Below are 72,089 nucleotides of genomic sequence, written 5' to 3'. Positions count from 1 at the left end.
ATAGAAAAGGCACAGTGCCGACTTAAGTACAAGAAGACTGACTCTTCTTACTGTCTATGTTTTGAACCATTCCTGTGCCACTAGTTATAGATTTCGATGCTTAACTTCAGGTTTACTGTATCCCTTGGACCTTCGTATTGACGATGAAACACAGAAATTGCATCGGAATTAAATACAAGAGCACAATACCGACTTAAGTACAAGAAGACTGACTCTTCTTACTGTCTATGAGTTGAACCATTCCTGTGACACTAGTTATAGATTCCGATGCTTCACTTCAGGTTTACTGTATCCCTTGGACCTTCTTATTCACGATGAAACACAGAAATAGCATCGGAATTTAATACAAAAGGCATAATGCCGACTTAAGTACAAGAAGACTGACTCTTCCTACTGTCAATGTTTTGAACCATTCCTGTGACACTAGTTATAGATTCCGATGCTTCACTTCAGGTTTACTGTATCCCTCTGATCTTCTTATTGACGATGAAACACGGAAATTGCATCGGAATTGAATACAAAAGGCACAACGCCGACTTAAGTACAAGAAGACTGACTCATCTTACTGTCTATGTTTTAAACCATTCCTGTGACACTAGATATAGATTCTGATGCTTCACATCAGGTTTACTGTATCCCTCTGAACTTCTTATTGACGATGAAACACAGAAATTGCATCGGAATTAAATACAAAAGAACAATGCCGTCTTAAGTACAAGAATACTGACTCTTCTTACTGTCTATGTTTTGAACCATTCCAGTGACACTAGTTATAGATTCCGATGCTTCACTTCAGGTTTACTGTATCCCTCTGACCTTCTTATTGACGATGAAACACAGAAATTGCATCGGAATTAAACACAAAAGGCACAATGCCGACTTAAGTACAAAAAGACTGACTCTTCTTACTGTCTATGTTTTGAACCATTCCTGTGACACTAGTTATTGATTTAGATGCTTCACTTCAGGTTTACTGTATACCTCTGACCTTCTTATTGCCGGTGAAACACAGAAATTGCATCGGAATTAAATACGAAAGGCACAATGCCAACTTAAGTACAAGAAGACTGACTCTTCTTACTGACTATGATTTGAACCATTCCTGTGACACTAGTTATAGATTCCGATGCTTCACTTGAGGTTCACTATATGCCTTGGACCTTCTTATTGACGATGAAACACAGAAATTGCATCGGAATTAAATACAAAAGGCACAATGCCTGCCTAAGTACAAGAAGACTGACTCTTCTTACTGTCTGTGATATGAACCATTCCATTGTCAATAGTTATAGATTCTGATGCTTCACTCCAGGTTTACTGTATCCCTTGGACATTGTTATTGACGATGAATCACAGAAATTGCATCGGAATTAAATAGAAAAGGAACAATGCCGTCATAAGTAATAGAGGACAGACTCTTCTTACTGACTATGATTTGAACCATTCCTGTGACTCTAGTTATAGTTTCCGATGATTCACTTCAGGTTTACTGTATCCCTTGGACCTTCTTATTGACGATGAAACACAGAAATTGCATCGGAATTAAATACAAAAGCCACAATGCCGACGTACGTACAAGAAGACTGACTCTTCTTACTGTCTATGTTTTGAACCATTCCTGTGACACTAGTTATAGATTCCGATGCTTCACTTCAGGTTTACTGTATCCCTAGGACCTTCTTATTGACGATGAAACACAGAAATTGCATCGGAATGAAATACAAAAGGCACAATGCCGACTTAGGTACAAGAAGACTGACTCTTCCTACTGTCAATCTTTTGAACCATTTCTGTGACACTAGTTATAGTTTCCATTGCTTCAGTTCAGGTTTACTGTATCCCTCTGAACTACTTATTGACGATGAAACACAGAAATTGCATCGGAATTAAATAGAAAAGGCACAATGTCGACATAAGTAATAGAAAACAGACTCTTCTTACTGACTATGTTTTGAACCATTCCTGTGACCTTAGTTATAGATTCCGATGATTCACTTCAGGTTTACTGTATCCCTTGGACCTTCTTTTTGACGATGAAACACAGAAATTGCATCGGAATTAAACACAAAAGGCACAATGCCGACTTAATTACAAATAGACTGACTCTTCTTACTGACTATGTTTCGAACCATTCCTGTGACCTTAGTTATAGATTCCGATGATTCACTTCAGGTTTACTGTATCCCTTGGGCCCTCTTATTGCCGATGAAACACAGAAATTGCATCGGAATTAAATACAAAAGGCACAATGCCGACTTAAGTACATGAAGACCGACTCTTCCTACCGACTATGTTTTGAACCCTTCCTGTGACACTAGTTATAGATTCCGATGCTTCACTTGTGATTTACTGTATCCCTTGGACCTTCTTATTGACGATGAAACACAAAAATTGCATCGGAATTAAATACAAAAGGCACAATGCCGGCCTAAGTACATGAAGACTGACTCTTCTTACTGTCTATGATTTGAACCATTCCATTGACACTAGTTATAGATACCGATGATTCACTCCAGGTTTACTGTATCCCTTGGACCTTGTTATTGACGATGAAACACAGAAATTGCATCGGAATTAAATAGAAAAGGCACAATGCCGACATAAGTAATAGAAAACAGACTCTTGTTACTGACTATGTGACCTTAGTTATAGATTCCGATGATTCACTTCAGGTTTACTATATCCCTTGGACCTTCTTATTGACGACGAAACACAGAAATTGCATCGGAATTAAATACAAAAGGCACAATGCCGACTTAAGTACAAGAAGACTGACTCTTCCTACTGTCTATGTTTTGATCCATTCCTGTGACACTAGTTATAGATTCCGATGCTTCACTTGAGGATTACTGTATCCCTTCGACCTTCTTATTGACGATGAAACACAGAAATTGCATCGGAATTAAATACAAAAGGCACAATGCAGAATTAAGTACATGAAGGCCAACTCTTCCTACTGTCTACGTTTTGAACCATTGCTGTGACACTAGTTATAGATTCCGATGCTACACTTCAGGTTTACTGTATCCCTCTGACCTTATTGCCGATGAAACACAGAAATTGCATCGGGATTAGGTACAAAAAGCACAATGCCGACTTAAGTACAAGAAGACTGACTCTTCCTACTGTCTATGTTTTGACCATTCCTGTGACACTAGTTATAGATTCCGATGTTTCACTTCAGGTGTACTGTATCCTTCTGACCTTCTTATTGACGATGAAACACAGAAATTGCCTCGGAATAAAATACAAAAGGCACAATTCCGACTTATGTACAAGAAAACTGACTCTTCTTACTGTCTATGATTTGTACCATTCCTGTGACACTAGTTATAGATTCCGATGCTTCCGTTCAGGTCTACTGTGTCCCTTGTACCTTCTTATTGACGATGAAACGCAGAAATTGCATCGGAATTAAATACAAAAGCCACAATACCGACTTAAGGACAAGAAGACTGACTCTTCTTACTGTCTATGTTTTGAACCAATCCTGTTACACTAGTTATAAATTCCGATGCTTCACTTAAGGTTTACTGTATCCCTTGGACCTTCTTATTGACGATGAAATACAGAAATTGCATCGGAATTAAATAGAAAAGGCACAATGCCGACTTACGGACAAGAAGACTGACTCTACTTACTCTCTATGTTTTGAACCAATCCTGTTACACTAGTTATAGATTCCGATGCTTCACTTAAGGTTTATCTGTTTCCCTTGGACCTTCTTATTGACGATGAAACACAGAAATTGCATCGGAATTAAATACAAAAGGCACAATGCGACGTAAGTACAAGAAAACTGACTCTTCCTACTGTCTATGTTTTGAACCATTATTGTGGCAGTAGTTTTGGATTCCGATGCTTCACTTCTGGTTTACTGCATTCCTCTGACCTTATTATTGACGATGAAACACAGAAATTGCATTGGAATTAAATACAAAAGGCACAATGCCGAGTTAACTACAAGAAGACTGACTCTTCTTACTGACAATGTTTTGAACCATTCTTGTGACACTAGTTATAGATTCCGATGCTTCACTCCTAATTTACTGTATCCCTTGGACCTTCTTATTGACGATGAAACACAGAAATTGCATCGGAATTAAATACAAAAGGCATAATGCCGAATTAAGTACAAGAAGACTGACTCATCCTACTGTCCACGTTTTGAACCATTGCTGTGACACTATTTATAGATTCCGATGCTTCACTTCAGGTTTACTGTATCCCTCTGACCTTATTGCCGATGAAACACAGAAATTGCATCGGAATTAAGTACAAAAGGCACAATGTCGACTTAAGTACAAGAAGACTGACTCTTCCTACTGTCTATGTTTTGACCATTCCTGTGACACTAGTTATAGATTCCGATGTTTCACTTCAGGTTTACTGTACCCATCTGACCTTCTTATTGACGATGAAACACAGAAATTGCATCGGAATTAAATACAAAAGCCACAATGCCGACTCAAGTACAAGAAGACTGACTCTTCTTACTGTCTATGTTTTGAACCAATCCTGTTACACTGGTTATAGATTCCGATGCTTCACTTGAGGTTCACTATATGCCTTGGACCTTCTTATTGACGATGAAACACAGAAATTGCATCGGAATTAAATACAAAAGGCACAATGCCTGCCTAAGTACAAGAAGACTGACTCTTCTTACTGTCTGTGATTTGAACCATTCCATTGTCAATAGTTATAGATTCTGATGCTTCACTCCAGGTTTACTGTATCCCTTGGACATTGTTATTGACGATGAATCACAGAAATTGCATCGGAATTAAATAGAAAAGGAACAATGCCGTCATAAGTAATAGAAGGCAGACTCTTCTTACTGACTATGATTTGAACCATTCCTGTGACTCTAGTTATAGTTTCCGATGATTCACTTCAGGTTTACTGTATCCCTTGGACCTTCTTATTGACGATGAAACACAGAAATTGCATCGGAATTAAATACAAAAGCCACAATGCCGACTTACGTACAAGAGGACTGACTCTTCTTACTGTCTATGTTTTGAACCATTCCTGTGACACTAGTTATAGATTCCGATGCTTCACTTCAGGTTTACTGTATCCCTAGGACCTTCTTATTGACGATGAAACACAGATATTGCATCGGAATGAAATACAAAAGGCACGATGCCGACTTAGGTACAAGAAGACTGACTCTTCCTACTGTCAATGTTTTGAACCATTTCTGTGACACTAGTTATAGTTTCCATTGCTTCACTTCAGGTTTACTGTATCCCTCTGAACTACTTATTGACGATGAAACACAGAAATTGCATCGGAATTAAATACAAATGGCACAATGCCGACTTAAGTACATGAAGACCGACTCTTCCTACCGACTATGTTTTGAACCCTTCCTGTGACACTAGTTATAGATTCCGATGCTTCACTTGAGATTTACTGTATCCCTTGGACCTTCTTATTGACGATGAAACACAAAAATTGCATCGGAATTAAATACAAAAGGCACAATGCCGGCCTAAGTACATGAAGACTGACTCTTCTTACTGTCTATGATTTGAACCATTCCATTGACACTAGTTATAGATACCGATGATTCACTCCAGGTTTACTGTATCCCTTGGACCTTCTTATTGACGATAAAACACAGAAATTGCATCGGAATTAAATAGAAAAGGCACAATGCCGACATAAGTAGTAGAAAACAGACTCTTCTTACTGACTATGTGACCTTAGTTATAGATTCCGATGATTCACTTCAGGTTTACTATATCCCTTGGACCTTCTTGTTGACGACGAAACACAGAAATTGCATCGGAATTAAATACAAAAGGCACAATGCCGACTTAAGTACAAGAAGACTGACTCTTCCTACTGTCTATGTTCTGATCCATTCCTGTGACACTAGTTATAGATTCCGATGCTTCACTTGAGGATTACTGTATCCCTTCGACCTTCTTATTGACGATGAAACACAGAAATTGCATCGGGATTAAGTACAAAAGGCAGAATGCCGACTTAAGTACAAGAAGACTGACTCTTCCTACTGTCTATGTTTTGACCATTCCTGTGACACTAGTTATAGATTCCGATGTTTCACTTCAGGTGTACTGTATCCTTCTGACCTTCTTATTGACGATGAAACACAGAAATTGCCTCGGAATAAAATACAAAAGGCACAATTCCGACTTATGTCCAAGAAAACTGACTCTTCTTACTGTCTATGATTTGTACCATTCCTGTGACACTAGTTATAGATTCCAAAGCTTCCGTTCAGGTCTACTGTATCCCTTGTACCTTCTTATTGACGATGAAACGCAGAAATTGCATCGGAATTAAATACAAAAGCCACAATACCGACTTAAGGACAAGAAGACTGACTCTTCTTACTGTCTATGTTTTGAACCAATCCTGTTACACTAGTTATAGATTCCGATGCTTCACTTAAGGTTTACTGTATCCCTTGGACCTTCTTATTGACGATGAAATACAGAAATTGCATCGGAATTAAATAGAAAAGGCACAATGCCGACTTACGGACAAGAAGACTGACTCTTCTTACTGTCTATGTTTTGAACCAATCCTGTTACACTAGTTATAGATTCGGATGCTTCACTTAAGATTTATCTGTTTCCCTTGGACCTTCTTATTGACGATGAAACACAGAAATTGCATCGGAATTAAATACAAAAGGCACAATGTCGACTTAAGCACAAGAAGACTGACTCTTCTTACTGTCTAAGTTTTGAACCATTCCTGTGACACTAGTTATAGACTCGGATGCTTCACTTCTGGTTTACTGCATTACTCTGACCTTCTTATTGATGTTGAAACACAGAAATTGCATCGGAATTAAATAGAAAAGGCACAATGCCGGCCTAAGTACAAGAAGACTGACTCTTCTTACTGTCTATGATTTGATCCATTCCATTGACACTAGTTATACATACCGATGCTTCACTCTAGGTTTACTGTATCCCTTGGGCCTTGTTATTGACGATGAAACACAGAAATTGCATCGGAATTAAACAGAAAACTCACAATGCCGACATAAGTAATAGAAAACAGACTCTTCTTACTGACTATGTTTTGAACCATTCCTGTGACCTTAGTTATAGATTCCGATGATTCACTTCAGGTTTACTGTATCCCTTGGACCTTCTTATTGACGATGAAACACAGAAATTGCATCGGAATTAAACACAAAAGGCACAATGCCGACTTAATTACAAATAGACTGACTCTTCTTACTGACTATGTTTTGACCCATTCCTGTGACCTTAGTTATAGATTCCGATGATTCACTTCAGGTTTACTGTATTCCTTGGACCTTCTTATTGCCGATGAAACACAGAAATTGCATCGGAATTAAATACAAAAGGCACAATGCCGACTTAAGTACATGAAGACCGACTCTTCCTACCGACTATGTTTTGAACCCTTCCTGTGACACTAGTTATAGATTCCGATGCTTCACTTGAGATTTACTGTATCCCTTGGACCTTCTTATTGACGATGAAACACAAAAATGGAATCGGAATTAAATACAAAAGGCACAATGCCGGCCTAAGTACATGAAGACTGCCTCTTCTTACTGTCTATGATTTGAACCATTCCATTGACACTAGTTATAGATACCGATGATTCACTCCAGGTTTACTGTATCCCTTGGACCTTGTTATTGACGATAAAACACAGAAATTGCATCGGAATTAAATAGAAAAGGCACAATGCCGACATAAGTAATAGAAAACAGACTCTTCTTACTGACTATGTGACCTTAGTTATAGATTCCGATGATTCGCTTCAGGTTTACTGTATCCCTTGGACCTTCTTGTTGACGACGAAACACAGAAATTGCATCGGAATTAAATACAAAAGGCACAATGCCGACTTAAGTACAAGAAGACTGACTCTTCCTACTGTCTATGTTTTGATCCATTCCTGTGACACTAGTTATAGATTCCGATGCTTCACTTGAGGATTACTGTATCCCTTCGACCTTCTTATTGACGATGAAACACAGAAATTGCATCGGAATTAAATACAAAAGGCACAATGCAGACTTAAGTACATGAAGGCCAACTCTTCCTACTGTCTACGTTTTGAACCATTGCTGTGACACTAGTTATAGATTCCGATGCTTCACTTCAGGTTTACTGTATCCCTCTGACCTTATTGCCGATGAAACACAGAAATTGCATCGGGATTAAGTACAAAAGGCACAATGCCGACTTAAGTACAAGAAGACTGACTCTTCCTACTGTCTATGTTTTGACCATTCCTGTGACACTAGTTATAGATTCCGATGTTTCACTTCAGGTGTACTGTATCCTTCTGACCTTCTTATTGACGATGAAACACAGAAATTGCCTCGGAATAAAATACAAAAGGCACAATTCCGACTTATGTACAAGAAAACTGACTCTTCTTACTGTCTATGATTTGTACCATTCCTGTGACACTAGTTATAGATTCCAAAGCTTCCGTTCAGGTCTACTGTATCCCTTGTACCTTCTTATTGACGATGAAACGCAGAAATTGCATCGGAATTAAATACAAAAGCCACAATACCGACTTAAGGACAAGAAGACTGACTCTTCTTACTGTCTATGTTTTGAACCAATCCTGTTACACTAGTTATAGATTCCGATGCTTCACTTAAGGTTTACTGTATCCCTTGGACCTTCTTATTGACGATGAAATACAGAAATTGCATCGGAATTAAACACAAAAGGCACAATGCCGACTTACGGACAAGAAGACTGACTCTTCTTACTGTCTATGTTTTGAACCAATCCTGTTACACTAGTTATAGATTCCGATGCTTCACTTAAGATTTATCTGTTTCCCTTGGACCTTCTTATTGACGATGAAACACAGAAATTGCATCAGAATTAAATACAAAAGGCACAATGCGACGTAAGTACAAGAAAACTGACTCTTCCTACTGTCTATGTTTTGAACCATTATTGTGGCAGTAGTTTTGGATTCCGATGCTTCACTTCAGGTTTACTGCATTCCTCTGACCTTCTTATTGACGATGAAACACAGAAATTGCATTGGAATTAAATACAAAAGGCACAATGCCGAGTTAACTACAAGAAGACTGACTCTTCTTACTGACAATGTTTTGAACCTTTCTTGTGACACTAGTTATAGATTCCGATGCTTCACTCCTGGTTTACTGTATCCCTTGGACCTTCTTATTGACGATGAAACACAGAAATTGCATCGGAATTAAATACAAAAGGCATAATGCCGAATTAAGTACAAGAAGACTGACTCATCCTACTGTCTAAGTTTTGAACCATTGCTGTAACACTAGTTATAGATTCCGATGCTTCACTTCAGGTTTACTGTATCCCTCTGACCTTATTGCCGATGAAACACAGAAATTGCATCGGAATTAAGTACAAAAGGCACAATGTCGACTTAAGTACAAGACGACTGACTCTTCCTACTGTCTATGTTTTGACCATTCCTGTGACACTAGTTATAGATTCCGATGTTTCACTTCAGGTTTACTGTACCCATCTGACCTTCTTATTGACGATGAAACACAGAAATTGCATCGGAATAAAATACAAATGGCACAATTCCGACTTATGTAAAGAAGACTGACTCTTCTTACTGTCTATGTTTTGTACCATTCCTGTGACACTAGTTATAGATTCCGATGCTTCAGTTCAGGTCTACTGTATCCCATGGACCTTCTTATTGACGATGAAACACAGAAATTGCATCGGAATTAAATACAAAAGCCACAATGCCGACTCAAGTACAAGAAGACTGACTCTTCTTACTGTCTATGTTTTGAACCAATCCTGTTACACTGGTTATAGATTCCGATGCATCACTTAAGGTTTACTGTATCCCTTGGACCTTCTTATAGACGATGAAACACAGAAATTGCATCGGAATTAAATACAAAAGGCACAATGCCGACTGAAGTACAAGATGGCTGACTCTTTTTACTGACTATGTTTTGAACCATTCCTGTGACACTAGTTATAGATTCGGATGCTTCACTTCAGGTTTACTGTATCCCTCTGACTTTATTGACGATGAAACACAGAAATTGCATCGGAATTAAATAGTAAAAGCACAATGCCAACTTAAGTACAAGTCGACTGACTTTTCTTACTGTCTATGTTTTGAACCATTCCTGTGACACTAGTTATAGATTCCGATGCTTCACTTCAGGTTTACTGTATCCCTTGGACCTTCTTATTGACGATGAAACACAGAAATTGCATCGGAATTAAATACAAAAGGCACAATGCCGACTTAAGTACAAGGAGACTGACTCTTCCTACTGTCTATGTTTTGAATCGTTCCTGTGACACTAGTTGTAGATTCCGATGCTTCACTTGAGGTTTACTGTATCCCTTGGACATCCTTATTGACGATGAAACACAGAAACTGCATCGGAATTAAATACAAAAGGCACAATGCCGAGTTAAGTACATGAAGACCGACTCTTCCTACTGACTATGTTTTGAACCATTCCTGTGACACTAGTTATAGATTCCGATGCTTCACTTGAGGTTTACTGTATCCCTTGGACCTTCTTATTGACGATGAAACACAGAAATTGCATCGGAATTAAATACAAAAGGCACAATGCCGGCCTAAGTACAAGAAGACTGACTCTTCTTATTGTCTATGATTTCAACCATTCCATTGACACTAGTTATAGATTCCGTTGCTTCACTCCAGGTTTACTGTATCCCTTGGACCTTGTTATTGACGATGAAACACAGAAATTGCATAGGAATTAAAATCAAAAGGCACAAAGCCGACATATGTACCAGAAGATTGACTCTTCTTACTGACTTTGTTTTGAACCATTCCTTTGACACTAGTTATAGATTCCGATGCTTCACTTCAGGTTTACTGTATCCCTCTGATCTTCTTATTGATGATAAAACACAGAAATTGCATCGGAATTAAATACAAAAGGCACAATGCGGACTTAAGTACAAGAAGACTGACTCTTCTTACTGTCTATGTTTTGAACCATTCCTGTGACACTAGTTATAGATTCCGATGCTTCACTTCAGGTTTACTGTATCCCTTGGACCTTCTTATTGACGATGAAACACAGAAATTGCATCGGAATTAAATACAAAAGGCACAATGCCGGCCTAAGTACAAGAAGACTGACTCTTCTTATTGTCTATGATTTCAACCATTCCATTGACACTAGTTATAGATTCCGATGCTTCACTCCTGGTTTACTGTATCCCTTGGACCTTCTTATTGACGATGAAACACAGAAATTGCATCGGAATTAGATACAAAAGCCACAATACCGACTTAAGGACGAGAAGACTGACTCTTCTCACTGTCTATGTTTTGAACCAATCCTGTTACACTAGTTATAGATTCCGATGCTTCACTTAAGGTTTACTGTATCCCTTGGACCTTCTTATTGACGATGAAACACAGAAATTGCATCGGAATTAAATAGAAAAGGCACAATGCCGACTTAAGTACAAGAAGACTGACTTTTCCTACTGTCTATGTTTTGATCCATTCCTGTGACACTAGTTATATATTCCGATGCTTCACTTGAGGATTGCTGTATCCCTTCGACCTTCTTATTAACGATGAAACACAGAAATTGCATCGGAATTAAATACAAAACGCACAATGCAGACTTAAGTACATGATGGCCGACTCTTCCTACTGACTATGTTATGATCCATTCCTGTGACGCTAGTTACAGATTACGATGCTTCTCTTCAGGTTTACTGTATCCCTTGGATCTTCTTATTGACGATGAAACACAGAAATTGCATCGGAATTAAATACAAAACGCAGAATGCCGACTTAAGTACATGAAGACCGACTCTTCCTACTGACTATGTTTTGAACCATTCCTGTGACACTAGTTATAGATTCCGATGCTTCACTTGAGGTTTACTGTAACCCTTGGACATTCTTATTGACGATGAAACACAGATATTGCATCGGAATTAAATACAAAAGGCACAATGCCGACTTAAGTACAAGAAGACTGACTCTTCTTACTGACTATGTTTTGAACCATTCCTGCGACACTAGTTATTGATTCCGATGCTTCACTCCAGGTTTACTGTATCCCTTGGACCTTCTTATTGACGATGAAATACAGAAATTGCATCGGAATTAAATAGAAAAGGCACAATGCCGACTTACGGACAAGAAGACTGACTCTTCTTACTAACTATGTTTTGAACCATTCCTGTGACACTAGCTATAGATTCCGATGCTTCACTGCAGGTTTATCTGTTTCCCTTGGACCCTCTTATTGACGATGAAACAGAAATTGCATCGGAATTAAATACAAAAGGCACAATGCGACGTAAGTACAAGAAAACTGACTCTTCCTACTGTCTATGTTTTGAACCATTCCTGTGGCAGTAGTTTTGGATTCCGATGCTTCACTTCAGGTTTACTGTATTCCTCTGACCTTCTTATAGACGATGAAACACAGAAATTGCATCGGAATTAAATACAAAAGGCACAATGCCGAGTTAACTAAAAGAAGACTGACTCTTCTTACTGACAATGATTTGAACCATTCTTGTGACACTAGTTATAGATTCCGATGCTTCACTCCTGGATTACTGTATCCCTTGGACCTTCTTATTGACGATGAATCACAGAAATTGCATCGGAATTAAATACAAAAGGCATAATGCCGAATTAAGTACAAGAAGACTGACTCATCCTACTGTCTATGTTTTCGCTACTCCTGTGACACTAGTTATAGATTCCGATGTTTCACTTCAGGTTTACTGTATCCCTCTGACCTTATTGCCGATGAAACACAGAAATTGCATCGGAATTAAGTAAAAGAGGCTCAATGCCGACTTAAGTACAAGAAGGCTGACTCTTCCTACTGTCTATGTTTTGACCATTCCTGTGACACTAGTTATAGATTCCGATGTTTCACTTCAGGTTTACTGTATCCCTCTGACATTCTTATTGACGATGAAACACAGAAATTGCATCGGAATAAAATACAAAAGGCACAATTCCGACTTATGTACAAGAAGACTGACTCTTCCTACTGTCTATGTTTTGAACCAATCCTGTTACACTAGTTATAGATTCCGATGCTTCACTTCAGGTTTACTGTATCCCTTGGACCTTCTTATTGACGATGAAACACAGAAATTGCATCGGAATTAAATACAAAAGGCACAATGCCGACATAAGTACAAGGAGACTGACTCTTCCTACTGTCTATGTTTTGAATCATTCCTGTGACACTAGTTGTAGATTCCGATGCTTCACTTGAGGTTTACTTTATCCCTTGGACATCCTTATTGACGATGAAACACAGAAATTGCATCGGAATTAAATACAAAACGCACAATGCCGAGTTAAGTACACGAAGACCGACTCTTCCTACTGACTATGTTTTGAACCATTCCTGTGACACTAGTTATAGATTCCGATGCTTCACTTGAGGTTTACTATATCCCTTGGACCTTCTTATTGACGATGAAACACAGAAATTGCATCGGAATTAAATACAAAATGCACAATGCCGGCCTAAGTACAAGAAGACTGACTCTTCTTATTGTCTATGATTTCAACCATTCCATTGACACTAGTTATAGATTCCGTTGCTTCACTCCAGGTTTACTGTATCCCTTGGACCTTGTTATTGACGATGAAACACAGAAATTGCATCGGAATTAAAATCAAAAGGCACAATGCAGACATATGGACAAGAAGATTGACTCTTCTTACTGACTTTGTTTTGAACCATTCCTTTGACACTAGTTATAAATTCCGATGCTTCACTTCAGGTTTACTGTATCCCTCTTATCTTCTTATTGATGATAAAACACAGAAATTGCATCGGAATTAAATACAAAAGGCACAATGCGGACTTAAGTACAAGAAACTGACTCTTCTTACTGTCTATGTTTTGAACCATTCCTGTGACACTAGTTATAGTTTCCGATGCTTCACTTCAGGTTTACTGTATCCCTCTGACCTTCTTATTGACGATGAAACACAGAAATTGCATCGGAATTAAACACAAAAGGCACAATGCCGACTTATGTACAAAAAGACTGACTCTTCTTACTGACTATGATTTGAACCATTCCATTGACACTAGTTATAGATTCCGATGCTTCACTTCAGGTTTACTGTATCCCTTGGACCTTCTTATTGACGATGAAACACAGAAATTTCATCGGAATTAAATACAAAAGGCACAATGCCGACTTAAGTACAAGAAGACTGACTCTTCCTACAGTCTATGTTTTGAACCATTCCTGTGACACTAGTTATAGATTCCGATGCTTCACTTCAAGTTTACTGTATCTCTTGGATCTTCTTATTGACGATGAAACACTGAAATATCATCGGAATTAAATACAAAAGCCACAATACCGACTTAAGTACAAGAAGACTGACTCTTCTTACTGTCTATGTTTTGAACCATTCCTGCTACACTAGTTATAGATTCCGATGCTTCACTTCAGGTTTACTGTATCCCTCTGATCTTCTTATTGATGATAAAACACAGAAATTGCATCGGAATTAAATACAAAAGGCACAATGCGGACTTAAGTACAAGAAGACTGACTCTTCTTACTGTCTATGTTTTGAACCATTCCTGTGACACTAGTTATAGATTCCGATGCTTCACTTCAGGTTTACTGTATCCCTTGGACCTTCTTATTGACGATGAAACACAGAAATTGCATCGGAATTAAATACAAAAGGCACAATGCCGGCCTAAGTACAAGAAGACTGACTCTTCTTATTGTCTATGATTTACACCATTCCATTGACACTAGTTATAGATTCCGATGCTTTACTCCTGGTTTACTGTATCCCTTGGACCTTCTTATTGACGATGAAACACAGAAATTGCATCGGAATTAAATACAAAAGGCATAATGCCGAATTAAGTACAAGAAGACTGACTCATCCTACTGTCTACGTTTTGAACCATTGCTGTGACACTAGTTATAGATTCCAATGATTCACATCAGGTTTACTGTATCCCTCTGACCTTATTGCTGATGAAACACAGAAATTGCATCGGGATTAAGTACAAAAGGCACAATGCCGACTTAAGTACAAGAAGTCTTACTCTTCCTACTGTCTATGTTTTGACCATTCCTGTGACACTAGTTATAGATTCCGATGTTTCACTTCAGGTGTACTGTATCCCTCTGACCTTCTTATTGACGATGAAACACAGAAATTGCAACGGAATAAAATACAAAAGGCACAATTCCGACTTATGTACAAGAAAACTGACTCTTCTTACTGTCTATGATTTGTACCATTCCTGTGACACTAGTTATAGATTCCGTTGCTTCCGTTCAGGTCTACTGTATCCCTTGGACCTTCTTATTGACGATGAAACACAGCAAATTGCATCGGAATTAAATACAAAAGCCACAATACCGACTTAAGGACAAGAAGACAGACTCTTCTCACTGTCTATGTTTTGAACCAATCCTGTTACACTAGTTATAGATTCCGATGCTTCACTTCAGGTTTACTGTATCCCTCTGACATTCTTATTGACGATGAAGCACAGAAATTTCATCGGAATTAAATAGAAATAGCACAATGCCGACTTAAGTACAAGACGACTGACTTTTCTTACTGTCTATGTTTTGAACCATTCCTGTGACACTAGTTATAGATTCCGATGCTTCACTTCAGGTTTACTGTATCCCTTGGACCTTCTTATTGACGATGAAACACAGAAATTGCATCGGAATTAAATAGAAAAGGCACAATGCCGACTTAAGTACAAGAAGACTGACTCTTCCTACTGTCTATGTTTTCATCCATTCCTGTGACGCTAGTTTTAGATTCCGATGCTTCACTTCAGGTTTACTGTATCCCTTGAACTTTCTTATTGACGATGAAACACAGAAATTGAATCGGAAGCTAATCAAAAGGCACAATGCAGACTTAAGTACAAGAAGACTGACTCTTCCTACTGTCTATGTTTTGAACCATTCCTGTGACACTACTTACAGATTACGATGCTTCTCTTCAGGTTTACTGTATCCCTTGGACCCTCTTATTGACGATGAAATACAGAAATTGCATCGGAATTAAATAGAAAAGGCACAATGCCGACTTACGGACAAGAAGACTGACTCTTCTTACTAACTATGTTTTGAACCATTCCTGTGACACTAGCTATAGATTCCGATGCTTCACTGCAGGTTTATCTGTTTCCCTTGGACCCTCTTATTGACGATGAAACACAGAAATTGCATCGGAATTAAATACAAAAGGCACAATGCGACGTAAGTACAAGAAAACTGACTCTTATTACTGTCTATGCTTTGAACCATTCCTGTGGCAGTAGTTTTGGATTCCGATGCTTCACTTCAGGTTTACTGTATTCCTCTGACCTTCTTATAGACGATGAAACACAGAAATTGCATCGGAATTAAATACAAAAGGCACAATGCCGAGTTAACTAAAAGAAGACTGACTCTTCTTACTGACAATGTTTTGAACCATTCTTGTGACACTAGCTATAGATTCCGATGCTTCACTCCTGGTTTACTGTATCCCTTGGACCTTCTTATTGACGATGAATCACAGAAATTGCATCGGAATTAAATACAAAAGGCATAATGCCGAATTAAGTACAAGAAGACTGACTCATCCTACTGTCTATGTTTTGACCATTCCTGTGACACTAGTTATAGATTCCGATGTTTCACTTCAGGTTTACTGTATCCCTCTGACCTTATTGCCGATGAAACACAGAAATTGCATCGGAATTAAGTAAAAGAGGCTCAATGCTGACTTAAGTACAAGAAGACTGACTCTTCCTACTGTCTATGTTTTGACCATTCCTGTGACACTAGTTATAGATTCCGATGTTTCACTTCAGGTTTACTGTATCCCTCTGACATTCTTATTGACGATGAAACACAGAAATTGCATCGGAATAAAATACAAAAGGCACAATTCCGACTTATGTACAAGAAGACTGACTCTTCCTACTGTCTATGTTTTGAACCAATCCTGTTACACTAGTTATAGATTCTGATGTTTCACTTAAGGTTTACTGTATCCCTTGGACCTTCTTATAGACAATGAAACACAGAAATTGCATCGGAATTAAATACAAAAGGCACAATGCCCACTGAAGTACAAGATGGCTGACTCTTTTTACTGACTATGTTTTGAACAATTCCTGTGACACTAGTTATAGATTCGGATGCTTCACTTCAGGTTTTCTGTATCCCTCTGACCTTATTGACGATGAAACACAGATATTGCATCGGAATTAAATAGAAAAAGCACAATGCCAACTTAAGTACAAGACGACTGACTTTTCTTACTGTCTATGTTTTGAGCCATTCCTGTGACACTAGTTATAGATTCCGATGCTTCACTTCAGGTTTACTGTATCCCTTGGACCTTCTTATTGACGATGAAACACAGAAATTGCATCGGAATTAAATCCAAAAGGCACAATGCCGACTTAAGTACAAGGAGACTGACTCTTCCTACTGTCTATGTTTTGAATCATTCCTGTGACACTAGTTGTAGATTCCGATGCTTCACTTGAGGTTTACTTTATCCCTTGGACATCCTTATTGACGATGAAACACAGAAATTGCATCGGAATTAAATACAAAACGCACAATGCCTAACTAAGTACATGAAGACCTACTCTTCCTACTGACTATGTTTTGAACCATTCCTGTGACACTAGTTATAGATTCCGATGCTTCACTTGAGGTTTACTATATCCCTTGGACCTTCTTATTGACAATGAAACACAGAAATTGCATCGGAATTAAATACAAAAGGCACAATGCCGGCCTAAGTACAAGAAGACTGACTCTTCTTATTGTCTATGATTTCAACCATTCCATTGACACTAGTTATAGATTCCGTTGCTTCACTCCAGGTTTACTGTATCCCTTGGACCTTGTTATTGACGATGAAACGCAGAAATTGCTTCGGAATTAAAATCAAAAGGCACAATGCAGACATATGGACAAGAAGATTGACTCTTCTTACCGACTTTGTTTTGAACCATTCCTTTGACACTAGCTATAAATTCCGATGCTTCACTTCAGGTTTACTGTATCCCTCTTATCTTCTTATTGATGATAAAACACAGAAATTGCATCGGAATTAAATACAAAAGGCACAATGCGGACTTAAGTACAAGAAGACTGACTCTTCTTACTGTCTATGTTTTGAACCATTCCTGTGACACTAGTTATAGTTTCCGATGCTTCACTTCAGGTTTACTGTATCCCTCTGACCTTCTTATTGACGATGAAACACAGAAATTGCATCGGAATTAAACACAAAAGGCACAATGCCGACTTAAGTACAAAAAGACTGACTCTTCTTACTGACTATGATTTGAACCATTCCATTGACACTAGTTATAGATTCCGATGCTTCACTTCAGGTTTACTGTATCCCTTGGACCTTCTTATTGACGATGAAACACAGAAATTGCATCGGAATTATAAACAAAAGGCACAATGCCGACTTAAGTACAAGAAGACTGACTCTTCCTACAGTCTATGCTTTGAACCATTCCTGTGACACTAGTTATAGATCCCGATGCTTCACTTCAAGTTTACTGTATCTCTTGGATCTTCTTATTGACGATGAAACACTGAAATATCATCGGAATTAAATACAAAAGCCACAATACCGTCTTAAGTACAAGAAGACTGACTCTTCTTACTGACTATGTTTTGAACCATTCCTGTTACACTAGTTATAGATTCCGATGCTTCACTTCAGGTTTACTGTATCCCTCTGATCTTCTTATTGATGATAAAACACAGAAATTGCATCGGAATTAAATACAAAAGGCACAATACCGACTTAAGTACATGAAGACCGACTCTCCCTAATGACTATGTTTTGAACCAATCGCGTGACACTAGATATAGATTCCGATGCTTCAACTCAGGTCTACTGTATTCCTTGGACCTTCTTATTGACGATGAAACACAGAAATTGCACCGGAATTAAATACAAAAGGCACAATGCCGACTTAAGTACAAGAAGACTGATTCTTCTTACTGTCTATGTTTAAAACTATTTATGTGACACTAGTTATAGATTCCGATGCTTCACTCCAGGTTTGTCGTATCCCTAGGACCTTCTTATTGACGATGAAACATAGAAATTGCATCGGAATTAAATACAAAAGGCACAATGACGACTTAAGTACAAGAAGACTGACTTTTCTTATTGACTATGTTTTGAACCATTCCTGTGACACTAGTTATAGATTCCGATGCTTCACTTGAAGTTTACTGTATCCCTTGGACCTTGATATTGACGATGAAACACAGAAATTGCATCGGAATTAAATACAAAAGGCACAATGCCGACTTAAGTACATGAAGACCGACTCTTCCTACTGACTATGTTTTGAACCATTCCTGTGACACTAGTTATAGATTCCGATGCTTCACTTGAGGTTTACTGTATCCCTTGGACCTTCTTATTGACGATGAAACACAGAAATTGCATCTGAATTAAATACAAAAGGCACAATGCCGGCCTAAGTACAAGAGGACTGTCTCTTCTTCCTGTTTATGATTTGAACCATTCCATTGACACTAGTTATAGATTCCGATGCTTCAGTCCAGGTTTACTGTATCCCTTGGATCTTGTTATTGTCGATTAAACACAGAAATTGCATCGAAATTAAATAGAAAAGGCACAATGCCGACAAGAAGACTGACTCTTCTTACTGACTATGTTTTGAACCATTCCTGTGACACTAGTTATAGATTCCGATGATTCACTTCAGGTTTACTGTATCCCTTGGACCTTCTTATTGACGATGAAACACAGAAATTGCATCGGAATTAAATACAAAAGGCAAAATGCTGACTTAAGTACACGAATACTGACTCTTCTTACAGTCTATGTTCAGAACCATTCCTGTGACACTAGTTATAGATTCCGATGCTACACTCCAGGTTTACTGTATCCCTTGGACCTTCTTATAGACGATGAAACACAGAAATTGCATCGGAATTAAATACTAAATGCACAATGCCGACATAAGGACAAGAAGACTGACTCTTCTTACTGACTTTGTTTTGAACCATTCCTGTGACACTAGTTATAGATTCCGATACTTCACTTCAGGTTTACTGTATCCCTTGGACCTTCTTATTGACGATGAAACACAGAAATTGCATCGGAATTAAATACAAAAGGCACAATGCCGACTTAAGTACAAGAAGACTGACTCTTCTTACTGTCTATGTTTTGAACCATTCCTGTGACACTAGTTATAGTTTCCGGTGCTTCACTTCAGGTTTCCTGTATCCCTCTGACCTTCTTATTGACGATGAAACACAGAAATTGCATCGGAATTAAACACAAAAGGCACAATGCCGACTTAAGTACAAAAAGACTGACTCTTCTTACTGACTATGATTTGAACCATTCCATTGACACTAGTTATAGATTCCGATGCTTCACTTCAGGTTTACTGTGTCCCTTGGACCTTCTTATTGACGATGAAACACAGAAATTGCATCGGAATTAAATACAAAAGGCACAATGCCGACTTAAGTACAAGAAGACTGACTCTTCCTACAGTCTATGTTTTGAACCATTCGTGTGACACTAGTTATAGATTCCGATGCTTCACTTCAAGTTTACTGTATCTCTTGGATCTTCTTATTGACGATGAAACACTGAAATATCATCGGAATTAAATACAAAAGCCACAATACCGACTTAAGTACAAGAAGACTGACTCTTCTTACTGTCTGTGTTTTGAACCATTCCTGTTACACTAGTTATAGATTCCGATGCTTCACTTCAGGTTTACTGTATCCCTCTGATCTTCTTATTGATGATAAAACACAGAAATTGCATCGGAATTAAATACAAAAGGCACAATACCGACTTAAGTACACGAAGACCGACTCTCCCTAATGACTATGTTTTGAACCATTCGTGTGACACTAGATATAGATTCCGATGCTTCAACTCAGGTCTACTGTATTCCTTGGACCTTCTTATTGACGATGAAAAACAGAAATTGCACCGGAATTAAATACAAAAGGCACAATGCCGACTTAAGTACAAGAAGACTGATTCTTCTTACTGTCTATGTTTAAAACTACTTATGTGACACTAGTTATAGATTCCGATGCTTCACTCCAGGTTTATCGTATGCCTAGGACCTTCTTATTGACGATGAAACATAGAAATTGCATCGGAATTAAATACAAAAGGCACAATGACGACATAAGTACAAGAAGACTGACTCTTCTTACTGACTATGTTTTGAACCATTCCTGTGACACTAGTTATAGATTCCGATGCTTCACTTGAAGTTTACTGTATCCCTTGGACCTTGATATTGACGATGAAACACAGAAATTGCATCGGAATTAAATACAAAAGGCACAGTGCCGACTTAAGTACATGAAGACCGACTCTTCCTACTGACTATGTTTTGAACCATTCCTGTGACACTAGTTATAGATTCCGATGCTTCACTCCAGGTTTACTGTATCCGTTGGATCTTGTTATTGTCGATTAAACACAGAAATAGCATCGACATTAAATAGAAAAGGCACAATGCCGACAAGAAGACTGACTCTTCTTACTGACTATGTTTTGAACCATTCCTGTGACACTAGTTATAGATTCCGATGATTCACTTCAGCTTTACTGTATCCCTTGGACCTTCTTATTGACGATGAAACACAGAAATTGCATCGGAATTAAATACAAAAGGCAAAATGCTGACTTAAGTACACGAATACTGACTCTTCTTACAGTCTATGTTCAGAACCATTCCTGTGACACTAGTTATAGATTCCGATGCTACACTCCAGGTTTACTGTATCCCTTGGACCTTCTTATAGACGATGAAACACAGAAAAGTGCATCGGAATTAAATACTAAATGCACAATGCCGACATAAGGACAAGAAGACTGACTCTTCTTACTGACTTTGTTTTGAACCATTCCTGTGACACTAGTTATAGATTCCGATACTTCACTTCAGGTTTACTGTATCCCTTGGACCTTCTTATTGACGATGAAACACAGAAATTGCATCGGAATTAAATACAAAAGGCACAATGCCGACTTAAGTACAAGAGGACTGACTCTTCCTACAGTCTATGATTTGAACCATTCCTGTGACACTAGTTATAGATTCCGATGCTTCACTTCAAGTTCACTGTATCTCTTGGATCTTCTTATTGACGATGAAACACAGAAATTGCATCGGAATTAAATACAAAAGGCACAATGCCGACTTAAGTACATGACGAACGACTCTAACAACTGACTTTGTTTTGAACCAATATCTGTGACACTAGTTATAGATTCCGATGCTTCACTTGAGGTTTACTGTATCCCTTGGACCTTCTTATTGACGATGAGACACAGTAATTCTATCGGAATTAAATACAAAAGGCACAATGCCGACTTAAGGACAGGAAGACTGACTCTTCTTACTGACTATGTTTTGAAACATTCCTGTGACACTTGTTATAGATTCCCATGCTTCCCTTCAGGTTTACTGTATCCCTTGGACCTTCTTATTGACGATGAAACACAGAAATTCTATCGGAATTAAATACAAAAGGCACAATGCCGACTTAAGTACAAGAAGACTGATTCTTCTTACTGTCTATGTTTAACACTATTCCTGTGACACTAGTTATAGATTCCGATGCTTCACTCCAGGTTTACCGTATCCCTAGGACCTTCTTTTTGACGATGAAACATAGAAATTGCATCGGAATTAAATACAAAATGCACAATGACGACTTAAGTACAAGAAGACTGACTCTTCTTACTGACTATGTTTTCAACCATTACTGTGACACTAGTTATAGATTCCGATGCTTCACTTGAAGTTTACTGTATCCCTTGGACCTCGATATTGACGATGAAACACAGAAATTGCATCGGAATTAAATACAAAAGGCACAATGCCGACTGAAGTACGTGAAGACCGACTCTTCCTACTGACTATGTTTTGAACCATTCCTGTGACACTAGTTATAGATTCCGATGCTTCACTTGAGGTTGACTGTATCATTTGGACCTTCTTAATGACGATGAAACACAGAAATTGCATCGGAATTAAATACAAAAGGCACAATGCCGGCCTAAGTACAAGAGGACTGCCTCTTCTTCCTGTCTATGATTTGAACCATTCCATTGACACTAGTTATAGATTCCGATGCTTCACTCCAGGTTTACTGTATCCCTTGGATCTTGTTATTGTCGATTAAACACAGAAATTGCATCGAAATTAAATAGAAATGGCACAATGCCGATATAAGTACAAGAAGACTGACTCTTCTTACTGACTGTGTTTTGAACCATTCCTGTGACACTAGTTACAGATTCCGATGATTCACTTCAGGTTTACTGTATCCCTTGGACCTTCTTATTGACGATGAAACACAGAAGTTGCATCGGAATTAAATACAAAAGGCAAAATGCTGACTTAAGTACACGAATACTGACCCTTCTTACAGTCTATGTTCTGAACCATTCCTGTGACACTAGTTATAGATTCCGATGCTACACTCCAGGTTTACTGTATCCCTTGGACCTTCTTATTGACGATGAAACACAGAAATTGCATCGGAATTAAATACTAAATGCACAATGCCGACATAAGGACAAGAAGACTGACTCTTCTTACTGACTTTGTTTTGAACCATTCCTGTGACACTAGTTATAGATTCCGATACTTCACTTCAGGTTTACTGTATCCCTTGGACCTTCTTATTGACGATGAAACACAGAAATTGCATCGGAAGTAAATACAAAAGGCACAATGCCGACTTAAGTACATGAAGAACGACTCTCCCAACTGACTATGTTTTGAACCATATGTGTGACACTCGTTATAGATTCCGATGCTTCACTTGAGGTTTACTGTATCCCTTGGACCTTGTTATTGACGATGAGACACAGTAATTCTATCGGAATTAAATACAAAAGGCACAATGCCGACTTAAGGACAAGAAGACTGACTCTTCTTACTGACTATGTTTTGAAACATTCCTGTGACACTTGTTATAGATTCCCATGCTTCACTTCAGTTTTACTGTATCCCTCTGACATTCTTATTGACGATGAAACACAGAAATTGCATCGGAATTAAATACAAAAAGCACAATGCCGACTTAAGTGCAAGAAGACTGACTCTTCTTACTGCCTATGTTTTGAACCATTACTGTGACATTAGTTATAGATTCCGATGCTTCACTCCAGGTTTACTGTATCCCGTGGACCTTCCTATTGACGATGAGACACAGAAATTCTATCGGAATTAAATACAAAAGGCACAATGCCGACTTAAATACAAGAAGACTGACTCTTCTTACTGACTTTGTTTTGAACCATTCCTGTGACACTAGTTATAGATTCCGATGCTTCACTTCAGGTTTATTTTATCCCTCTGACCTTCTTATTGACGATGAAACACAGAAATTGCATCGGAATTAAATAGAAAAGCACAATGTCGACTTAAGTACAAGAAGATTGACTCTTCTTACTGTCTATGTTTTGAACCATTCCTGTGACACTAGTTATTGATTCCGATGCTGCACTCCAGGTTTACTGTATCCCTTGGACCTTGTTATTGACGATGAAACACAGAAATTGCATCGGAATTAAATAGAAAAGGCACAATGCCGACTTAAGTACAAGAAGACTGACTCCTCTTACTGACTATGCTTTGAACCATTCCTGTGACACTAGTTATAGATTCCGATGATTCAATTCAGGTTTACTGTATCCCTCTGACCTTCTTATGGACGATGAAACACAGAAATCGCATCGGAATTAAATACAAAAGACACAATGCCGAGTTAAGTACAAGAAGACTGACTCTTCTTACTGTCTATGTTTTGAACCATTCCTGTGACACTAGTTATAGATTCCGATGTTTCACTTCAGGTTTACTGTATCCCTCTGATCTTCTTATTGACGATGAAGCACAGAAATTGCATCGGAATTAAATACAAAAGGCACAATGCCTACTTAAGTACAAGAAGACTGACTCATCTTACTGTCAATGATTTGAACCATTCCTGTGACACTAGTTATAGATTCCGATGCTTCACTTCAGGTTTACTGTATCCCTTGGACCTTCTTATTAACGATGAAACACAGAAATTGCATCGGAATTAAACACAAAAGGCACAATGCCGACATAAGTACAAAAAGACTGACTCTTCTTACTGACTATGTTTGAACCATTCCTGTGACACTAGTTATTGATTCAGATGCTTCACGTCAGTTTTACTGTATCCCTCTGACCTTCTTATTGATGATGAAACACAGAAATTGCATCGGAATTAAATACAAAAGGCACAATGCCGACTTAAGTACAGGAAGACTGACTCTTCTTACTGTCTATGTCTTGAACCATTCCTGTGACACTAGTTATAGATTCCGATGGTTCACTTCAGGTTCACTGTATCCCTCTGACCGTCTTATTGAGGATAAAACACAGAAATTCCATCGGAATTAAGTAGAAAATGCACAATGCCAACTTAAGTACTAGAAGACTGACTCTTCCTACTGTCTATGTTTTGAACCATTAATGTGACACTAGCTTTAGATTCCGATGCTTCACTCCAGGTTTACTGTATCCCTTGGATCTTGTTATTGTCGATTAAACACAGAAATTGCATCGAAATTAAATAGAAAAGGCACAATGCCGACAAGAAGACTGACTCTTCTTACTGACTATGTTTTGAACCATTCCTGTGACACTAGTTATAGATTCCGATGATTCACTTCAGGTTTACTGTATCCCTTGGACCTTCTTATTGACGATGAAACACAGAAATTGCATCGGAATTAAATACAAAAGGCAAAATGCTGACTTAAGTACACGAATACTGACTCTTCTTACAGTCTATGTTCAGAACCATTCCTGTGACACTAGTTATAGATTCCGATGCTACACTCCAGGTTTACTGTATCCCTTGGGCCTTCTTATAGACGATGAAACACAGAAATTGCATCGGAATTAAATACTAAATGCACAATGCCGACATAAGGACAAGAAGACTGACTCTTCTTACTGACTTTGTTTTGAACCATTCCTGTGACACTAGTTATAGATTCCGATACTTCACTTCAGGTTTACTGTATCTCTTGGACCTTCTTATTGACGATGAAACACAGAAATTGCATCGGATTTAAATACAAAAGGCACAATGCCGACTTAAGTACAAGAAGACTGACTCTTCTTACTGTCTATGTTTTGAACCATTCCTGTGACACTAGTTATAGTTTCCGGTGCTTCACTTCAGGTTTCCTGTATCCCTCTGACCTTCTTATTGACGATGAAACACAGAAATTGCATCGGAATTAAACACAAAAGGCACAATGCCGACTTAAGTACAAAAAGACTGACTCTTCTTACTGACTATGATTTGAACTATCCCATTGACACTAGTTATAGATTCCGATGCCTCACTTCAGGTTTACTGTATCCCTTGGACCTTCTTATTGACGATGAAACACAGAAATTGCATCGGAATTAAATACAAAAGGCACAATGCCGACTTAAGTACAAGAAGACTGACTCTTCCTACAGTCTATGTTTTGAACCATTCCTGTCACACTAGTTATAGATTCCGATGCTTCACTTCAAGTTTACTGTATCTCTTGGATCTTCTTATTGACGATGAAACACTGAAATATCATCGGAATTAAATACAAAAGCCACAATACCGACTTAAGTACAAGAAGACTGACTCTTCTTACTGTCTATGTTTTGAACCATTCCTGTTACACTAGTTATAGATTCCGATGCTTCACTTCAGGTTTACTGTATCCCTCTGATCTTCTTATTGATGATAAAACACAGAAATTGCATCGGAATTAAATACAAAAGGCACAATACCGACTTAAGTACACGAAGACCGACTCTCCCTAATGACTATGTTTTGAACCATTCGTGTGACACTAGATATAGATTCCGATGCTTCAACTCAGGTCTACTGTATTCCTTGGACCTTCTTATTGACGATGAAAAACAGAAATTGCACCGGAATTAAATACAAAAGGCACAATGCCGACTTAAGTACAAGAAGACTGATTCTTCTTACTGTCTATGTTTAAAACTATTTATGTGACACTAGTTATAGATTCCGATGCTTCACTCCAGGTTTTCCGTATGCCTAGGATCTTCTTATTGACGATGAAACATAGAAATTGCATCGGAATTAAATTCAAAAGGCACAATGACGACATAAGTACAAGAAGACTGACTCTTCTTACTGACTATGTTTTGAACCATTCCTGTGACACTAGTTATAGATTCCGATGCTTCACTTGAAGTTTACTGTATCCCTTGGACCTTGATATTGACGATGAAACACAGAAATTGCATCGGAATTAAATACAAAAGGCACAGTGCCGACTTAAGTACATTAAGACCGACTCTTCCTACTGACTATGTTTTGAACCATTCCTGTGACACTAGTTATAGATTCCGATGCTTCACTTGAGGTTTACTGTATCCCTTGGACCTTCTTATTGACGATGAAACACTGAAATTGCATCTGAATTAAATACAAAAGGCACAATGCCGGCCTAAGTACAAGAGGACTGTCTCTTCTTCCTGTCTATGATTTGAACCATTCCATTGACACTAGTTATAGATTCCGATGCTTCACTCCAGGTTTACTGTATCCCTTGGATCTTGTTATTGTCGATTAAACACAGAAATAGCATCGAAATTAAATAGAAAAGGCACAGTGCCGACAAGAAGACTGACTCTTCTTACTGACTATGTTTTGAACCATTCCTGTGACACTAGTTATAAATTCCGATGATTCACTTCAGGTTTACTGTATCCCTTGGACCTTCTTATTGACGATGAAACACAGAAATTGCATCGGAATTAAATACAAAAGGCAAAATGCTGACTTAAGTACACGAATACTGACTCTTCTTACAGTCTATGTTCAGAACCATTCCTGTGACACTAGTTATAGATTCCGATGCTACACTCCAGGTTTACTGTATCCCTTGGGCCTTCTTATAGACGATGAAACACAGAAATTGCATCGGAATTAAATACTAAATGCACAATGCCGACATAAGGACAAGAAGACTGACTCTTCTTACTGACTTTGTTTTGAACCATTCCTGTGACACTAGTTATAGATTCCGATACTTCACTTCAGGTTTACTGTATCTCTTGGACCTTCTTATTGACGATGAAACACAGAAATTGCATCGGATTTAAATACAAAAGGCACAATGCCGACTTAAGTACAAGAAGACTGACTCTTCTTACTGTCTATGTTTTGAACCATTCCTGTGACACTAGTTATAGTTTCCGGTGCTTCACTTCAGGTTTCCTGTATCCCTCTGACCTTCTTATTGACGATGAAACACAGAAATTGCATCGGAATTAAACACAAAAGGCACAATGCCGACTTAAGTACAAAAAGACTGACTCTTCTTACTGACTATGATTTGAACTATCCCATTGACACTAGTTATAGATTCCGATGCCTCACTTCAGGTTTACTGTATCCCTTGGACCTTCTTATTGACGATGAAACACAGAAATTGCATCGGAATTAAATACAAAAGGCACAATGCCGACTTAAGTACAAGAAGACTGACTCTTCCTACAGTCTATGTTTTGAACCATTCCTGTCACACTAGTTATAGATTCCGATGCTTCACTTCAAGTTTACTGTATCTCTTGGATCTTCTTATTGACGATGAAACACTGAAATATCATCGGAATTAAATACAAAAGCCACAATACCGACTTAAGTACAAGAAGACTGACTCTTCTTACTGTCTATGTTTTGAACCATTCCTGTTACACTAGTTATAGATTCCGATGCTTCACTTCAGGTTTACTGTATCCCTCTGATCTTCTTATTGATGATAAAACACAGAAATTGCATCGGAATTAAATACAAAAGGCACAATACCGACTTAAGTACACGAAGACCGACTCTCCCTAATGACTATGTTTTGAACCATTCGTGTGACACTAGATATAGATTCCGATGCTTCAACTCAGGTCTACTGTATTCCTTGGACCTTCTTATTGACGATGAAAAACAGAAATTGCACCGGAATTAAATACAAAAGGCACAATGCCGACTTAAGTACAAGAAGACTGATTCTTCTTACTGTCTATGTTTAAAACTATTTATGTGACACTAGTTATAGATTCCGATGCTTCACTCCAGGTTTTCCGCATGCCTAGGATCTTCTTATTGACGATGAAACATAGAAATTGCATCGGAATTAAATTCAAAAGGCACAATGACGACATAAGTACAAGAAGACTGACTCTTCTTACTGACTATGTTTTGAACCATTCCTGTGACACTAGTTATAGATTCCGATGCTTCACTTGAAGTTTACTGTATCCCTTGGACCTTGATATTGACGATGAAACACAGAAATTGCATCGGAATTAAATACAAAAGGCACAGTGCCGACTTAAGTACATTAAGACCGACTCTTCCTACTGACTATGTTTTGAACCATTCCTGTGACACTAGTTATAGATTCCGATGCTTCACTTGAGGTTTACTGTATCCCTTGGACCTTCTTATTGACGATGAAACACAGAAATTGCATCTGAATTAAATACAAAAGGCACAATGCCGGCCTAAGTACAAGAGGACTGTCTCTTCTTCCTGTCTATGATTTGAACCATTCCATTGACACTAGTTATAGATTCCGATGCTTCACTCCAGGTTTACTGTATCCCTTGGATCTTGTTATTGTCGATTAAACACAGAAATAGCATCGAAATTAAATAGAAAAGGCACAATGCCGACAAGAAGACTGACTCTTCTTACTGACTATGTTTTGAACCATTCCTGTGACACTAGTTATAAATTCCGATGATTCACTTCAGGTTTACTGTATCCCTTGGACCTTCTTATTGACGATGAAACACAGAAATTGCATCGGAATTAAATACAAAAGGCAAAATGCTGACTTAAGTACACGAATACTGACTCTTCTTACAGTCTATGTTCAGAACCATTCCTGTGACACTAGTTATAGATTCCGATGCTACACTCCAGGTTTACTGTATCCCTTGGACCTTCTTATAGACGATGAAACACAGAAAAGTGCATCGGAATTAAATACTAAATGCACAATGCCGACATAAGGACAAGAAGACTGACTCTTCTTACTGACTTTGTTTTGAACCATTCCTGTGACACTAGTTATAGATTCCGATACTTCACTTCAGGTTTACTGTATCCCTTGGACCTTCTTATTGACGATGAAACACAGAAATTGCATCGGAATTAAATACAAAAGGCACAATGCCGACTTAAGTACAAGAGGACTGACTCTTCCTACAGTCTATGATTTGAACCATTCCTGTGACACTAGTTATAGATTCCGATGCTTCACTTCAAGTTCACTGTATCTCTTGGATCTTCTTATTGACGATGAAACACAGAAATTGCATCGGAATTAAATACAAAAGGCACAATGCCACCTTAAGTACATGACGAACGACTCTAACAACTGACTTTGTTTTCAACCAATATCTGTGACACTAGTTATAGATTCCGATGCTTCACTTGAGGTTTACTGTATCCCTTGGACCTTTTTATTGGCGATGAGACACAGTAATTCTATCGGAATTAAATACAAAAGGCACAATGCCGACTTAAGGACAGGAAGACTGACTCTTCTTACTGACTATATTTTGAAACATTCCTGTGACACTTGTTATAGATTCCCATGCTTCCCTTCAGGTTTACTGTATCCCTTGGACCTTCTTTTTGACGATGAAACATAGAAATTGCATCGGAATTAAATACAAAATGCACAATGACGACTTAAGTACAAGAAGACTGACTCTTCTTACTGACTATGTTTTCAACCATTACTGTGACACTAGTTATAGATTCCGATGCTTCACTTGAAGTTTACTGTATCCCTTGGACCTCGATATTGACGATGAAACACAGAAATTGCATCGGAATTAAATACAAAAGGCACAATGCCGACTGATGTACGTGAAGACCGACTCTTCCTACTGACTATGTTTTGAACCATTCCTGTGACACTAGTTATAGATTCCGATGCTTCACTTGAGGTTGACTGTATCATTTGGACCTTCTTATTGACGATGAAACACAGAAATTGCATCGGAATTAAATACAAAAGGCACAATGCCGGCCTAAGTACAAGAGGACTGCCTCTTCTTCCTGTCTATGATTTGAACCATTCCATTGACACTAGTTATAGATTCCGATGCTTCACTCCAGGTTTACTGTATCCCTTGGATCTTGTTATTGTCGATTAAACACAGAAATTGCATCGAAATTAAATAGAAATGGCACAATGCCGACATAAGTACAAGAAGACTGACTCTTCTTACTGACTGTGTTTTGAACCATTCCTGTGACACTAGTTATAGATTCCGATGATTCACTTCAGGTTTACTGTATCCCTTGGACCTTCTTATTGACGATGAAACACAGAAGTTGCATCGGAATTAAATACAAAAGGCAAAATGCTGACTTAAGTACACGAATACTGACCCTTCTTACAGTCTATGTTCTGAACCATTCCTGTGACACTAGTTATAGATTCCGATGCTACACTCCAGGTTTACTGTATCCCTTGGACCTTCTTATTGACGATGAAACACAGAAATTGCATCGGAATTAAATACTAAATGCACAATGCCGACATAAGGACAAGAAGACTGACTCTTCTTACTGACTTTGCTTTGAACCATTCCTGTGACACTAGTTATAGGTTCCGATACTTCACTTCAGGTTTACTGTATCCCTTGGACCTTCTTATTGACGATGAAACACAGAAATTGCATCGGAAGTAAATACAAAAGGCACAATGCCGACTTAAGTACATGAAGAACGACTCTCCCAACTGACTATGTTTTGAACCATATGTGTGACACTCGTTATAGATTCCGATGCTTCACTTGAGGTTTACTGTATCCCTTGGACCTTGTTATTGACGATGAGACACAGTAATTCTATCGGAATTAAATACAAAAGGCACAATGCCGACTTAAGGACAAGAAGACTGACTCTTCTTACTGACTATGTTTTGAAACATTCCTGTGACACTTGTTATAGTTTCCCATGCTTCACTTCAGTTTTACTGTATCCCTCTGACATTCTTATTGACGATGAAACACAGAAATTGCATCGGAATTAAATACTAAAAGCACAATGCCGACTTAAGTGCAAGAAGACTTACTCTTCTTACTGCCTATGTTTTGAACCATTACTGTGACATTAGTTATAGATTCCGATGCTTCACTCCAGGTTTACTGTATCCCGTGGACCTTCCTATTGACGATGAGACACAGAAATTCTATCGGAATTAAATACAAAAGGCACAATGCCGACTTAAGGACAAGAAGACTGACTCTTCTTACTGACTTTGTTTTGAACCATTCCTGTGACACTAGTTATAGATTCCGATGCTTCACTTCAGGTTTATTTTATCCCTCTGACCTTCTTATTGACGATGAAACACAGAAATTGCATCGGAATTAAATAGAAAAGCACAATGTCGACTTAAGTACAAGAAGATTGACTCTTCTTACTGTCTATGTTTTGAACCATTCCTGTGACACTAGTTATTGATTCCGATGCTGCACTCCAGGTTTACTGTATCCCTTGGACCTTGTTATTGACGATGAAACACAGAAATTGCATCGGAATTAAATAGAAAAGGCACAATGCCGACTTAAGTACAAGAAGACCGACTCCTCTTACTGACTATGCTTTGAACCATTCCTGTGACACTAGTTATAGATTCCGATGATTCAATTCAGGTTTACTGTATCCCTCTGACCTTCTTATGGACGATGAAACACAGAAATCGCATCGGAATTAAATACAAAAGACACAATGCCGAGTTAAGTACAAGAAGACTGACTCATCTTACTGTCTATGTTTTGAACCATTCCTGTGACACTAGTTATAGATTCCGATGTTTCACTTCAGGTTTACTGTATCCCTCTGATCTTCTGATTGACGATGAAGCACAGAAATTGCATCGGAATTAAATACAAAAGGCACAATGCCTACTTAAGTACAAGAAGACTGACTCATCTTACTGTCAATGATTTGAACCATTCCTGTGACACTAGTTATAGATTCCGATGCTTCACTTCAGGTTTACTGTATCCCTTGGACCTTCTTATTGACGATGAAACACAGAAATTGCATCGGAATTAAACACAAAAGGCACAATGCCGACATAAGTACAAAAAGACTGACTCTTCTTACTGACTATGTTTGAACCATTCCTGTGACACTAGTTATTGATTCAGATGCTTCACTTCAGTTTTACTGTATCCCTCTGACCTTCTTATTGATGATGAAACACAGAAATTGCATCGGAATTAAATACAAAAGGCACAATGCCGACTTAAGTACAGGAAGACTGACTCTTCTTTCTGTCTATGTCTTGAACCATTCCTGTGACACTAGCTTTGGATTCCGATGCTTCACTTCAGGTTTACTGTATCCCTTGGACCTTTTTATTGACGATGAAACACAGAAAATGCATCGGAATTCAATACAAAAGGCACAATGCCGACATAAGGACAAGAAGACTGACTCTTCTTACTGACTTTGTTTTGAACCATTCCTGTGACACTAGTTATAGATTCCGATACTTCACTTCAGGTTTACTGTATCCCTTGGAACCTTCTTATTGACGATGAAACACAGAAATTGCATCGGAATTAAATACAAAAGGCACAATGCCGACTTAAGTACATGAAGAACGACTCTCCCAACTGACTATGTTTTGAACCATATGTGTGACACTCGTTATAGATTCCGATGCTTCACTTGAGGTCTACTGTATCCCTTGGACCTTGTTATTGACGATGAGACACAGTAATTCTATCGGAATTAAATACAAAAGGCACAATGCCGACTTAAGTACAAGAAGACCGACTCTTCTTACTGTCTATGTTTTGAGCCATTCCAGTGACACTAGATATAGATTCCGATGCTTCACTTCAGGTTTACTGTATCCCTTGGACCTTCTTATTGACGATGAAACACAGAAATTGCATCGGAATTAAATACAAAAAGCACAATGCCGACTTAAGTGCAAGAAGACTGACTCTTCTTACTGCCTATGTTTTGAACCATTACTGTGACATTAGTTATAGATTCCGATGCTTCACTCCAGGTTTACTGTATCCCGTGGACCCTCCTATTGACGATGAGACACAGAAATTCTATCGGAATTAAATACAAAAGGCACAATGCCGACTTAAGGACAAGAAGACTGACTCTTCTTGCTGACTATGTTTTGAAACATTCCTGTGACACTTGTTATAGGTTCCCATGCTTCACTTCAGGTTTACTGTATCCCTCTGACATTCTTAGTGACGATGAAACATAGAAATTGCATCGGAATTAGATACAAAAGGCCCAATGCCGACTTAAATACAAGAAGACTGACTCTTCTTACTGACTTTGTTTTGAACCATTCCTGTGACACTAGTTACAGATTCCGATGCTTCACTTTAGGTTTATTTTATCCCTCTGACCTTCTTATTGACGATGAAACGCAGAAATTGCATCGGAATTAAATAGAAAAGCACAATGTCGACTTAAGTACAAGAAGATTGACTCTTCTTACTGTCTATGTTTTGAACCATTCCTGTGACACTAGTTATTGATTCCGATGCTGCACTCCAGGTTTACTGTATCCCTTGGACCTTCTTACTGACGATGATACACAGAAATTGCATCGGAATTAAATATAAAAGGCACAATGCCGACTTATGTACAAGCAGACTGACTCTTCCTACTGTCAATGTTTTGAACCATTCCTGTGACACTAGTTATAGATTCCGATGTTTCACTTCAGGTTTACTGTATCCCTCTGATCTTCTTATTGACGATGAAACACAGAAATTGCATCGGAATTAAATACAAAAGGCACAATGCCTACTTAAGTACAAGAAAACTGACTCATCTTACTGTCAATGATTTGAACCATTCCTGTGACACTAGTTATAGATTCCGATGCTTCACTTCAGGTTTACTGTATCCCTTGGACCTTCTTATTGACGATGAAACACAGAAATTGCATCGGAATTAAACACAAAAGGCACAATGCCGACATAAGTACAAAAAGACTGACTCTTCTTACTGACTATGTTTGAACCACTCCTGTGACACTAGTTATTGATTCAGAAGCTTCACTTCAGTTTTACTGTATCCCTCTGACCTTCTTATTGATGATGAAACACAGAAATTGCATCGGAATTAAATACAAAAGGCACAATGCCGACCTAAGTACAGGAAGACTGACTCTTCTTACTGTCTATGTCTTGAACCATTCCTGTGACACTAGTTATAGATTCCGATGGTTCACCTCAGGTTCACTGTATCCCTCTGACCGTCTTATTGAGGATAAAACACAGAAATTGCATCGGAATTAAGTAGAAAAGGCACAATGCCAACTTAAGTACTAGAAGACTGACTCTTCCTACTGTCTATGTTTTGAACCATTCCTGTGACACTAGCTTTAGATTCCGATGCTTCACTTCAGGTTTACTGTATCCCTTGGACCTTTTTATTGACGATGAAACACAGAAAATGCATCGGAATTCAATACAAAAGGCACAATGCCGACTTAACTACAAGAAGACTGACTCTTCTTACTGACTATGCTTTGAACCATTCCTGTGACACTAGTTATGGATTCCGATGCTTAACTTAAGGATTACTGTATCCCTCTGACCTTCTTAGTGACGATGAAATACAGAAATTGCATCGGAATTAAATACAAAAGGCACAATTCCGACTTAAGTACAAGAAGACTGACTCTTCTTACTGACTATGTCTTGAACCATTCCTGTGACACTAGTTATGGATTCTGATGCTTCACTTCAGGTTTACTGTAACCCTCTGACCTTCTTATTGACGATGAAACACAGAAATTGCATGGGAATTAAATACAAAAGGCACAATGCCGAATTAAGTACAAGAAGACTGACTCTTCTTACTGTTTATTTTTAACCAGTCCTGTGACACTAGTTATAGACTCCGATGCTTTACTCCAGGTTTACTGTATCCCTTGGACCTTCTTATTGACGATGAAGCACAGAAATTGCATGGGAATTAAATACAAAAGGCACAATGCCGAATTAAGTACAAGAAGACTGACTCTTCTTACTGTCTATTTTTAACCAGTCCTGTGACACTAGTTATGGACTCCGATGCTTTACTCCAGGTTTACTGTATCCCATGGACCTTCTCATTGACGATGAATCACAGAAATTGTATCGCAATTAAATACAAAAGACACAACGCCGACTTAAGTACAAGAAGACTGACTCTTCTTACAGTCTACTTTTTGAACCATTTCTGTGACTCTAGTTATAGATTCCGGTGCTTCACTATAGGTTTACTGTTACCCTTGGACCTTCTTATTGACGATGAAACACAGGCATTGCATCAGAATTAAGTAGAAAAGGCACAATGCCGACTTAAGTACAAGAAGACTGACGCTTCATACTGACTATGTTTTGAACCATTCCTGTGACACTAGTTAAAGATTCCGATGCTTCACTTGAGGTTTACTGTATCCCTTGGACCTTGTTATTGACGATTAAACACAGAAATTGCATCGGAATTAATTACAAAAGGCACAATGCCGACTTAAGTACAAGAAGACTGACTCTTCTTACTGTCTATGTTTTGAACCATTACTGTGACACTAGTTATTGATTCAGATGCTTCACTTCAGTTTTACTGTATCCCTCTGACCTTCTTATTGATGATGAAACACAGAAATTGCATCGGAATTTAATACAAAAGGCACAATGTCGACTTAAGTACAGGAAGACTGACTCTTCTTACTGTCTATGTTTTGAACCATTCCTGTGACACTAGTTATAGATTCCGATGATTCACTTCAGGTTCACTGTATCCCTCTGACCGTCTTATTGAGGATGAAACACAGAAATTGCATCGGAATTAAGTAGAAAAGGCACAATGCCAACTTAAGTACTAGAAGACTGACTCTTCCTACTGTCTATGTTTTGAACCATTCCTGTGACACTAGCTTTAGATTCCGATGCTTCACTTCAGGTTTACTGTATCCCTTGGACCTTTTTATTGACGATGAAACACAGAAAATGCATCGGAATTCAATACAAAAGGCACAATGCCGACTTAACTACAAGAAGACTGACTCTTCTTACTGACTATGCTTTGAACCATTCCTGTGACACTAGTTATGGATTCCGATGCTTAACTTCAGGTTTACTGTATCCCTCTGACCTTCTTAGTGACCATGAAATACAGAAACTGCATTGGAATCAGATACAAAAAGCACAATGCCGACTCAAGTAAAAGAATACTGACTCATCTGACTGTCTATGTCTTGAACCGTCCCTGTGACACAAGTTATAGATTCCGATGCTTCACTCCAGGTTTACTGTATCCCTTGGACCTTCTTCTAAACGATGAAACACAGAAATTGCATCGGAATTAAATACAAAAGGCACAATGCCGACTTAAGTACAAGAAGACTGACGCTTCTTACTGACTATGTTTTGAACCATTCCTGTGATACTAGTTAAAGATTCCGATGCTTCACTTGAGGTTTACTGTATCCCTTGGACCTTGTTATTGACGATGAAAGACAGAAATTGCTTCGGAATTAATTACAAAAGGCACAAAGCCGACTTAAGTACAAGAAGACTGACTCTTCTTACTGTCTATGTTTTGAACCATTCCTGTGACACTAGTTATAGATTCCGATGCTTCACTTGAGGTTTACTATATGCCTTGGACCTTCTTATTGACGATGAAACACAGAAATTGCATCGGAATTAAATACAAAAGGCACAATGCCTGCCTAAGTACAAGAAGGCTGACTCTTCTTACTGTCTATGATATGAACCATTCCATTGGCAATAGTTATAGATTCCGATGCTTCACTCCAGGTTTACTGTATCCCTTGGACCTTGTTATTGACGATTAGACACAGTAATTCTATCGGAATGAAATACAAAAGGCACAATGCCGACTTAAGGACAAGAAGACTGACTCTTCTTACTGACTACGTTTTGAAACATTCCTGTGACACTTGTTATAGATTCCCATGCTTCACTTCAGGTTTACTGTATCCCTCTGACATTCTTATTGACGATGAAACATAGAAATTGCATCGGAATTAGATACAAAAGGCACAATGCCGACTTAAGTTCAAGAAGACTGACACTTCTTACTGCCTATGTTTTGAACCATTACTGTGACACTAGTTATAGATTCCGATGTTTCACTCCAGGTTTACTGTATCCCTGGGACCCTGTTATTGACGATGAAACACAGAAATTGCATTGGAATTAAATAGAAAAGGCACAATGCCGACTTATGTACAAGAAGACCGACTCTTCTTACTGTCTATGTTTTGAACCATTCCAGTGACACTAAATATAGATTCCGATGCTTCACTTCAGGTTTACTGTATCCCTTGGACCATCTTATTGACGATGAAACACACAAATTGCATCGGAATTAAATACAAAAGGCACAATGCCGACTTAAGGACAAGAAGACTGACTGTTCTTACAGACTTTGTTTTGAACCATTCCTGTGACACTAGTTATAGATTCCGATGCTTCACTTCAGGTTTATTTTATCCCTCTGACCTTCTTATTGACGATGAAACACAGAAATTGCATCGGAATTAAGTAGAAAAGGCACAATGTCGACTTAAGTACAAGAAGATTGACTCTTCTTACTGTCTATGTTTTGAACCATTCCTGTGACACTAGTTCAGATTCCGATGCTTCACTTCAGGTTTACTGTATCCCTTGGACCTTTTTTTTGACGATGAAACACAGAAAATGCATCGGAATTCAATACAAAAGGCACAATGCCGACTTAACTACAAGAAGACTGACTCTTCTTACTGACTATGCTTTGAACCATTCCTGTGACTCTAGTTATGGTTTCCGATGCTTAACTTCAGGATTACTGTTTCCCTCTGACCTTCTTCGTGACGATGAAATACAGAAATTGCATTGGAATTAGATACAAAAAGCACATTGCCGACATAAGTAAAAGAATACTGACTCATCTTACTGACTATGTTTTGAACCATTCCTGTGACACTGGTTATGGATTCTGATGCTTCACTTCAGGTTTACTGTGACCCTCTGACCTTCTTATTGACGATGAAACACAGAAATTGCATGGGAATTAAATACAAAAGGCACAATGCCGAATTAAGTACAAGAAGACTGACTCTTCTTACTGTCTATTTTTAACCAGTCCTGTGACACTAGTTATAGACTCCGATGCTTTACTCCAGGTTTACTGTATCCCTTGGACCTTCTTATTGACGATGAAGCACAGAAATTGCATCGGAATTATATACAAAAGGCACAATGCCGACGTAAGTAAAAGAAGTCTGCCTCTTCTTACAGTCTATGTTTTGAACCATTCCTGTGACTCTAGTTATAGATTCCGGTGCTTCACTATAGGTTTACTGTTTCCCTTGGACCTTCTTATTGACGATGAAACACAGAAATTGCATCGGAATTAATTACAAAAGGCACAATGCCGACTTAAGTACAAGATGAATGACTCTTCTTACTGTCTATGTTTTGAACCGTTCCTGTGACACTAGTTATAGATTCCGATGCTTCACTTGAGGTTTACTATATGCCTTGGACCTTCTAATTGACGATGAAACACAGAAATTGCATCGGAAATAAATACAAAAGGCACAATGCCTGCCTAAGTACAAGAGGACTGACTCTTCTTACTGTCTATGATATGAACCATTCCATTGGCAATAGTTATAGATTCCGATGCTTCACTCCAGGTTTACTGTATCCCTTGGACATTGTTATTGACGATGAAACACAGATATTGCATCGGAATTAAATAGAAAAGGCACAATGCCGTCGTAAGTAATAGAAGACAGACTCCTCTTACTGACTATGATTTGAACCATTCCTGTGACTCTAGTTATAGATTCCGATGATTCACTTCAGGTTTACTGTATCCCTTGGACCTTCTTATTGACGATGAAACACAGAAATTAAATCGGAATTAAATACAAAAGCCACAATGCCGACTTACGTACAAGAAGACTGACTCTTCTTACTGTCTATGTTTTGAACCATTCCTGTGACACTAGTTATAGATTCCGATGCTGCACTTCAGGTTTACTGTATCCCTAGGACCTTCTTATTGACGATGAAACACAGAAATTGCATTGGAATGAAATACAAAAGGCACAATGCCGACTTAGGTACAAGTAGACTGACTCTTCCTACTGTCTATGTTTTGAACCATTTCTGTGACACTAGTTATAGATCCCATTGCTTCACTTCAGGTTTACTGTATCCCTCTGAACTACTTATTGACGAAGAAACACAGAAATTGCATCGGAATTAAATACGAAAGGCAAAATGCCGACTTAAGTACAAGAAGACTGACTCTTTTTACTGACTATGTTTTGAACCATTCCTGTGACACTCGTTATAGACTCGGATGCTTCACTTCAGGTTTACTGTATCCCTCTTACCTTCTTATTGATGATGAAACACAGAAATTGCATCGGAATTAAATAGAAAAGGCACAATGCGACGTAAGTACAAGAAAACTGACTCTTCCTACTGTCTATGTTTTGACCATTCCTGTGACACTAGTTATAGATTCCGATGCTTCACTTGAGGATTACTGTATCCCTTCGACCTTCTTATTGACGATGTAACACAGAAATTGCATCGGAATTAAATACAATAGGCACAGTGCAGACTTAAGTACATGAAGGCCGACTCTTCCTACTGACTGTGTTTTGATCCATTCCTGTGACACTAGTTATAGATACCGATGCTTCACTTCAGGTTTACTCTATCCCTTGAACCTTCTTATTGACGATGAAACACAGAAATTGAATCGGAAGCAAATGCAAAAGGCACAATGCCGACTTAAGTACAAGAAGACTGACTCTTCCTACTGTCTATGTTTTCAACCATTCCTGTGACACTAGTTACAGATTCCGATGCTTCTCTTCAGGTTTACTGTATCCCTTGGATCTTCTTATTGACGATGAAACACAGAAATTGCATCGGAATTAAATACAAAACGCAGAATGCCGACTTAAGTACATGAAGACCGACTCTTCCTACTGACTATGTTTTGAACCATTCCTATGACACTAGTTATAGATTCCGATGCTTCACTCCAGGTTTACTGTATCCCTTGGACCTTCTTATTGACGATGAAATACAGAAATTGCATCGGAATTAAATAGAAAAGGCACAATGCCGACTTACGGACAAGAAGACTGACTCTTCTTACTAACTATGTTTTGAACCATTCCTGTGACACTAGCTATAGATTCCGATGCCTCAGTGCAGGTTTATCTGTTTCCCTTGGACCTTCTTATTGACGATGAAACACAGAATTTGCATCGGAATTAAATACAAAAGGCACAATGCGACGTAAGTACAAGAAAACTGACTCTTCCTACTGTCTATGTTTTGACCATTCCTGTGACACTAGTTATAGATTCCGATGTTTCACTTCAGGTTTACTGTATCCCTCTGACCATCTTATTGACGATGAAACACAGAAATTACATCGGAATAAAATACAAAAGGCACAATTCCGACTTATGTACAAGAAGACTGACTCTTCTTACTGTCTATGTTTTGTACCATTCCTGTGACACTAGTTATAGATTCCGATGCTTCAGTTCAGGTCTACTGTATCCCTTGGACCTTCTTATTGACGATGAAACATAGAAATTGCATCGGAATTAAATACAAAAGCCACAATACCGACTTAAGTACAAGAAGACTGACTCTTCTTGCTGTCTATGTTTTGAACCAATCCTGTTACACTAGTTATAGATTCCGATGCTTCACTTAAGGTTTACTGTATCCCTTGGACCTTCTTATAGACGATGAAACACAGAAATTGCATCGGAATTAAATACAAAAGGCACAATGCCGACTTAAGTACAAGATGACTGACTCTTTTTACTGACTATGTTTTGAACCATTCCTGTGACACTAGTTATAGATTCGGATGCTTCACTTCAGGTTTACAGTATCCCTCTGACCTTCTTATTGACGATGGAGAACAGAAATTGCATCGGAATTAAAAAGAAAAAGCACAATGCAGACATAAGTACAAGACGACTGACTTTTCTTACTGTCTATGTTTTGAACCATTCCTGTGACACTAGTTATAGATTCCGATGCTTCACTTCAGGTTTACTGTATCCCTTGGACCTTCTTATTGACGATGAAACACAGAAATTGCATCGGAATTAAATACAAAAGGCACAATGCCGACTTAAGTACAAGGAGACTGACTCTTCCTACTGTCTATGTTTTGAATCATTCCTGTGACACTAGTTGTAGATTCCGATGCTTCACTTGAGGTTTACTGTATCCCTTGGACCTCCTTACTGACGATGAAACACAGAAATTGCATTGGAATTAAATACAAAAAGCACAATGCCGAGTTAAGTACATGAAGACCGACTCTTCCTACTGACTATGTTTTGAACCATTCCTGTGACACTAGTTATAGATTCCGATGCTTCACTTGAGGTTTACTGTATCCCTTGGACCTTCTTATTGACGATGAAACACAGAAATTGCATCGGAATTAAATACAAAAGGCACAATGCCGGCCTAAGTACAAGAAGACTGACTCTTCTTATTGTCTATGATTTCAACCATTCGATTGACACTAGTTATAGATTCCGTTGCTTCACTCCAGGTTTACTGTATTCCTTGGACCATGTTATTGATGAAACACAGAAATTGCATCGGAATTAAAATCAAAAGGCACAATGCCGACTTAAGTACAAAAAGACTGACTCTTCTTACTGACTGTGATTTGAACCATTCCATTGACACTAGTTATAGATTCCGATGATTCACTTCAGGTTTACTGTTTCCCTTGGACCTTCTTATTGACGATGAAACACAGAAATTGCATCGGAATTAAATACAAAAGTCAGAATGCCGACATAAGTACACGAACACTGACTCTTCTTACTGTCTATGCTCTGAACCATTCCTGTGGCACTAGTTATAGATTCCGATGCTACACTCCAGGTTTACTGTATCCCTTGGCCCTCCTTATTGACGATGAAACACAGAAATTGCATCGGAATTAAATACAAAAGGCACAATGCCGACATATGGACAAGAAGACTGACTCTTCTTACTGACTTTGCTTTGAACCATTGCTGTGAAACTAGTTATAGATTCCGATGCTTCACTTTAGGTATACTGTATCCCTCTAATCTTCTTATTGATGATAAAACACAGAAATTGCATCGGAATTAAATACAAAAGGCACAATACCGACTTAAGTACATGAAGACCGACTCTCCCTAATGACTATGTTTTGAACCATTCGTGTGACACTAGATATAGATTCCGATGCTTCAACTCAGGTCTACTGTATTCCTTGAACCTTCTTATTGACGATGAAACACAGAAATTGCATCGGAATTAAATACAAAAGGCACAATGCCGACTTAAGTACAAGAAGACTGACTCTACTTACTGTCTATGTTTAAAACTATTCTTGTGACACTAGTTATAGATTCCGATGCTTCACTCCAGGTTTACCGTATCCCTAGGACCTTCCTATTGACGATGAAAAACAGAAATTGCATCGGAATTAAATACAAAAGGCACAATGACGACTTAAGTACAAGAAGACTGACTCTTCTTACTGACTATGTTTTGAACCATTCCTTTGACACTAGTTATAGATTCCGATGCTTCACTTGAAGTTTACTGTATCCCTTGGACCTTGATATTGACGATGAAACACAGAAATTGCATCGGAATTAAATACAAAAGGCACAATGCTGGCCTAAGTACAAGAGGACTGACTCTTCTTCCTGTCTATGATTTGAACCATTCCATTGACACTAGTTATAGATTCTGATGCTTCACTCCAGGTTTACTGTATCCCTTGGATCTTGATATTGTCGATTAAACACAGAAATTGCATCGGAATTAAATAAAAAAGGCACAATGCCGACATAAGTACAAGAAGACTGACTCTTCTTACTGACTATGTTTTCAACCATTCCTGTGACACTAGTTATAGATTCCGATGATTCACTTCAGGTTTACTGTATCCCTTGGACCTTCTTATTGACGATGAAACACAGAAATTGCATCGGAATTAAATACAAAAGGCAAAATGCTGACTTAAGTACACGAATACTGATTCTTCTTACAGTCTATGTTCTGAACCATTCCTGTGGCACTAGTTATAGATTCCCATGCTACACTCCAGATTTACTGTATCCCTTGGACCTTCTTATTGACGATGAAACACAGAAATTGCATCGGAATTAAATACAAAAGGCACAATGCCGAGTTAACTACAAGAAGACTGACTCTTCTTACTGACAATGTTTTGAACCATTCTTGTGACACTAGTTATAGATTCCGATGCTTCACTCCTGGTTTACTGTATCCCTTGGATCTTCTTATTGACGATGAAACACAGAAATTGCATCGGAATTAAATACAAAAGGCATAATGCCGAATTAAGTACAAGAAGACTGACTCATCCTACTGTCTACGTTTTGAACCATTTCTGTGACACTAGTTATAGATTCCGATGCTTCACTTCAGGTTTACTGTATCCCTCTGACCTTATTGCCGATGAAACACAGAAATTGCATCGGAATTAAATACAAATGGCACAATGCCGACTTAAGTACAAGAAGACTGACTCTTCCTACTGTCTATGTTTTGACCATTCCTGTGACACTAGTTATAGATTCCGATGTTTCACTTCAGGTTTACTGTATCCCTCTGACCTTCTTATTGACGATGAAACACAGACATTACATCGGAATAAAATACAAAAGGCACAATTCCGAGTTATGTACAAGAAGACTGACTCTTCTAACTGTCTATGTTTTGTACCATTCCTGTGACACTAGTTATAGATTCCGATGCTTCAGTTCAGGTCTACTGTATCCCTTGGACCTTCTTATTGACGATGAAACACAGAAATTGCATCGGAATTAAATACAAAAGCCACAATGCCGACTTAAGTACAAGAAGACTGACTCTTCTTACTGTCTATGTTTTGAACCAATCCTGTTACATTAGTTATAGATTCCGATAATTCACTTAAGGTTTACTGTATCCCTTGGACGTTCTTATAGACGATGAAACACAGAAATTGCATCGGAATTAAATACAAATTGCACAATGCCGACTTAAGTACAAGATGACTGAATCTTTTTACTGACTATGTTTTGAACCATTCCTGTGACACTAGTTATAGATTCGGATGCTTCACTTCAGGTTTACTGTATCCCTCTGACCTTCTTATTGACGATGAAACACAGAAATTGCATCGGAATTAAATAGAAGAAGCACAATGCAGACATAAGTACAAGACGACTGACTTTTCTTACTGTCTATGTTTGAACCATTCCTGTGACACTAGTTATAGATTCCGATGCTTCACTTCAGGTTTACTGTATCCCTTGGACCTTCTTATTGACGATGAAACACAGAAATTGCATCGGAATTAAATACAAAAGGCACAATGCCGACGTAAGTACAAGGAGACTGACTCTTCCTACTGTCTATGTTTTGAATCATTCCTGTGACACTAGTTGTAGATTCCGATGCTTCACTTGAGGTTTACTGTATCCCTTGGCCCTCCTTACTGACGATGAAACACAGAAATTGCATTGGAATTAAATACAAAAAGCACAATGCCGAGTTAAGTACATGAAGACCGACTTTTCCTACTGACTATGTTTTGAACCATTCCTGTGACACTAGTTATAGATTCCGATGCTTCACTTGAGGTTTACTGTATCCCTTGGACCTTCTTATTGACGATGAAACACAGAAATTGCATCGGAATTAAATACAAAAGGCACAATGCCGGCCTAAGTACAAGAAGACTGACTCTTCTTATTGTCTATGATTTCAACCATTCCATTGACACTAGTTATAGATTCCGTTGCTTCACTCCAGGTTTACTGTATTCCTTGGACCATGTTATTGATGAAACACAGAAATTGCATCGGAATTAAAATCAAAAGGCACAATGCAGACTTAAGTACATGAAGACCGACTCTCCCTAATGACTATGTTTTTAACCATTCGTGTGACACAAGATATAGATTCCGATGCTTCAACTCAGGTCTACTGTATTCCTTGAACCTTCTTATTGACGATGAAACACAGAAATTGCATCGGAATTAAATACAAAAGGCACAATGCCGACTTAAGTACAAGAAGACTGACTCTACTTACTGTCTATGTTTAAAACTATTCCTGTGACACTAGTTATAGATTCCGATGCTTCACTCCAGGTTTACCGTATCCCTAGGACCTTCTTATTGACGATGAAAATCAGAAATTGCATCGGCATTAAATACAAAAGGCACAATGACGACTTAAGTACAAGAAGACTGACTCTTCTTACTGACTATGTTTTGAACCATTCCTTTGACACTAGTTATAGATTCCGATGCTTCACTTGAAGTTTACTGTATCCCTTGGACCTTGATATTGACGATGAAACACAGAAATTGCATCGGAATTAAATACAAAAGGCAAAATGCTGACTTAAGTACACGAATACTGACTCTTCTTACAGTCTATGTTCTGAACCATTCCTGTGGCACTAGTTATAGATTCCGATGCTACACTCCAGATTTACTGTATCCCTTGGACCTTCTTATTGACGATGAAACACAGAAATTGCATCGGAATTAAATACTAAAGGCACAATGCCGACATAAGGACAAGAAGAGTGACTCTTCTTACTGACTTTGTTTTGAACCATTCCTGTGACACTAGTTATAGTTTCCGATGCTTCACTTCAGGTTTACTGTATCCCTTGGACCTTGTTATTGACGATGAGATACAGTAATTCTATCGGAATTAAATACAAAAGGCACAATGCCGACTTAAGGACAAGAAGACTGACTCTTCTTACTGACTATGTTTTGAAACATTCCTGTGACATTTGTTATAGATTCCCATGCTTCACTTCAGGTTTACTGTATCCCTCTGACATTCTTATTGACGATGAAACATAGAAATTGCATCGGAATTAGATACAAAAGGCACAATATCGACTTAAGTACAAGAAGACTGACTCTTCTTACTGCCTATGTTTTAACCATTACTGTGACACTAGTTATAGATTCCGATGCTTCACTCCCGGTTTTACTGTATCCCTTGGACCTTGTTATTGACGATGAAACACAGAAATTGCATCGGAATTAAATAGGAAAGGCACAGTGCCGACTTAAGTACAAGAAGACCGACTCTTCTTACTGTCTATGTTTTGAACCATTCCAGTGACACTAGATATAGATTCCGATGTTTCACTTCAGGTTTACTGTATCCCTTGGACCTTCTTATTGACGATGAAACACAGAAATTGCATCGGAATTAAATACAAAAGGCACAATGCCGACTTAAGTACAAGAAGACTGACTCTTCTTACTGCCTATGTTTTGAACCATTACTGTGACACTAGTTATAGATTCCGATGCTTCACTCCAGGTTTACTGTATCCCTTGGACTTTCCTATTGACGATGAGACACAGAAATTCTATCGGAATTAAATACAAAAGGCACAATGCCGACTTAAGTACATTAAGACCGACTCTCCCTAATGACTATGTTTTGGACCATTCGTGTGACACTAGATATAGATTCCGATGCTTCAACTCAGGTCTACTGTATTCCTTGAACCTTCTTATTGACGATGAAACACAGAAATTGCATCGGAATTAAATACAAAAGGCACTATGCCGACTTAAGTACAAGAAGACAGACTCTTCCTACTGTCTATGTTTTGAACCATTCCTGTGACACTAGTTTTGGATTCCGATGCTTCACTTCAGGTTTACTGTATCCCTTGGACCTTCTTATTGACGATGAAACACAGAAATTGCATCGGAATTAAATACAAAGTGCACAATGCCGTCTTATGTACAAGAAGACTGACTCTTCCTACAGTCTATGTTTTGAACCATTCCTGTGACACTAGTTATAGATTCCGATGCTTCACTTCAGGTTTACTGTATCCCTCTGATTTTCTTATTCATGATGAAACACAGAAATTGCATCGGAATTAAATACAAAAGGCACAATGCCGACTTAAGTACAAGAAGACTGACTCTTCTTACAGTCTATGTTTTGAACCATTCCTGTGACACTAGTTATAGATTCCGATGCTTTACTTCAGGTTTACTGTATCCCTTGGACCTTCTTAATGACGATGAAACACAGAAATTGCATCGGAATTACACACAAAAAGCACAATGCCGACTTAAGTACAAAAAGACTGACTCTTCTTACTGACTATGTTTTGAACCATTCCTGTGACACTAGTTATAGATTCCGATGCTCACTTCAGGTTTACTGTATCCCTCTGACCATCTTATAGTCGATGAAACGCAGAAATTAATCGGAATTAAATCCAAAAGGCACAATGCCGACTTAAGTACAAGAAGACTGACTCTTTCTACTGTCTATGTTTTGAACCATTCCTGTGACACTAGTTATAGATTCCGATGCTTCACTTGAAGTTTACTGTATTCCTTGGACCTTGATATTGACGATGAAACACAGAAATTGCACCGGAATTAAATACAAAAGGCACAATGCCGACTTAAGTACATGAAGACCGACTCTTCCTACTGACTATGTTTTGAACCATTCCTGTGACACTAGTTATAGATTCCGAAGCTTCACTTGAGGTTTACTGTATCCCTTGGACCTTCTTATTGACGATGAAACACAGAAATTGCATCGGAATTAAATACAAAAGGCACAGTGCCGGAATAAGTACAAGAGGACTGACTCTTCTTCCTGTCTATGATTTGAACCATTCCATTGACACTAGTTATAGATTCCGATGCTTCACTCCAGGTTTACTGTATCCCTTGGATCTTGTTATTGTCGATGAAACACAGAAATTGCATCGGAATTAAATAAAAAAGGCACAATGCCGACATAAGTACAGGAACACTGACTCTTCTTACTGACTATGCTTTGAACCATTCCTGTGACACTAGTTATAGATTCCGATGATTCACTTCAGGTTTACTGTATCCCTTGGACCTTCTTATTGACGATGAAACACAGAAATTGCATCGGAATTAAATACAAAAGGCACAATGCCGACTTAAGGACAGGAAGACTGACTGTTCTTACTGACTTTGTTTTGAACCATTCCTGTGACACTAGTTATAGATTCCGATGCTTCACTTCAGGTTCATTGTATCCCTCTGACCTTCTTATTGACGATGAAACGCAGAAATTGCATCGGAATTAAATAGAAAAGGCACAATGTCGACTTAAGTACAAGAAGATTGACTCTTCTTTCTGTCTATGTTTTGAACCATTCCTGCGACACTAGTTATAGATTCCGATGCTTCACTCCAGGTTTACTGTATCCCTTGGACCTTGTTATTGACGTTGAAACACAGAAATTGCATCGGAATTAAATACAAAAGGCACAATGCCGACTTAAGTACAAGAAGACTGACTCTTCTTACTGACTATGTTTTGAACCATTCCTGTGACACTAGATATAGATTCCGATGCTTCACTTCAGGTTTACTGTATACCTTGGACCTTCTTATTGACGTTGAAACACAGAAATTGCATCGGAATTAAATACAAAAGGCACTATGCCGACTTAAGTACAATAAGACTGACTCTTCTTACTGTCTATGTTTTGAACCATTCCTGTGACACTAGTTATAGATTCCGATGCTTCACTTGAGGTTTACTGTATCCCTTGGACCATGTTATTGACGATGAGACACAGTAATTCTATCGGAATTAAATACAAAAGGCACAATGCCGACTTAAGGACAAGAAGACTGACTCTTCTTACTGACTATGTTTTGAAACTTTCCTGTGACACTTGTTATAGATTCCCATGCTTCACTTCAGGTTTACTGTATCCCTCTGACATTCTTATTGACGATGAAACATAGAAATTGCATCGGAATTAGATACAAAATGCACAATGCCGACTTAAGTACAAGAAGACTGACTCTTCTTACTGCCTATGTTTTAACCATTACTGTGACACTAGTTATAGATTCCGATGCTTCACTCCAGGTTTTACTGTATCCCTTGGACCTTGTTATTGACGATGAAACACAGAAATTGCATCGGAACTAAATAGAAAAGGCACAATGCCGACTTAAGTACAAGAAGACCGACTCTTCTTACTGTCTATGTTTTGAACCATTCCAGTGACACTAGATATAGATTCCGATGATTCACTTCAGGTTTACTGTATCCCTTGGACCTTCTTATTGACGATGAAACACAGAAATTGCATCGGAATTAAATACAAAAGACACAATGCCGACTTAAGTACAAGAAGACTGACTCTTCTTACTGCCTATGTTTTGAACCATTACTGTGACACTAGTTATAGATTCCGATGCTTCACTCCAGGTTTACTGTATCCCTTGGATTTCCTATTGACGATGAGACACAGAAATTCTATCGGAATTAAATACAAAAGGCACAATGCCGACTTAAGGACAAGAAGACTGACTCTTCTTACTGACTATGTTTTGAAACATTCCTGTGACACTTGTTATAGATTCCCATGCTTCACTTCAGGTTTACTGTATCCCTCTGACATTCTTCTTGACGATGAAACATAGAAATTGCATCGGAATTAGATACAAAAGGCACAATGCCGACTTAAATACAAGAAGACTGACTCTTCTTACTGACTATGTTTTGAACCATTCCTGTGACACTAGTTATAGATTCCGATGCTTCACTTCAGGTTTACTGTATCCCTTGGAACTTCTTATTGACGACTAAACTCAGAAATTGCATCGGAGTTTATTACAAAAGGCAAAATGCCGACATAAGTACACAAAGACTGACTCTTCTTACTGTCTATACTTTGAACCATTCCTGTGACACTAGTTATAGATTCCGATGCTACACTCCAGGTTTACTGTATCCCTTGGACCATCTTATTGACGATGAAACACACAAATTGCATCGGAATTAAATACAAAAGGCACAATGCCGACTTAAGGACAGGAAGGCTGACTGTTCTTACTGACTTTGTTTTGAACCATTCCTGTGACACTAGTTATGGATTCCGATGCTTCACTTCAGGTTTATTGTATCCCTCTGACCTTCTTATTGACGATGAAACACAGAAATTGCATCGTAATTAAATAGAAATGGCACAATGTCGAATTAAGTACAAGAAGATTGACTCTTGTTACTGACTATGTTTTGAACCATTCCTGTGACACTAGTTATAGATTCCGATGCCTCACTCCAGGTTTACTGTATCCCTTGGACCTTGTTATTGACGATGAAACACAGAAATTGCATCGGAATTAAATAGAAAAGGCACAATGACGACTTAAGTACAAGAAGACTGACTCTTCTTACTGACTATGTTTTGAACCATTCCTTTGACACTAGTTATAGATTCCGATGCTTCACTTGAAGTTTACTGTATCCCTTGGACCTTGATATTGACGATGAAACACAGAAATTGCATCGGAATTAAATACAAAAGTCACAATGCCGACCTAAGTACAAGAAGATTGACTCTTCTTACTGTCTATGTTTTGAACCATTCCTGTGACACTAGTTATAGATTCCGATGCTTCACTTCAGGTTTATTGTATCCCTCTGACATTCTTATTGACGATGAAACACAGAAATTGCATCGGAATTAAATAGAAAAGGCACAATGTCGACTTAAGTACAAGAAGATTGACTCTTCTTACTGTCTATGTTTTGAACCATTCCTGTGACACTAGTTATAGATTCCGATGCTTCACTCCAGGTTTACTGTATCCCTTGGACCTTGTTATTGACGATGAAACACAGAAATTGCATAGGAATTAAATAGAAAAGCACAATGCCGACTTAAGTACAACAAGACTGACTCTTCTTACTGACTATGTTTTGTACCATTCCTGTGACACTAGTTATAGATTCCGATGCTTCACTTCAGGTTTACTGTATGCCTTGGACCTTCTTATTGACGATGAAACACAGAAATTGCATCGGAATTAAATACAAAAGGCACTATGCCGACTTAAGTACAAGAAGACTTACTCTTCCTACAGTCTATGTTTTGAACCATTCCTGTGACACTAGTTTTGGATTCCGATGCTTCACTTCAGGTTTACTGTATCCCTTGGACCTTCTTATTGACGATGAAACACAGAAATTGCATCGGAATTAAATACAAAATGCACAATGCCGACTTATGTACAAGAAGACTGACTCTTCCTACAGTCTATGTTTTGAACGATTCCTGTGACACTAGTTACAGATTCCGATGCTTCACTTCAAGTTCACTGTATCTCTTGGATCTTCTTATTGACGATGAAACACAGAAATTTCATCGGAATTCAATACAAAATTCACAATGCCGACTTAAGTACATGAAGAACGACTCTCCCTAATGACTATGTTTTGAACCATTCGTGTGACACTAGATATAGATTCCGATGCTTCAACTCAGGTCTACTGTATTCCTTGGACCTTCTTATTGATGATGAAACACAGAAATTGCATCGGAATTAAATACAAAAGGCACAATGCCGACTTAAGTACAAGAAGACTGACGCTTCTTACTGCCATTGTTTTGACCCATTCCTGTGACACCATTTATAGGTTCCGATGCTTCACTTCAGGTTTACTGTATCCCTTGGATCTTCTTATTGACGATGAAACACAGAAATTTCATCGGAATTAAATACAAAAGGCACAATGCCGACTTAAGTACAAGAAGACTGACTGTTCCTACAGTCTATGATTTGAACCATTCCTGTGACGGTAGTTATAGATTTCGATGCTTCACTTCAAGTTCACTGTATCTCTTGGATCTTGTTATTGACGATGAAACACAGAAATTGCATCGGAATTAAATTCAAAAGGCACAATGCCGACTTAAGTACATGAAGAACGACTCTCCCTACTGACTATGTTTTGAACCATTTGTGTGACACTAGTTATAGATTCCGATGCTTCACTTGAGGTTTACTGTATCCCTTGGACCTTGTTATTGACGATGAGACACAGTAATTCTATCGGAATTAAATACAAAAGGCACAATGCCGACTTAAGGACAAGAAGACTGACTGTTCTTACTGACTATGTTTTGAAACTTTCCTGTGACACTTGTTATAGATTCCCATGCTTCACTTCAGGTTTACTGTATCCCTCTGACATTCTTATTGACGATGAAACATAGAAATTGCATCGGAATTAGATACAAAAGGCACAATGCCGACTTAAGTACAAGAAGACTGACTCTTCTTACTGTCTATGTTTTGAACCATGCCTGTTACACTAGTTATAGATTCCGATGCTTCACTTCAGGTTTACTGTATCCCTTGGACCTTCTTATTAACGATGAAACACAGAAATTGCATCGGAATTAAATACAAAAGGTACAATGACGACTTAAGTACAAGAAGACTGAATCTTCCTACTGTCAATGTTTTGAACCATTTCTGTGACACTAGTTATAGATTCCGATACTTCACTTCAGGTTTACTGTATCCCTCTGATCTTCTTATTGATGATGAAACTCAGAAATTGCATCGGAATTAAATACAAAAGGCACAATGCCGACTTAAGTACAAGAAGACTGACTCTTCTTACTGTCTATGCTTTGAACCATTCCTGTAACACTAGTTATAGATTCCGATGCTTCACTTCAGGTTTACTGTATCCCTTGGACCTTCTTAATGACGATGAAACACAGAAATTGCATCGGAAATAAACACAAAATGCACAATGCCGACTTAAGTACAAAAAGGCTGACTCTTCTTACTGACTATGTTTTGAACCATTCCTGTGACACTGGATATAGATTCCGCTGCTCACTTAAGGTTTACTGTATCCCTCTGACCATCTTATGGTCGATGAAACGCAGAAATTAATCGGAATTAAATACAAAAGGCACAATGACGACTTAAGTACAAGAAGACTGACTCTTCCTACTGTCTATGTTTTGAACCATTCCTGTGACACTAGTTATAGATTCCGATGCTTCACTTGAAGTTTACTGTATCCCTTGGACCTTGATATCGAGGATGAAACACAGAAATTGCATCGGAATTAAATACAAAAGGCACAATGCCGACTTAAGTACATGAAGTACGACTCTTCCTACTGACTATGTTTTGAACCATTCCTGTGACACTAGTTATAGATTCCGATGGTTCACTTGAGGTTTACTGTATCCCTTGGACCTTCTTATTGACGATGAAACACAGAAATTGCATCGGAATTAAATACAAAAGGCACAATGCCGGCCTAAGTACAAGAGGACTGACTCTTCTTCCTGTCTATGTTTTGAACCATTCCATTGACACTAGTTATAGATTCCGATGCTTCACTCCCGGTTTACTGTATCCCTTGGATCTTGTTACTGTCGATTAAACACAGAAATTGTATCGGAATTAAATAAAAAAGGCACAATGCCGACATAAGTACAAGAAGACTGACTCTTCTTACTTACTATGTTTTGAACCATTCCTGTGACACTAGTTATAGATTCCGATGATTCACTTCAGGTTTACTGTATCCCTTGGACCTTCTTATTGACGATGAAACACAGAAATTGCATCGGAATTAAATACAAAAGGCAAAATGCTGACTTAAGTACACAAATACTGACTCTTCTTACAGTCTATGTTCTGAACCATTCCTGTGACACTAGTTATAGATTCCGATGCTTCACTCCAGGTTTACTGTATCCCTTGGACTTTCCTATTGACGATGAGACACAGAAATTCTATCGAAATTAAATACAAAAGGCACAATGCCGACTTAAGGACAAGAAGACTGACTCTTCTTACTGACTATGTTTTGAAACATTCCTGTGACACTTGTTATAGATTCCCATGCTTCACTTCAGGTTTACTGTATCCCTCTGACATTCTTATTGACGATGAAACATAGAAATTGCATCGGAAATAGATACAAAAGGCACAATGCCGACTTAAATACAAGAAGACTGACTCTTCTTACTGACTATGTTTTGAACCATTCCTGTGACACTAGTTATAGATTCCGATGCTTCACTTCAGGTTTACTGTATCCCTTGGACCTTCTTATTGACGACTAAACTCAGAAATTGCATCGGAGTTTATTACAAAAGGCAAAATGCCGACTTAAGTACACGAAGACTGACTCTTCTTACTGTCTATACTTTGAACCATTCCTGTGACACTAGTTATAGATTCCGATGCTACACTCCAGGTTTACTGTATCCCTTGGACCATCTTATTGACTATGAAACACACAAATTGCATCGGAATTAAATACAAAAGGCACAATGCCGACTTAAGGACAGGAAGACTGACTGTTCTTACTGACTTTGTTTTGAACCATTCCTGTGACACTAGTTATAGATTCCGATGCTTCACTTCAGGTTTATTGTATCCCTCTGACCTTCTTATTGACGATGAAACACAGAAATTGCATCGGAATTAAATAGAAAAGGCACAATGTCGACTTAAGTACAAGAAGATTGACTCGTCTTTCTGTCTATGTTTTGAACCATTCCTGCGACACTAGTTATAGATTCCGATGCTTCACTCCAGGTTTACTGTATCCCTTGGACCTTGTTATTGACGATGAAACACAGAAATTGCATCGGAATTAAATACAAAAGGCACAATGCCGACTTAAGTACAAGAAGACTGACTCTTCTTACTGACTATGTTTTGAACCATTCCTGTGACACTAGATATAGATTCCGATGCTTCACTTCAGGTTTACTGTATCCCTTGGACGTTCTTATTGACGTTGAAACACAGAAATTGCATCGGAGTTAAATACAAAAGGCACTATGCCGACTTAAGTACAAGAAGACTGACTCTTCTTACTGTCTATGTTTTGAACCATTCCTGTGACACTAGTTATAGATTCCGATGCTTCACTTCAGGTTTACTGTATCCCTTGGACCTTCTTAATGACGATGAAACACAAAAATTGCATCGTAATTAAACACAAAATGCACAATGCCGACTTAAGTACAAAAAGACTGACTCTTCTTACTGACTATGCTTTGAACCATTCCTGTGACACTAGTTATAGATTCCGATGCTCACTTCAGGTTTACTGTATCCCTCTGACCATCTTATGGTCGATGAAACGCAGAAATTAATCGGAATTAAATACAAAAGGCACAATGACGACTTAAGTACAAGAAGACTGACTCTTCCTACTGTCTATGTTTTGAACCATTTCGGTGACACTAGTTATAGGGTCCGATGCTTAACTTCAGGTTTACTGTATCCCTTGGAACTTCTTATTGACGATGAATCTCAGAAATTGCATCGGAATTAAATACAAAAGGCACAATGCCGACTTATGTACAAGAAGACCTACTCTTCTTACTGTCTATGTCTTGAACCAATCCAGTGACACTAGATATGGATTCCGATGCTTCACTTCAGGTTTACTGTATCCGTTGGACCTTCTTATTGACGATGAAACACAGAAATTGCATCGGAATTAAATACAAAAGGCACAATGCCGACTCAAGTACATGAAGACTGACTCTTCATACTGACTATGTTTTGAAACATTCCTGTGACACTTCTTATGGATTCCCATGCTTCACTTCAGGTTTACTGTATCCCTCTGACATTCTTATTGACGATGAAACATAGAAATTGCATCGGAATTAGATACAAAAGGCACAATGCCGACTTAAATACAAGAAGACTGACTCTTCTTACTGACTATGTTTTGAACCATTCCTGTGACACTAGTTATAGATTCCGATGCTTCACTTCAGGTTTACTGTTTCCCTTGGACCTTCTTATTGACGATTGAACTCAGAAATTGCATCGGAGTTTATTACAAAAGGAAAAATGCCGACTTAAGTACACGAATACTGACTCTTCTTACTGTCTATACTTTGAACCATTCCTGTGACACTAGTTATAGATTCCGATGCTACACTCCAGGTTTACTGTACCCATGGACCATCTTATTGACGATGAAACACACAAATTGCATCGGAATTAAATACAAAAGGCACAATGCCGACTTAAGGACAAGAAGACTGACTCTTCTTACTGACTTTGTTTTGAACCATTCCTGTGACACTAGTTATAGATTCCGATGCTTCACTTCAGGTTTATTGTATCCCTCTGACCTTCTTATTGACAATGAAACACAGAAATTGCATCGGAATTGAATAGAAAAGGCACAATGTCGACTTAAGTACAAGAAGATTGACTCTTCTTACTGTCTATGTTTTGAACCATTCCTGTGACACTAATTTTGGATTCCGATGCTTCACTTCAGGTTTACTGTATCCCTTGGACCTTCTTATTGACGATGAAACACAGAAATTGCATCGGAATTAAATACAAAATGCACAATGCCGACTTATGTACAAGAAGACTGACTCTTGCTACAGTCTATGTATTGAACCATTCCTGTGACACTAGTTATAGATTCCGATGCTTCACTTCAAGTTCACTGTATCTCTTGGATCTTCTTATTGACGATGAAACACAGAAATTGTATCGGAATTAAATACAAAATTCACAATGCCGACTTAAGTACATGAAGACCGACTCTCCCTACTGATTATGCTTTGAACGATTCGTGTGATACTAGTTATAGATTCCGATGCTTCACTTGAGGTTTATTGTATCCCTTGGACCTTCTTATTGACGATGAAACACAGAAATTGCATCGGAATTAAATACAAAAGGCACAAAGCCGACTTAAGTACAGGAACACTGACTCATCTTACTGTCTATGTTTTGAACCATTTTTGCGACACTAGTTATAGATTCCGATGCTTCACTCCAGGTTTACTGTATCCCTTGGACCTTCTTATTGACGATGAAACACAGAAATTGCATCGGAATTAAATTCAAAAGGCACAATGACGACTTAAGGACAAGAAGACTGACTCTTCTTACTGACTATGTTTTGAACCATTCCTTTGACACTAGCTATAGATTCCGATGTTTCACTTCAGGGTTACTGCTTCCCTTGGACCTTCTTATTGACGATGAAACACCGAAATTGCATCGGAATTAAATACAAAAGGCACAATGCCGACTTAAGTACAAGAAGACTGACTCTTCCTACTGTCTATGTTTTGAACCATTTCTGTGACACTAGTTATAGGGTCCGATGCTTCACTTCAGGTTTACTGTATCCCTTGGAACTTCTTATTGACGATGAATCTCCGAAATTCCATCGGAATTAAGTGCAAAAGGCACAATGCCGACTTAAGTACAAGAAGACCGACTCTTCTTACTGTCTATGTTTTGAACCATTCCTGTGACACTAGATATAGATTCCGATGCTACACTTCAGGTTTACTGTATCCGTTGGACCTTCTTATTGACGATGAAACACAGAAATTGCATCGGAATTAAATACAAAAGGCACAATGCCGACTCAAGTACAAGAAGACTGACTCTTCTTACTGCCTATGTTTTGAACCATTACTGTGACACTAGTTATATATTCCGTTGCTTCACTCCAGGTTTACTGTATCCCTTGGACCTTCCTATTGACGATGAGACACAGAAATTCTATCGGAATTAAATACAAAAGGCACAATGCCGACTTAAGGACAAGAAGACTGACTCTTCTTACTGACTATGCTTTGAAACATTCCTGTGACACTTCTTATGGATTCCCATGCTTCCCTTCAGGTTTACTTTATCCCTCTGACATTCTTATTGACGATGAAACATAGAAATTGCATCGGAATTAGATACAAAAGGCACAATGCCGACTTAAATACAAGAAGACTGACTCTTCTTACTGACTATGTTTTGAACCATTCCTGTGACACTAGTTATAGATTCCGATGCTTCACTTCAGGTTTACTGTTTCCCTTGGACCTTCTTATTGACGATTAAACTCAGAAATTGCATCGGAGTTTATTACAAAAGGAAAAATGCCGACTTAAGTACGCGAATACTGACTCTTCTTACTGTCTATACTTTGAACCATTCCTGTGACACTAGTTATAGATTCCGATGCTACACTCCAGGTTTACTGTACCCATGGACCATCTTATTGACGATGAAACACACAAATTGCATCGGAATTAAATACAAAAGGCACAATGCCGACTTAAGGACAAGAAGACTGACTCTTCTTACTGACTTTGTTTTGAACCATTCCTGTGACACTAGTTACAGATTCCGATGCTTCACTTCAGGTTTATTGTATCCCTCTGACCTTCTTATTGACAATGAAACACAGAAATTGCATCGGAATTGAATAGAAAAGGCACAATGTCGACTTAAGTACAAGAAGATTGACTCTTCTTACTGTCTATGTTTTGAACCATTCCTGTGACACTAATTTTGGATTCCGATGCTTCACTTCAGGTTTACTGTATCCCTTGGACCTTCTTATTGACGATGAAACACAGAAATTGCATCGGAATTAAATACAAAATGCACAATGCCGACTTATGTACAAGAAGACTGACTCTTGCTACAGTCTATGTATTGAACCATTCCTGTGACACTAGTTATAGATTCCGATGCTTCACTTCAAGTTCACTGTATCTCTTGGATCTTCTTATTGACGATGAAACACAGAAATTGTATCGGAATTAAATACAAAATTCACAATGCCGACTTAAGTACATGAAGACCGACTCTCCCTACTGATTATGCTTTGAACGATTCGTGTGATACTAGTTATAGATTCCGATGCTTCACTTGAGGTTTACTGTATCCCTTGGACCTTCTTATTGACGATGAAACACAGAAATTGCATCGGAATTAAATACAAAAGGCACAAAGCCGACATAAGTACAGGAACACTGACTCATCTTACTGTCTATGTTTTGAACAATTTTTGCGACACTAGTTATAGATTCCGATGCTTCACTCCAGGTTTACTGTATCCCTTGGACCTTCTTATTGACGATGAAACACAGAAATTGCATCGGAATTAAATTCAAAAGGCACAATGCCGACTTAAGGACAAGAAGACTGACTCTTCTTACTGACTATGTTTTGAACCATTCCTTTGACACTAGCTATAGATTCCGATGTTTCACTTCAGGGTTACTGCTTCCCTTGGACCTTCTTATTGACGATGAAACACCGAAATTGCATCGGAATTAAATACAAAAGGCACAATGCCGACTTGAGTACAAGAAGACTGACTCTTCCTACTGTCTATGTTTTGAACCATTTCTGTGACACTAGTTATAGGGTCCGATGCTTCACTTCAGGTTTACTGTATCCCTTGGAACTTCTTATTGACGATGAATCTCCGAAATTCCATCGGAATTAAGTACAAAAGGCACAATGCCGACTTAAGTACAAGAAGACCGACTCTTCTTACTGTCTATGTTTTGAACCATTCCTGTGATACTAAATATAGATTCCGATGCTACACTTCAGGTTTACTGTATCCGTTGGACCTTCTTATTGACGATGAAACACAGAAATTGCATCGGAATTAAATACAAAAGGCACAATGCCGACTCAAGTACAAGAAGACTGACTCTTCTTACTGCCTATGTTTTGAACCATTACTGTGACACTAGTTATATATTCCGTTGCTTCACTCCAGGTTTACTGTATCCCTTGGACCTTCCTATTGACGATGAGACACAGAAATTCTATCGGAATTAAATACAAAAGGCACAATGCCGACTTAAGGACAAGAAGACTGACTCTTCTTACTGACTATGCTTTGAAACATTCCTGTGACACTTCTTATGGATTCCCATGCTTCCCTTCAGGTTTACGTTATCCCTCTGACATTCTTATTGACGATGAAACATAGAAATTGCATCGGAATTAGATACAAAAGGCACAATGCCGACTTAAATACACGAAGACTGACTCTTCTTACTGACTATGTTTTGAACCATTCGGGTGACACTAGTTATAGATTCCGATGCTTCACTTCAGGTTTACTGTATCCCTTGGACCTTCTTATTGACGATTAAACTCAGAAATTGCATCGGAATTTGTTACAAAAGAAAAATGCCGACTTAAGTACACGAATACTGACTCTTCTTACTGTCTATACTTTGAACCATTCCTGTGACACTAGTTATAGATTCCGATGCTACACTCCAGGTTTACTGTACCCTTGGACCATCTTACTGACGATGAAACACACAAATTGCATCGGAATTAAATACAAAAGGCACAATGCCGACTTAAGGACAAGAAGACTGACTCTTCTTACTGACTTTGTTTTGAACCATTCCTGTGACACTAGTTATAGATTCCGATGCTTCACTTCAGGTTTATTGTATCCCTCTGACCATCTTATTGACGATGAAACACAGAAATTGCATCGGAATTAAATACAAAAGGCACAATGCCGACTTAAGTACAAGAAGATTGACTCTTCTTACTGTCTATGTTTTGAACCATTCCTGTGACACTAGTTATAGATTCCGATGCCTCACTCCAGGTTCACTGTATCCCTTGGTCCTTCTTATTGACGACGAAACACAGAAATTGCATCGGAATTAAATAGAAAAGGCACAATGCCGACTTAAGTACATGAAGACTGAATCTCCTTACTGACTATGTTTTGAACCATTCCTGTGACACTAGTTTTGGATTCCGATGCTTCACTTCAGGTTTACTGTATCCCTCTGTCCTTCGTATTGACGATGAAACACAGAAATTGCATCGGAATTAAATATAAAATGCACAATGCCGACTTAAGTACAAGAAGACTGATTCTTCTTATTGACTTTGTTTTGAACCATTCCTGTGACGCTAGCTATAGATTCCGATGCTTCACTACAGGTTTACTGTATCCCTCTGGCCTTCTAATTGACGATGAAACACACAAATTGCATCGGAATTGAATACAAAAGGCACAATGCCGACTTAAGTACAAGAACACTGACTCTTCTTACTGACTATGATTTGAACCATTCCTGTGACACTAGTTATACATTCCGATGATTCACTTCTGGTTTACTGTAACCCTTGGACCTTCTTATTGACGATGAAACACAGAAATTGCATCGGAATTAGATACAAAAGGCACAATGCCGACTTAAATACAAGAAGACTGACTCTTCTTACTGACTATGTTTTGAACCATTCCTGTGACACTAGTTATAGATTCCGATGCTTCACTTCAGGTTTACTGTTTCCCTTGGACCTTCTTATTGACGATTAAACTCAGAAATTGCATCGGAGTTTATTACAAAAGGAAAAATGCCGACTTAAGTACACGAATACTGACTCTTCTTACTGTCTATACTTTGAACCATTCCTGTGACACTAGTTATAGATTCCGATGCTACACTCCAGGTTTACTGTACCCATGGACCATCTTATTGACGATGAAACACACAAATTGCATCGGAATTAAATACAAAAGGCACAATGCCGACTTAAGGACAAGAAGACTGACTCTTCTTACTGACTTTGTTTTGAACCATTCCTGTGACACTAGTTATAGATTCCGATGCTTCACTTCAGGTTTATTGTATCCCTCTGACCTTCTTATTGACAATGAAACACAGAAATTGCATCGGAATTGAATAGAAAAGGCACAATGTCGACTTAAGTACAAGAAGATTGACTCTTCTTACTGTCTATGTTTTGAACCATTCCTGTGACACTAATTTTGGATTCCGATGCTTCACTTCAGGTTTACTGTATCCCTTGGACCTTCTTATTGACGATGAAACACAGAAATTGCATCGGAATTAAATACAAAATGCACAATGCCGACTTATGTACAAGAAGACTGACTCTTGCTACAGTCTATGTATTGAACCATTCCTGTGACACTAGTTATAGATTCCGATGCTTCACTTCAAGTTCACTGTATCTCTTGGATCTTCTTATTGACGATGAAACACAGAAATTGTATCGGAATTAAATACAAAATTCACAATGCCGACTTAAGTACATGAAGACCGACTCTCCCTACTGATTATGCTTTGAACGATTCGTGTGATACTAGTTATAGATTCCGATGCTTCACTTGAGGTTTATTGTATCCCTTGGACCTTCTTATTGACGATGAAACACAGAAATTGCATCGGAATTAAATACAAAAGGCACAAAGCCGACTTAAGTACAGGAACACTGACTCATCTTACTGTCTATGTTTTGAACCATTTTTGCGACACTAGTTATAGATTCCGATGCTTCACTCCAGGTTTACTGTATCCCTTGGACCTTCTTATTGACGATGAAACACAGAAATTGCATCGGAATTAAATTCAAAAGGCACAATGACGACTTAAGGACAAGAAGACTGACTCTTCTTACTGACTATGTTTTGAACCATTCCTTTGACACTAGCTATAGATTCCGATGTTTCACTTCAGGGTTACTGCTTCCCTTGGACCTTCTTATTGACGATGAAACACCGAAATTGCATCGGAATTAAATACAAAAGGCACAATGCCGACTTAAGTACAAGAAGACTGACTCTTCCTACTGTCTATGTTTTGAACCATTTCTGTGACACTAGTTATAGGGTCCGATGCTTCACTTCAGGTTTACTGTATCCCTTGGAACTTCTTATTGACGATGAATCTCCGAAATTCCATCGGAATTAAGTACAAAAGGCACAATGCCGACTTAAGTACAAGAAGACCGACTCTTCTTACTGTCTATGTTTTGAACCATTCCTGTGACACTAGATATAGATTCCGATGCTACACTTCAGGTTTACTGTATCCGTTGGACCTTCTTATTGACGATGAAACACAGAAATTGCATCGCAATTAAATACAAAAGGCACAATGCCGACTCAAGTACAAGAAGACTGACTCTTCTTACTGCCTATGTTTTGAACCATTACTGTGACACTAGTTATATATTCCGTTGCTTCACTCCAGGTTTACTGTATCCCTTGGACCTTCCTATTGACGATGAGACACAGAAATTCTATCGGAATTAAATACAAAAGGCACAATGCCGACTTAAGGACAAGAAGACTGACTCTTCTTACTGACTATGCTTTGAAACATTCCTGTGACACTTCTTATGGATTCCCATGCTTCCCTTCAGGTTTACTTTATCCCTCTGACATTCTTATTGACGATGAAACATAGAAATTGCATCGGAATTAGATACAAAAGGCACAATGCCGACTTAAATACAAGAAGACTGACTCTTCTTACTGACTATGTTTTGAACCATTCCTGTGACACTAGTTATAGATTCCGATGCTTCACTTCAGGTTTACTGTTTCCCTTGGACCTTCTTATTGACGATTAAACTCAGAAATTGCATCGGAGTTTATTACAAAAGGAAAAATGCCGACTTAAGTACGCGAATACTGACTCTTCTTACTGTCTATACTTTGAACCATTCCTGTGACACTAGTTATAGATTCCGATGCTACACTCCAGGTTTACTGTACCCATGGACCATCTTATTGACGATGAAACACACAAATTGCATCGGAATTAAATACAAAAGGCACAATGCCGACTTAAGGACAAGAAGACTGACTCTTCTTACTGACTTTGTTTTGAACCATTCCTGTGACACTAGTTATAGATTCCGATGCTTCACTTCAGGTTTATTGTATCCCTCTGACCTTCTTATTGACAATGAAACACAGAAATTGCATCGGAATTGAATAGAAAAGGCACAATGTCGACTTAAGTACGAGAAGATTGACTCTTCTTACTGTCTATGTTTTGAACCATTCCTGTGACACTAATTTTGGATTCCGATGCTTCACTTCAGGTTTACTGTATCCCTTGGACCTTCTTATTGACGATGAAACACAGAAATTGCATCGGAATTAAATACAAAATGCACAATGCCGACTTATGTACAAGAAGACTGACTCTTGCTACAGTCTATGTATTGAACCATTCCTGTGACACTAGTTATAGATTCCGATGCTTCACTTCAAGTTCACTGTATCTCTTGGATCTTCTTATTGACGATGAAACACAGAAATTGTATCGGAATTAAATACAAAATTCACAATGCCGACTTAAGTACATGAAGACCGACTCTCCCTACTGATTATGCTTTGAACGATTCGTGTGATACTAGTTATAGATTCCGATGCTTCACTTGAGGTTTACTGTATCCCTTGGACCTTCTTATTGACGATGAAACACAGAAATTGCATCGGAATTAAATACAAAAGGCACAAAGCCGACATAAGTACAGGAACACTGACTCATCTTACTGTCTATGTTTTGAACCATTTTTGCGACACTAGTTATAGATTCCGATGCTTCACTCCAGGTTTACTGTATCCCTTGGACCTTCTTATTGACGATGAAACACAGAAATTGCATCGGAATTAAATTCAAAAGGCACAATGCCGACTTAAGGACAAGAAGACTGACTCTTCTTACTGACTATGTTTTGAACCATTCCTTTGACACTAGCTATAGATTCCGATGTTTCACTTCAGGGTTACTGCTTCCCTTGGACCTTCTTATTGACGATGAAACACCGAAATTGCATCGGAATTAAATACAAAAGGCACAATGCCGACTTGAGTACAAGAAGACTGACTCTTCCTACTGTCTATGTTTTGAACCATTTCTGTGACACTAGTTATAGGGTCCGATGCTTCACTTCAGGTTTACTGTATCCCTTGGAACTTCTTATTGACGATGAATCTCCGAAATTCCATCGGAATTAAGTACAAAAGGCACAATGCCGACTTAAGTACAAGAAGACCGACTCTTCTTACTGTCTATGTTTTGAACCATTCCTGTGATACTAAATATAGATTCCGATGCTACACTTCAGGTTTACTGTATCCGTTGGACCTTCTTATTGACGATGAAACACAGAAATTGCATCGGAATTAAATACAAAAGGCACAATGCCGACTCAAGTACAAGAAGACTGACTCTTCTTACTGCCTATGTTTTGAACCATTACTGTGACACTAGTTATATATTCCGTTGCTTCACTCCAGGTTTACTGTATCCCTTGGACCTTCCTATTGACGATGAGACACAGAAATTCTATCGGAATTAAATACAAAAGGCACAATGCCGACTTAAGGACAAGAAGACTGACTCTTCTTACTGACTATGCTTTGAAACATTCCTGTGACACTTCTTATGGATTCCCATGCTTCCCTTCAGGTTTACGTTATCCCTCTGACATTCTTATTGACGATGAAACATAGAAATTGCATCGGAATTAGATACAAAAGGCACAATGCCGACTTAAATACACGAAGACTGACTCTTCTTACTGACTATGTTTTGAACCATTCGGGTGACACTAGTTATAGATTCCGATGCTTCACTTCAGGTTTACTGTATCCCTTGGACCTTCTTATTGACGATTAAACTCAGAAATTGCATCGGAATTTGTTACAAAAGAAAAATGCCGACTTAAGTACACGAATACTGACTCTTCTTACTGTCTATACTTTGAACCATTCCTGTGACACTAGTTATAGATTCCGATGCTACACTCCAGGTTTACTGTACCCTTGGACCATCTTACTGACGATGAAACACACAAATTGCATCGGAATTAAATACAAAAGGCACAATGCCGACTTAAGGACAAGAAGACTGACTCTTCTTACTGACTTTGTTTTGAACCATTCCTGTGACACTAGTTATAGATTCCGATGCTTCACTTCAGGTTTATTGTATCCCTCTGACCATCTTATTGACGATGAAACACAGAAATTGCATCGGAATTAAATACAAAAGGCACAATGCCGACTTAAGTACAAGAAGATTGACTCTTCTTACTGTCTATGTTTTGAACCATTCCTGTGACACTAGTTATAGATTCCGATGCCTCACTCCAGGTTCACTGTATCCCTTGGTCCTTCTTATTGACGACGAAACACAGAAATTGCATCGGAATTAAATAGAAAAGGCACAATGCCGACTTAAGTACATGAAGACTGAATCTCCTTACTGACTATGTTTTGAACCATTCCTGTGACACTAGTTTTGGATTCCGATGCTTCACTTCAGGTTTACTGTATCCCTCTGTCCTTCGTATTGACGATGAAACACAGAAATTGCATCGGAATTAAATATAAAATGCACAATGCCGACTTAAGTACAAGAAGACTGATTCTTCTTATTGACTTTGTTTTGAACCATTCCTGTGACGCTAGTTATAGATTCCGATGCTTCACTACAGGTTTACTGTATCCCTCTGGCCTTCTAATTGACGATGAAACACACAAATTGCATCGGAATTGAATACAAAAGGCACAATGCCGACTTAAGTACAAGAAGACTGACTCTTCTTACTGACTATGATTTGAACCATTCCTGTGACACTAGTTATACATTCCGATGATTCACTTCTGGTTTACTGTAACCCTTGGACCTTCTTATTGACGATGAAACACAGAAATTGCATCGGAATTAAATACAAAAGGCAAAATGCCGACTTAAGTACATGAACACTGACTCTTCTTACTGTCTATGTTGTGGACCATTCCTGTGAAACTAGTTATAGATTCCGATGCTACACTCCAGGTTTACTGTATCTCTTGGAGCTTCTTATTGACGATGAAACACAGAAATTGCAACGGAATTAAATACAAAAGGCACAATGCCGACATGAGGACAGGAAGACTGATTCTTCATACTGACTTTGTTTTGAACCGTTCCTGTGACACTAGCTATAGATTCCGATGCTTCACTTCAGGTTTACTGTATCCCACTGACCTTATTGCCGATGAAACACAGAAATTGCATCGGAATTAAATACCAAATGCACAATGCCGACTTAAGGACAAGAAGACTGACTCTTCTTACTGACTATGTTTTGCGCCAGTCCTGTGACACTAGTTATAGATTCCGATGCTTCACTTCAGGTTTACTGCTTCCCTTGGACCTTCTTATTGACGATGAAACACAGAAATTGCATCGGAATTAAATACAAAAGGCACAATGCCGACTTAAGTACAAGAAGACTGACTCGTACTACTGTCTATGTTTTCTACTATTTCTGTGACACTAGTTATGGAGTCCGACGCTTTACTTCAGGTTTACTATATCCCTTGGACCTTCTTATTGACGATGAATCTCAGAAATTGCATCGGAATTAAATACAAAAGGCACAATGCCGACTTAAGTACAAGAAGACTGACCCTTCTTACTAATTATGTTTTGAACCATTACTGTGACACTAGTTATAGATTCCGATGCTTTACTCCAGGTTTACTGTACCCCTTGGACCTTCTAATTGACAATGAGACACAGATATTCTATCGGAATTAAATACAAAAGGCACAACGCGGACTTAAGGACAAGAAGACTGACTCTTCTTACTGACTATGTTTTGAAACATTCCTGTGACACTTGTTATGGATTCCGATGCTTCACTTCAGGTTTACGGTATCCCTCTGACATTCTTATTGACGATGAAACACAGAAATTGCATCGGAATTAGATACAAAAGGCACAATGCCGACTTAAGTACAAGAAGACTGACTCTTCTTACTGACTATGCTTTGAACCATTCCTGTGACACTAGCTATAGATTCCGATGCTTCGCTCCAGGTTTACTGTATCCCTTGGTTCTTCTTATTGACGATGAAACACAGAATTTGCATCGGAATTAAATAGAAAAGGCACAATGCCGACTTAAGTAAAAGAAAGCTGACTCTTCTTACTGACTATGTTTTGAACCATTCCTGTGACACTAGATATAGATTCCGATGCTTCACTCCAGGTTTACTGTATCCCTTGGGCCTTCTTATTGACGATGAAACACAGAAATTGCATCGGAATTAAATACAAAATGCACAATGCCGACTTAAGTACAAAAAGACTGACTCTTCCTACTGTCTATGTTTTGAACCATTCCTGTGACACTAGTTATAGATTCCGATGCTTCACTCCAGGTTTACTGTATCCCTTGGGCCTTCTTATTGACGATGAAACACAGAAATTGCATCGGAATTAAATACAAAAGGCACAATGCCCTCTTAGTACAAGAAGACTGACTCTTCCTACTGACTATGTTTTGAACCATTCCTGTGACACTAGTTATAGATTCCGATGCTTCACTTCAGGTTTACTGTATTCCTTGGACCATCTTATTGACGATGAAACACAGAAATTGCAATAGAATTAAATAGAAAAGGCACAATGCCGACTTAAGTACAAGAAGACTGACTCTTCTCACTGACTATGTTTTGAACCATTCCTGCGACACTAGTTATACATTCCGATGCTTCACTTCAGGTTTACTGTATCCCTTGGACCTTCTTATTGACGATGAAACACAGAAATTGCATCGCAATTAAATACAAAAGGCACAATGCCGACTTAAGTACATGAAGACCTTCTCTTCCAACTGACTATGCTTTGAAACGTTCCTGTGACACTAGTTATAGATCCCGATGCTTCACTTAACGTTTACTGTATCCCATGGACCTTCTTATTGACGATGAAACACAGAAATAGCATCGGAATTAAATACAAAAGGCACAATGCCGACATAAGTACATGAAAACCGACTCTTCCTACTGACTATGTTTTGTACCATTCCTATGATACTAGTTATATATTCCGATGAATCACTTGAGGTTTACTGTATCCCTTGGACTTACTTATTGACATTGAAACACAGAAATTGCATCGGAATTAAATATAAAAGGCACAATGCCGACTTAAGTACATGAAGACCGACTCTTCCTACTGACTATGTTTTGAACCATTCCATTGACACTAGTTATAGATTCCGATGATTCACTCCAGGTTTACTGTATCCCTTGGACCTTCTTATTGACGATGAAACACAGATATTGCATCGGAATTAAATAGAAATGGCACAATGCCGACTTAAGTACAAATAGACTGACTCTTCTTACTGACTATGTTTTGAAACCATTCCGGTGACACTAGTTATAGATTCCGATGCTTCACTTCAGGTTTACTGTATCCCTTGGACCTTCTTATTGACGATGAAACACAGAAATTGCATAGGAATTAAATGCAAAAGGCCAAATGCCGACTTAAGTACACGAAGACTGACTCTTCTTACTGTCTATGCTTTGAACCATTCCTGTGACACTAGTTATAGATTCCGATGCTACACTCCACTTTTACTGTATCCCTTGGACCTTCTAATTAACGATGAAACACAGAAATTGCATCGGAATTAAATACAAAACGCACAATGCCGACTTATGGAGAAGAAGACTGACTCTTCTTACTGACTATGTTTCGAACCATTCCTGTTACAACAGCTATAGATTCCGATGCTTCACTTCAGGCTTACTGAATCCCTCTGACTTTCTTATTGACGATGAACTACAGAAATGGCATCGGAATTAAATACAAAAGGCACAATGCCGACTTAAGTACAAGAAGACTGACTCTTCTTACTGTCTATGTTTTGAACTATTCGATTAACACTAGTTATAGATTCCGATGCTTTACTCCAGGTTTACTGTATCATTTGGACCTTCTTATTGACGGTGATACACAGAAATTTCATCGGAATTAAATATAAAAGGCAAAATGCCGACTTAAGTACACGAAGACTGACTCTTCTTACTGTCTATTATTTGAACCATTCCTGTGACAGTAGTTATAGATTCCGATGCTTCACTTCAGTTTTACTGTATCCCTTATACCTTCTTATTGACGATGAAACACAGAAATTGCATCGGAAATAAATACACAAAGCACAATAACTACTTAAGTACATGAAGACTGACTTTTCCTACTGTCTATGTTTTGAACCATTCCTGTGACACTAGTTATAGATTCCGATGCTTGACTTCAGGTTTACTGTATCCCTTGGACCTTCTTATTGACGATGAAACACAGAAATTGCATCGGAATGAAATACAAAAGCCACAATGCCGACTTAAGTACAAGAAGACTGCTCTTCTTACTGTCCATGTTTTGTACCATTCCTGTGACACTAGTTATAGATTCCGATGCTTCACTCCAGTTTTACTGTATTCCTTGGAACTTCTTATTGACGATGAAACACAGATATTGCATCGGAATTAAATAGAAATGGCACAATGCCGACTTAAGTACAAGAAGACTGACTCCTCTTACTGACTATGTTTTGAAACCATTCCGGTGACACTAGATATAGATTCCGATGCTTCACTTCAGGTTTACTGTATCCCTTGGACTTTCTTATTGACGATGAAACACAGAAATTGCATCGGAATTAAATGCAAAACGCCAAATGCCGACTTAAGTACACGAAGACTGACTCTTTTTACTGTCTATGCTTTGAACCATTCCTGTGACACTAGTTACAGATTCCGATGCTACACTCCAGGTTTACTGTATCCCTTGGACCTTCTAATTAACGATGAAACACAGAAATTGCATCGGAATTAAATACAAAACGCACAATGCCGACTTATGGACAAGAAGACTGACTCTTCTTACTGACTATGTTTCGAACCATTCCTGTGACAACAGCTATAGATTCCGATGCTTCACTTCAGGCTTACTGTATCCCTCTGACTTTCTTATTGACGATGAAACACAGAAATGGCATCGGAATTAAATACAAAAGGCACAATGCCGACTTAAGTACAAGAAGACTGACTCTTCTTACTGTCTATGTTTTGAACCATTCGATTAACACTAGTTATAGTTTCCGATGCTTCACTCCAGGTTTACTGTATCATTTGGACCTTCTTATTGACGATGATTCACAGAAATTTCATCGGAATGAAATATAAAAGGCAAAATGCCGACTTAAGTACACGAAGACTGACTCTTCTTACTGTCTATTATTTGAACCATTCCTGTGACACTAGTTATAGATTCCGATGCTACACTCCAGGTTTACTGTATCCCTTGGACCTTCTTCTTAACGATGAAACAAAGAAATTGCATCGGAATTAATTACAAAAGGCACAATGCCGACTTAAGGACAAGAAGATTCACTCTTCTTACTGACTTTGATTTGAACCATTCCTGTGACAGTAGTTATAGATTCCGATGCTTCACTTCAGTTTTACTGTATCCCTTGGACCTTCTTATTGACGATGAAACACAGAAATTGCATCGGAAATAAATACAAAAGGCACAATAACG

The sequence above is a fragment of the Schistocerca americana genome, unplaced genomic scaffold, assembly GCF_021461395.2.
Source record: "Schistocerca americana isolate TAMUIC-IGC-003095 unplaced genomic scaffold, iqSchAmer2.1 HiC_scaffold_13, whole genome shotgun sequence".
Lineage (NCBI taxonomy): Eukaryota > Metazoa > Arthropoda > Insecta > Orthoptera > Acrididae > Schistocerca > Schistocerca americana.
This window is presented reverse-complemented; position numbering follows the sequence as displayed.